The 72,089-nt window shown below is 36.8% G+C and overlaps 1 pseudogene; it reads right to left on the bottom strand.

The window, feature by feature from the left end:
* Positions 1 to 27,710: 27,710 nt before the first annotated feature.
* On the bottom strand, positions 27,711 to 52,110 carry LOC129503722 (nucleoplasmin-2-like; annotated as a pseudogene).
* Positions 52,111 to 72,089: the final 19,979 nt, after the last annotated feature.

Genomic DNA, 72,089 nt, shown 5'->3' with positions numbered 1-72,089 from the left:
ATCTCCTCAGAGAAAGTCTTCACTGATTCTAAGACATAGTATCATTATTATGTTATCATCCATGAAGAAAAAAAAAATAAAGGAAGGGAAGGAGAAAATGAGGGACGAAGGGATAGAAAAAGGGAGGGAGGAAGGAAGGGAGGGAGAGATACAGGGAGAGTTTCCAATTACATCAAGATTATAGATGTTTTCCAGTATCAGAAATGCTAAAAATGTGTGTGTTTGGGAGGGCAATTTTAAAATTAGTAAAGTAGGGCAGCCCGGGTGGCACAGCGGTTTGGTGCCTGCCTTTGGCCCAGGGCATGATCCTGGGGTCCCAGGATCAAGTCCCACGTTGGGCTCCCTGCATGGAGTCTGCTTCTCCCTCTTGCCTGTGTCTCTGCCTCTCTCTCTGTGTGTCTCTCATGAATAAATAAATAAAATCTTTTTTAAAAATTAGTAAAATACGGTAGTACTGTTATCATTATCTTCTGAACATATCTGAACATATACCATTCTGATTGAAAAGGCAACAATCTTTTTCAATCTTCAAATCCAGCAATTAAAACAGTAAATCAATGCTATAAAACATGAAACGAGCCAGTACTACATGTCCTTTATGGAAGAGTAAGATCCGTGTGCTTTCTGATGAATTAATCATTGAGTGCCTACTCTGTGAAAGATACAATATTGGATGATTGAAATACAATAGTGAGCTAAAAGAGAATTGCTATTCATGTTGCAGCACACAGCCTAGAAAGGAAAAAAAAAAGGATTGATATAATTGAGTAAAGATAGGAAGTATTTGAAAAATAAAAATGGAGGACAAAACTGCACTTTTTTCTTAGAATATTAAATTTTAAAAATGTAAACATTTTTAAGTACCTAGTCTGGAACATTTTACATATATAGAATGAAAAAAATAGTCTCTTAAGTTGGATCAATATGAAGCAAATGATTCCGCGAGTAGGATAAGGTGCTTCTAGGATTAGAGTAAGAAGCCTAGAGCATTAAAAAGAAAGAACCATTTAATGAAAGTTAAAACATCGATCTCTCTCCAAAGAAAGAAGCATTATAATGAAAGTTAAAATATCCATTTCCAAAATATCCATTGATTTATGAATCTATTGTCTTCAAGAATCTTGGGTTTTGATTTTTGAATTAGACAAAATGTACAAAGGAAAATAGATTTGCTGGTCCCAAAACAAAAAGGGGTGGAAGGTGATTCCATAGAACAAATTTCTAATCTGGAAATAAAATGACGTGCTCTAAAGTTTTAGTGTCCTTTGCCTCAAGAACGAGCCAACATTCTTTAACTAAATAATAGTGGGCATTGTAACAGTGGAGCAGTAACAAAGCTAGAAGACATTTCATACTCTTTTATTTACTTAAAAGTAATACCTTGTATATCTGAGAGGGGAAAATAATATTTTCATTTTTTCTTCTATCTTGTTTAAGTTGTTTTATTTTAGTTTAAAGCTATTGTAGAATAAACTGACATTTTGCTTAGTGTTTTTCACAACAAAAACAAGTCATTGATAAAATAGAAGTGATAAATATATTAACGAGACATCTGAAGGTAATTTTGCCAACTCTTCTCCCAACAGAGAGTTTCACAGGCAGAAGGATGTTAGCATAAAATTGCAGACTTCTGCAGAAAGGAATTCTCCATTTAAAGTAGTCCATTGCTATTTATACATGTAGGCAAATGCTTTACTTGTGCTCCATAAAAATTAGAAACAAAATATGTAATATACTCATGTAGCATGTAGATTAACTTCTTTTTTCCTTTTTTTCATATTTATTTATTTAATTAATCTCTACCACACCCCCAATGTGGAGCTTGAACTCAACCCTGAGATCAAGTCACATGCTCCCCTGAATCTACCAGGCACCCTGTCATGTAGATTAACTTCTTAAGGTGTAAAGTTAGGTGTGAAGTTTTGGATTTCACTGATACTTCATAACAACATATGTGATTTAGCAATAAGTTTCCAAGATTTCATTTTGAAAGATGAAAAAAAAAAAGAATCAGATTTTATATGCTATATAATGTAGCTAAATGAAAAAAAATAACCAATTATTTTGCCTCAGAAGATAATGTGACCCATAATCACTACCCCGTTATTTTTCTTCTGTTCTTCTTTCTTTGCATCTCTATGCCTGATAAATCTTCAATCCCTAATCTTTCTACACTCTCATTTTCCCTCAACCTAAAATGCTTAATATCTGCTAAACACTTAAAACTTGTTATTAGTTAGAAAGGAAAATAGGGGGATAGAATGCCTTATTTGTATAACTAATAACGTATAACAGTTACACAAATATTGCCTAGCATATCTTTATTATCTTAAAATAAAATCATATTAGAAAGGAAATAAAAGGGTGAAGAAAAAGAGGTATTTCTGAACATAAATACTGTGGAAGAGCACAGATTCAATTAACAAATTCAGCTAAGTTAGAAAATATGGAACTAGAATTTGGAATGTGAATGAAGAGAGTCCTTTGTTAATAATGATCTTACCCATAGAAAAAGAGTTACAAGTGAGGCATAGAAGATAAAATAATAACCACGCATTTCTAATTCTGAGTACAGCAAAAGGAAAAGCAGAAAGATATACAATTCTAGAATAAACCAATCTTAATAAATGCCAATCTATGAAAAGTAGATATATGAAAAAGCCCAGGGAGAGTTTATAGAATTCAGAATTTGCATTCGCACTGTAGGCTTTGATATCCAATCTGCCCACGAAGGATTTTTTTTTCAGTACCTTGATTTTTTTCTTATGAAAGAAATGTACTTAGAATTTTCTGGTTAAGCCATATGAATCTAACACATGCATTTATTTCTGATCCATCTAAAACACCGAAAAATTATATCAATTAAGAAAGGATAAACTGACAAAGAAAAGAAAGAAAGAAAGAAAGAAAAGAAAGAAAGAAGAAGAAGAAAGAGAGAGAGAGAGAGAAGAAAGAAAGAAGAAAGAAAGAAAGAAAGAAAGAAGAAAGAAAGAAAGAAAGAAAGAAAGAAAGAAAGAGAGAAAGAAAGAAAGAAAGAAACTGGAACAATGTAGAAAAGAGATGTTAAATCGTTTTGAAAACAGGAAGCCAACTAGACAGTTATTATTAATTTGGGACACCTGGGTGGAAATGTGTATGGGTGTATGAGAAAAATGGGGATTAACAGCAAGAATCTAGCTATTTCACAGCACAGGAGCCTGAAGAATTGAAGGGATCCACTCCTTCAGAAGATACAAGGCAGAGCAGAAAGCAAAATAAGTGGCTAAGTCTTTGCAAAGAACTGCCATATTTTCTTCTAGACCAAGCAGCCAAGTAATTCTCTCTCTCCTACCTCTGCCAAAGATAAAGGTTTAGTCTTCCAAAAAGTCGAACAATGGAGGATCTCATCTAAGGATATAAAGCATAGGTGGGGGGAACGTGGTAAGCAAGGTACTAAAAGTAGAATTTGAGTGATAACTCATTTACTAAACACTGAGTCCATCAGCCCTTTCCCCAACCTGATGCCTGGCCTGCTAGCATCCAAGTCAAAATCCCCCATGCAGGAAATAGAAGGAAAAAAACAGCTCAAAAGGAAACAAAACTCTATCCATACCAACAATGGGAGATCCCCTCAAACACAACGAAAAGCCTGAGTTCTTTCTGGGGTAAAACTCATAGTAAACCAGCCCCACCTGAGAACACAGGGCTGCAAAAAACTCTTCATGACTTCTTCTTACTATAAATGAGAGGCCAAGGACCACCAGCCAGTTACAGAAAGTCTCTAATATAAAACATGAAAATGAAAACATAACAAGAAAAATAAACAACAGCAACAGCAAAACCAAGGGAGCAAAATAAAAAAGTTTTAAAATATTTTACTGCCCTTAAAGAAATATGAGAAATAGTATACCTATGGTCACAAATCAGAATGCTACCAGAAAAAAATAGTTATTTCAGAGAACAAGAAGAAAAGTCTTAGAAAATTAAAACATAATAGCAAAACTAAAAATGAAAAAAAATAGTGGAGGGCGGGGGGTGGGGGTGAATGGGTGACGGACACTGAGGGGGGCACTTGACGGAATGAGCACTGGGTGTTATTCTGTATGTTGGTAAATTGAACACCAATAAAAAATAAATTTATTATTAAAAAAAAGAAAAGAAGAAAATAGTGGAAAATAAAGTTGAGGATAGCTCCTGGAAAATAAAACAAAAATAGAAAAATAGGACAGAAAACATAAGAAGAAAAGTTTGATTCAGTAAGTCCAACATTTACATAATGTGAGTTCCAGATAAAGAAAGCAGAGAAAATGGGAGGAAAAAATTATCAAAGAAATAAAATAAAACAAGGAAAATTTCCTTTAATTTCACTGGTAGACATGAATCTCCGTTGAAAAGAGCTTAAAAGATCCAACAGAAACGAATGGAGAAACAAAGCAAAAACAACTCACATCAAAGTCCATCATAGCAAAATTTCATCACCTCAGAGAGATGAAAGAGGAATCTGAAGATTCCCAGGGAAAGACAGACAAGACTCACAGGCATCGGTCTGTGTATAAAAAAGTAGCATCAGCCGTCTCAGCAGCAAGGTTGAAAGCAATAAAACAAATGTTAAAATGCTTTTAGAATTCTGACACATGATTTGCTACATAAAAATGTAAGCCCAAGCTATCAACTATGAGAATAGAAAAAACATTTGCAGTGTAAGTGCCCTCAAGAAATTTTCTCCCTCCGTATAATTGCTGAAAGCTGCTAGGGAGTTATTTCCAGCAAAACAAGGTAGTAAATAAGAAAGGAAAGTGCAATATATCTTCAACCTTTATATCAACCAGAGTTCCTGGTTCCAAAGAAGAGGACCCTGGATGATGATCAAGATGAAGAGTTTATCTGGAAGATGTGGATGGTTTTTATAGTGTCACTGGAAGACTACAAAACAGGCCATGCACTGTCACCAAAGAAAAGGAACATTTTCCACCTTTTGAGCTGTGCTGATGTTGAAGGTGGAAGAAGTGCCATAATGGGAGTTGGCCTCCTCCCCAAGGACCAAAAGCCAGGACATATACTGAAGGCTGTTGGTCAAGCTGTACAATTTTCTGGCTGAACAAGCTCCACCTTCAACCAAGTTGTACTGAAGAGGTGGTTCATGAGTCACACCAACCTGCTGCCTCCATCTCTTTCCTGGATGATGTAGAAGATGAAACTTACTGGCCAGGAAGCCAAAACAGATGTTGTCGCAGAGACTGAAACAGGTGACCTGAGCATCCAGGAGGTACCCAAACTGAAAACAGCCATGCCCAGAAACTTCACAAAGTGAGGGCAAGATCCTCACCTCCAACCAGCTGGGCCTGTATCCCCCAAGTGCTGTGGCACTGTGCTGCTCTCACCTCCCCTCAACAGTCGACAAGTGTCTGGGCATTTTGACAAGGCTGAGAGACCCTTGCACAGACGCACCACACCCTACCTGCACTCCAAGGGCCAGAAGTTTGAGCTCCCCAGAGTCCAATGTGCCCACCAAGGTTGCAAAAACCACCCCCAGATCCTGCTTTGTTATTTAAAAGATTTGAGATGCAAGAAAATAATTAACTACAAATCTAAAAATGGATTAATGAAGCCTTTTTATTTTTCAAATAAAACCACCAGAGATCTTGCCGGTGGACACCTCCACAACTGCAATGTAGAGCCCACGGCTCTAGACACTTGGTGGGAAACAAGGGGAAAACCATGATTTTGGTGAATCCCATGATTGCCGACTGGTGGTGCCAGAAGGATTCCAGTTTGGCTTCTGTAGCCATACTAAAGAAGCAGCAGAATTAGCACAGGGATGGGAGAGGACAGTTAGGTACCAGGGGTCCTTTCAGGTCCTGGCTGGGGGCCCTGAGCTGTCCCTACCCACCTCACTGTGTTATCTCTGCTATTGTCAGAGAAAGCATCCTCTGCCCCTACTTTGATGCATCATGAGCCAAATTAAATGTGCCATGCACACATTTGACTGAGCCAACCTAGCTCACCTATTTGTCTCCTGGATTTAAAAAAAAAAAATGTCAATGGGGCACCTGAGTGGCTCAGCAGTTGAGCCTCTGCCTTTGATTCCCACAAGGAGCCTGGTTCTCCCTCTGCCTGAGTCTCTGCCTCTCCCTATGTGTCTCTCATGAATAAATAAATAAAATCTTAAAAAAAAAAGTCAGTGAGAATCTAGTTTTTTCAACTACTGTACAGCAAGTCAGTCTTTACTTTCCTGTATTGTCCATAAGAGTAAAGATTTCCCCCATCACAGAAAGTGCTTTGGATGCTAGGCATGCAAAACTCACAACAAATGTCCTTTACATGTGATGTCCATTGAATAGTGGATCCAGCACAGGAGAGAGGTGAAGAGAATTTGCTGTAAAACAACAGAAAGTGTGAAAATACACACTGAGCCTTAGAGAAATATCAGACTGAAGCAGAAGAGGTAGGAAGTAAAGGTCCAGGAGGAATCTCATGAAATTCCTATTATAAGAAATAGATTTGCAGAAATCGGACCCAGCAGAAAGCAGGACTGAGAAGTGAAGATTGTATTTAGGCAGAGGTTGTAAGAAAACTAAATAACAACAATAATAAAGGGCAATTAAGTCCACAAAATACCAATGAAAAAGTCGCACAAGAAAGGAAATTTAACAATAGTGCTCAACTCGGTTCTGAATTAAACAGTATATGCATTACCATGATAATTTAAAACTCTGAATATGGGGTTTGTTTGATGGGAAGAGTAGACACATCTCTGCGAGGGACTTTAGAGTCTGAGAGGGATTAAACAGAGCTAACTCTTCAGTTTCTATAGATGGAAGTCAATACACAAAACCTGAAATTTAGAAAGATACTAAAAATAAGTTATTTTGGAACGTAGCTGAACGCCAGAGAAAATGGCTAAAACACTTTCTGGTGGCATCTGCCAGGGGAGTAGAGAACTGCAGGATGGAGGGATGGACAGGACATGGCAGTTTCATACCTTCTATCATTGTCTTTTCGATCTCTTTATTGCCTTTTGATTTTTAAGCCATTTCTAAGAATTACTTTGAGAGAACAGCACACTTAACCTGTAAAAATAAAAATCCGTAACTAGGAAGAGTGCTGTTCTTACTGCTGGTGACATTGTATATTACATTATTTGAAAAACTATTCTTCAAAATAGAGCAAATACTCTAAAGATTTTTATATGTTTTGATTCAGTAATTTCATTCATGATAATTCATCATAAGTAAATAAATCAATAAAGCAAAATACTGTTCATTTTAGTATTATCTGTAATAGCAACAAACATAAAATAAATGTTCAGGAAGAAAGGATCTATAAATTATAGTAAACTTAAGGACATAGAGGATTTTAATTAAAATTTGTAATTATAAGCACCGAATAGAAACATAGGAAACTATGTGTGATAAATAGTCAAATTAAAAACGAATAATATGAAATCCTATGTTCAAAGAAATGATTACTATTTAATACTATGTCACATGTGGGGGAAAAACAGAAAGGATAAGTAAAGCAAGACTAAAAAGCAAAACTAAAGTAGAAATGCAAAGAAAAAAAACCCAGATTGTTTAGCCATTTATAAAGACAATGTACAAACTATGCAAAGTGTGTGCAATACTTCTTGGAAAAAGAGCCATTATCCTTATGTGAGCTTTTGCTACATGACAAAACACCCCAACATTTAGAAGTTTAAGACAAAAATAACTTATTTAGCTCATGATTCTGAGGTTGGAATTCTGGGATATTTGGTTCTTTTGGCTTCTGTTGGGCCCACTCATGTTGTCAGGTCTAAGACAGCCTATGGCCTCTCACCCTCCAACACAGTAACCAGGACTGAGTCACATGGTAGCTTGGCAGGATGAGGGAGAACCTGATAGAAACAAGCAAAATCTTTGAGATGTAGGCTTGGAACTAACACAAGCTCACTTTTGCTACATTCTGTTGGCTAAAAGAAGTCCCAAGCCTAACCTGGTAGAAAACGAGTAGAAAAATGAACTCCAAATCTTTAGAGAAGATGAAAAAAAATCACAAAGGAAATGGACACAATCTTTGCAACCAGCTTTAATTCCTAATACATTAAAAAGTTGTGTTTTGTTTTGTTTTTAAGGAGAGAAAACAAAAAGGTAACAGCTGTACATAAAAATAGCCTGGCAATATGATCATATAGCTCACTGAAAAATAAACACAAGACCCATTAAACAGGAAAAATCAATCTCATAATAAGGTAAGTACAAATCAAACTGTTTTGAGATCAGTATAATAAAAGTCCAAAAAGTTGAGAATATAGTCTGTGGATGAAGCTGTGGGGAAAAGAGCATTATAGGTGAGAATGCAAAATAGTGGAAAACGATCTGCCAATACATAGCCAAATTACATAAGCATCTATTCTTTGATCCAGAAATCCCACTTCCACAAATCTACCTCAAAAATCCGCTAGCAAAAATATGGGTAAAACCATGCACAATGCTATCCATGAAAGCACAATTTCTAATAACCAAAGACTGGAAGCAAACTTATGTTCATCAGTAGGGAATTAGCTGAATAAATGATAGTAAATCCACATAATGGAACACAATGCAACTGTTAAGAAAAGGAAGATACAGCTCCATAGTCAGTTATAAAGAAATCTCCAGGATTTAATATTGAGTGAAAAAAAAAAAAAGTCATGCTAATGTATATCTAACAAGTTGTATGAATATATATTTGTTTGGTTTCAAAAGAGAATGAGGGAATAAATCATACAATTTTTTTTAAAGATTTTATTTATTTTTTCATGATAGTCACAGAGAGAGAGAGAGAGAAGCAGAGACACAGGCAGAGGGAGAAGCAGGCTCCATGCATCCGGGTCTCCAGGACCGTGCCGCGGGCCAAAGGCAGGCGCTAAACCGCTGCGCCACCCAGGGATCCCTAAATCACACAATTTTAAAATAAATGTTCATCTACAAAGGAGAGAGGAACATGGTTGAGAAACCCATGATAGAAGTTAGACTTCTTTGAATATGCTTGCTTTGTAGATGCATTTTGGACCAATTACATATTATGTAGTTATATGGTAAAATGATATTAAAATGAAGAAAACTGTAATCCCCCAAATTCAGAACTAAAACCAAACTTACTATATACATATTCAGTTGCTGGCTTACCTAGCAAAGAAAGATAATTTCAAATAATGAAATATAGTGATTTGTCTGCCCTTCCTGAGTGGAACTTACCTTAAATACAAAAAGAACTAGAGGGAAAGAAAAGAAAAACCCTATACCTAAAATTGGGTAAAGCAACTATTCATAAACATTAAATATATGAAGAAATAAATACGTTATTAAGAAATCAATGGAGTTAATTAGAATTCCATAAAGAAACCTCATTATAAACTCACGGTTTACTTTCTCTTAAAAAAACTATATTCATAAGCTTGTCCACTAAAAAGAAAGAAAGGCCTAGCAACAATAAGTAACCACTGTTTAAAACCAATAAGCAAACAAAGAAAACTCTAGTTTTCTTTCTTTCTTTTTTTTTGGTTTGAATCACAAAACACCATTTCCCCATTGCAATGGCTAATTCCCGCTTTGGAAAAGGATATGCTGAAGTGATCCTGATGTCGTCTGGTCATACCTGATAGCAAGGAATCCATCAAAGACCACTTTGATAAGACTACTTTGGACAGGACTCCCAAAAAATGGGGTATTATCCAGTGGATGGAGGAACAAACTCAAAAGCCTGGTCGTGCCAAAGATGAACAGTGTGTGTATCAGTAAAAATTAAAACTGCAGTGGTTTGGTAACAATCAAATATGTTAAAATTCACAAATTCAAAATGATGTTTAAAATAATCACTCTAGATGATGGTGGATAACTAATTTAATATTTAGAAAAGTGGTAAATAAAGGGAAACAATAAGGCATTTAACATCCCTCTCTCACATAAAACATTCAATTTAAGCAAATACTTGACCACTAATGTTAAAAGAGAGGGACAACCAGACAACATTTTGTGCCTCCAGATGAAAGATAAAATACCACAATGAAGTGTTTTTGACAAAAATAACAAGCCTAAATCAGATCAAGACTTATATATTATATTGTTTTCAACAAATAAATTGCAAGAACAAAAATCAGTAGGAGAGGTAACCTGCAGATTAAAAGACACTAAGATGACATATCAAAATACATGCAATGTCTTGACCTTATCTGAATATTGATTTAAATAAAATTTGTAATCGAACTATAATATAATTGGGAAAATTTGAACTAGACTTGATAGTATTAATAGAATATTTCTAATCTTTTTTTAGATATGATAATATTGTGGCTATGTTTAAAAGGGAATGTTAATATAGGACACAAACTAAGGGTTGCTGGAGGGGAGATGGTAGGGGGATGGGGTAACTGGGTGATGGACCTTAAGGAGGGCACTTGATGGAGTGAGCACTGGGTGTTATTTAGACCAATGAATCACTGACATCTACCGCTGAAACCAGTAATACATTATATGTAAATTTTGAATTTAAATAAAATAAAAATAATTTTTTAAAAAAGAATCTTTACCTTTTTAGTAATGTATACTGACATATTTACAGATAAAAATATATAATATCTATTTTTTTCCCCAAACAACCCTATTTTGAGTTAGTGGAATAAAAGTAGGTAGAAATGAAGCAAGATCCCAATGAGGAACCAGATCCGGTTAACATATCATCTGTAAGATGCATTTACTCATTCCCAAAGAGGACAGATGCCAGTAATGTTTTGTAAATTTTCTTCTTGGAATATTTCCTACAAAGAAATGATTGAAATGAATGGTAGGATTTGTCTCTCATTCACAATGCTAAAAATCGATTGTGTAAACCAAAGAGAATTTTAGATATGTCATCATATCTCATCCAATTAACGATTCAAACTAAATGAAATTGTACCTCCCTTATTCCATCCTTCCTTTCTTATTCACTTTTTCTATTTTTTACACGTACTCTCTGTGTTTATATTGTATCCTCTACTCTTGTATCATATTATTTACTTTTTTGCTCCCCATTTCTTTCTTTATCAAATAAATTTACCTACATGGGAAGTTTACTGTGGAAGTGCATTATGAATGTCAAGGTGAGCATCAATCTTCAGAAAGCTGGACCTATTAGGTAACAAAATTCAACTGTAACAGGAACTCACGGTATAGTTTTTCCATAGTTATCTACTGACGTATGTATAAAGATTTAATCACAACAGTAACGCTAGAGTTCTCACATGGTTCAACTGTTAAATAACTCAGCATAATAAATTTAGCTGTTTTCACATGAACCACTGATGCGCAAAAATAATTTCCTGCTAATCAGTAATAATGACTATATACCCAGTGAGTCACCGTTACACTTTAAGAAGAAGACTGTGCTAATGCGTGAATAATTATTGACCTGATTAAGTGTCCAATCTTGCTCTTGGAAAAAAAAAGTGCACATCATTTAACAATTCAGCTCTATATTGTCTGTGCGATAAAAGCAAGAGGTAATTTGGATAACTAATGCACCAGCTAAATTCTGTTAGGCAGTTCCCAAAAGTAGATGATTTCCATCTCCCTTAAACATTTCAGGAACCTACATTTTTCTCTGCCTTGTGTCCTTAATGTGCTGCCAACTATTTTCTTTTTCTTTTTTTTTCCTAGAGGCAAAGGGAAAAAAGAATTAGAGAAAATGAAGTAGATGATAGGGTTTTATCTATCTCTCAGTTAAGAGAGCTTCGGGTTCAGAGAAAAAGCTATTACTAGTTACTACCACAGAACATTCCTCAGCAAGGCCACTATTCCATGCTATTAGAAAAGTAAGCCTCTTTGGGAAATGAGAATGGTGCATGATTCCATATATTTAGCAAAGCCCAAGCTGGAGTGTGATGAAGAGCTAAGAGCTACTATTTGTCGGGGTACAGTTGTCTTGGATCAAATTGTTACTTGCACTTGTTTCCCATTAAATACGAAGATGATCTCACATTAAGTACAAAAAGAATAGTTTTGTTTTCCAGAAATGTCTTGACATTGTAAATCAGGTCAGAGGCACAAAGACGAAAAGAGGGATGCAGTCTGGAAAGAATACAGTGCTCCTTTATTTATGAATGAGTGTGGTGAGATCATGAATGCGACATTTAATAACAACTGGATAAGTACAATAAGTCAGAAAAACTTTCTGAAAAAACAAAATTAGAAATAATTTGAATCCTACAGCAAATCTGCTGACACAACATGGTAAGAAGACTCACTGTATACCACTATCTAAAAATTTTAGTTCTACTGGGGGAAGAGGAATTAGTCCACTATCGGATCAAAAGATATGGACAGCAAGGCAATGTCCTTTGCTTCAGAGGAGCCATTCGTTACCCACAATGATACTGCTTGTCACCCAAACTCTATCAGAGCTAAATAAGAATACAAAGTACCCCTCCAACTGGCATTCAGTGAAAACGACCTCAGTGATCCCGATGAGTGATCCAAGGGCCTTCCAGGAATAACTGAAAAATGCTTGCAACTCTGAAAAGGCCAGAATATTTTCACTGAATGCAGCAGTGGGGCGTCATCAAAACCGGAGAACAACAGAAAAGCTTGAGCCATCTCTTTTTTGGAGATGTTATTTTTGTATCAGTTACTCCCACTTCAAACCATCCACTTTCATTTTAACGGGAAATGTGAAGCTACCTCAGAGGCCCGTTGAGACAACAGAGTAATATTGAGTTTGGGCCTCATGAGGCAAGTATATCTATAAGTTATTTGCATCTCAATATTAACTCCAGGCCTTAATTGCTTAACCTTTCAAATTCTTATTTATTGAATGGCGTTCTCTAAGATCACACCGTAAGAATATGGACTTCCCCATTGTACGACACTAATGAGTCACCTGAGAAGATTGTGTCCACTCCAGACTGTAAATAATGCCTCTATGTTGTATCACCAAATAAGAATTATTCTTCATCTTGTCACTTTAGATCATTAATAAAATGAGTATTTAATGATCATTATGCTCTGCTTAGAAAGGTAAAACAGTATATAATACGGTAAGAATGACTTTCATCCCAAATGATCAAAGTATAAAGCTATAATGAACAAGGATAATTTGTGTTCTCAAAATTCTCCGGCCTGAAACCATTTATATGCCATTATGCTGTATAAATTCCTGCCATGTCAGTGTAATAATATTTATCGAAATGTGCATTCCAACATAGATTTTTCAAACTCTAAAGAGACTCAATATGGTATTTCTTCCTCTGAAGTAGACTCATCCCTATTTGACTGGATTTAGGTCAGGTAGCAGGGATTCTAAAAGATACAAACAAAAAGTTAGATGAAAATAGTGTAATGTTTCTGCCCACAGAGGCGAAGTTTATGTTTCGCTTTGATTGATTCAATATCGCAGAATGGGTATTGCTTATGAGTTGTGGGGATTCCATCGTTTTTCGCCTACCTTGATTCTGAATCCCTCTCTTCAGGGACTGCGTGTTAAGAGACCTGATGCAGGTATTCTGCTCTCCTGCCCAGGTAAGCCTCTCAACTCAGGGAATTTGTACAAACACACATCCTTCATCTCACCTCTGAGATAAAAATCTATCTCCCTTATTGGGCATTGCATTAACAGTTTTGTTTCTTTCCTTCAGTTTGAATCACTGTTTTGGTGAGGTTTGCCCTCATGATGCTGCAGGGAAAAGGAGGGGTATTGTCTACCTCTCTCTCTAAAAAGGCTGGAGTAACTATGAGACGTCACTGCAGTTGCACATTCTCAGGAGCTAGCACTATTTCGTTTGTGGTCTAGAGCAGGGAATTGGGGGAAGTATCTTGGTGAAAAAAACAACAACAACAGCAACAACTTTCCATTGTACTTATGATTATCTAGAGAGGGGTATTCTTTTGTAATCGTAGGTCAAGATCTTTAAGAAATAATACGTTTTGCCCTACTTAACTTCCAAATAAAGACCTATAAATTTGAAAATTAGAGAAATAGTAAAATCAAATATAGCTTTTAAAAAATTCACTAGATAAACTGAATTCACTAAATAAGAAATGGAAAAATAAGAATATTATGCCAGAAAACCTAAGCTCAAGAAAAATCCTATAATGGTATGAAAACATCCTGTCTACCAAAAGAAAAGGAAGCAACCAGTTGTTGTGTAATTCTCATCATTAAAACTTAGACAAAAAAAAATTTTAAAAAAGGAAAAAAAAATAAAAAATAAAACTTAGTTCATCTGATTATTAGGAGAGACAAGCTTCTCTTTATATGAGATTCGAAAGGAATTAGTTAATAATTAATAAATTAGTTGACTAATTTATTCTCTGGATCAACACAAGTCTTTTTTTTTTCTTTTTAAAAAATTCATAACAGGGACAGAGGGAAATACAAAAGGATGGGTGTCTCAAATGCACACTGCTGACTAAGACAGAGATGCCTGGATCTTTGCTTTAATCTCTACGACCTTATTTCTTTAAATGAATTATTGCTATCTCTTTAGCTTCTGTGGTATTTCCTGGACTATGTGTATATATTTCTCCAGAGAAGGCAAAATTAGCACAGAGATCCAAATTAATGAGGATGATTTCATTGATCTAATAGCTAAAATTTTCTTTTTCTATCACAGGCTCTTGCCCTTTGGTCATTCTTATTGGCACCTCCAATTCTACAAGAAGGAAAAAGGAGATAAAAGTTAGGTTTATAACTTCATTGAAACTCTCTTCAAAGATTTAGTGGGAAGAAGATTAGAAATATATAGACCTAATGGAGCTTTACTTTACAATACAGATTTCTATTTTCCATTCTCTCCATAGCTTCTTACAATCCTATCCAGCAAATATTTATGGAGCACCCACACATGATGGGCACAGACAGTGTTAGGAGATAAAGGATTGAAAAGAAATATATAGAATGGCTTCATCTCTGGAGAACCTTAAACTCTTATTAGAGAAAGAACACATAGAGGTTTTTGTTTTGTTTTGTGGGATTTTTTTTTTTAAGTAGGAAACTTTTAGATGTTAAATGATCAAGGACATGAATGAAGAATACAAAAAAATGAGATTAGGAGAAAACAGTCCATAGAAGACTTAGGACTTGGACCAGATCTTGAAATAAAATTGGTGATCTTGGCCAGGGAAGCAACTTCAGCCAAGACAAGGAGAAAAGACTAAGTATGAGACTACTGTTGGCAATTAAGAACTGTATATAAGATAACCACAGAACTGACAGAAGGAGATAAACATGGGTGATGATAATTAGCAGTAAATAGAAGATTAATGATATGCAGTGAGCAAAGAAGGAAGTATGCAAGTTTCCTGAGATTAGTAAAAGTACATAATTTATATATTAAATGACATCATGTAAATTTTTACACTATAAACTGAGACATTGTTTTGTTTCCACATCCATGAGAGTCTGAGGAAATTGCAGAGGTAAATTTTATTTCCTCTCCACACTAACTGGCAGAGTGAGTCAGAAACCCTGGCAAGCACTGAGGGCAAGACATGTTTTACTTTTGCTTGAAAACATTAGCAGCTATTAAAATAATTCTCTTCATTTCATCTGTTACACAATAGACAGGAAACGCATGGAAGAAAAACACACATACCCAGGATCCATTAGTCCTTTCACAGCTGGGGAGAAATGAAACCTTGCTTTATCAAAGTAATTGGGTTATTATATGAGACTAACTTCATTCCAGACCCCCTTTCTTTCTGCGGAGAATACGTAAGCGATCAGTGTGTCATATTTCTACTCACTACACCCCTTTAAAGAATATTTCTTTTATACTTCAACATTATATGTATATTTTGCCACTTAAACTTACGATTATTAGAAGCTTATTAATCACCAAATTATTAAGTGAGGGTATGTCAGGTGCTTTTATAGGTATTAGAAATAAATAACAAAATGGGCACTAAAGTCTCAGCCATTGTGGAACATACATTCCAGTAAAGGAACCTAGCAAAAAACAAGAGACAAAAAGTAGACATGATCATTTCAGGCTGTGGCCCATGCACTAAGGTAAATGAACAAGGTCACATGACAGAGGGTGAAGGGAAAAGGATAAGACTTTCCCTTGGACAGGGTGGTCACAGAAGTGATCCTTGAGAAAGTACCCTTGAGTTTAGCTGGAAGGATGGAAGGAAGGAAGCAGTAGGTAGAAGTCAGAGGAAGAGCATTCCAGGCAAACAGAACCGCAAATACAGTTGTCCTGAAGTAGCTACAAAGAACCCAGTGTGTTGAAAGAACAGAAAGGGGGCATTGTAGCTTGGCTACAGTTAAGAAAGAGAAAGGTGGCATATGCTTGGAAGTTGGGAAGGGATCCCACTGTGTAGAATTTTGTAGGGTTTGGTTATAGGAGGGAACTGGGGAGAAAAGAGTGATTGGGCAACAGGTTGAGGACTGTGGGGAAGAAAAAGAAAATTATCTATTTTATTTTATGTACTTATTTATTTTGAGAGAGAGAGATAGCATGAGTGAGCAAGGGGGTGGGAAGGAGCAGTGGGAGAGGGAGAGAAAATCTTAAGCAGATTCCATGCTGAGCGCAATGGTGCCTGGCATAAGGCTCCATTTCATGACCCTGAGACCATGACCTGAGCTGAATCCAAGAGTCAGACGCTTAACCAACTGAGCCATCCAGGCACCCCAGGAATTTTATTTTATTTTTTTAAGATTTTTAAAAACTTATTTATTCATGAGAGACACCGGGAGACAGAGAGGCAGAGACACAGGCAGAGGGAGAAGCAGGCTCCATGCAGGGATCCCAACGCAGGACTCGATCCCGGGTCTCCAGGATCCCACCCTGGGTCGAAGGCAGCGCTAAACTGCTGAGCGCCCTGGGCTGCCCAGAATTTTATTTTTAATTAACTATTTTAAGCTGTGAAAAGCCAAGATGAAGTGAATTGAAATCTCATTTACCCTTTGTCTTTGACTTCTTCCAAGAATTTGTATACAAAAGAATCTAGATAGAAAGCTTCCAAATTGTTAGTCAATTAAATTAGACAGTTTTTATTAATCTGTTACTGTCTACTTCACTATTCCAGGCATGGTGGAATTATAAAAGAAGGCAGAAGTCATGGCTCCTGCACTCAGGGAACTTATAACCTATTTGAGAAAATCTGCATAAATGCTAGCACTAGGGAGTAGGGAGTAATGCCATCACAAATATCTAAATCAGCAGAAGGGATTAGAGTACAAGTTGTATACTTAATTTTTTTTTTAAGTTGTGGAATGATATAAAACCACTGTGGGGCAGTTCATCCAAGAATATTGTGTGACATAGTTGAGGCAAAACCCAGTTATAAAAGGAGGGGGTTGGATTTCTAAACAATGAATAACATTCACAAAATTGGAATTGGATATTGGGTTTCCAGGGAAGGATAGAGACTGCAGCTGAATGTTTATCTGTAGCTAAGGGGAAATATTAAGAATAATTAGGCAAGGAAGGATGATATAAAGAAGCTCTGTACAACCAGACAAAGCTATTTGTATGTCTCCAATACTTGGCAGAAAATTGCTAAACTTTCAATCAGTAGGCATGAAAGTGGATTCTTTTTGATAACACACAACAGCAAAAATAGCAAATACATGGAGTGTTTCTCATATGAGAAGTACTTTGAATAAGACTCCTTAAAATCCTTACAGCAGCACTCAGAGGTAGGTCATTAATTTCAGGTAACAGACAAAAAACTGAGGCACGTCATGTAACCTAACTTGCCCATTGTCATCATGTAGTCTCTCATAAAACCAGACAAGAACCCCACAGGGTATCCCTCACTTCCCAAGCTTTAGACTTCGTCAAATATTAGACATTGCACCTCTTCTATGAGTAAATGTCATCAAGCAAAAAGGAGCCAGAGATAAAGGCCACACGGAAGGGTTTGGTACCTATGAGTCGGAAGCCCATATCTCAGTGCTAACAGTGAGGATGAGGAGGAAGGTATAAATCCAAGAATTCATGTATAGGATGATTGTCCATGTTTTTGGAAAATATGTAAGAGAATAAGGAATAACACCAAAATAGCTCATTTAGGAAATGGGAAGGAAAATAGTGTAGTTGGCACAAATGTAGACATTGGAGAAGAGGTTAATTAGTGGCAAAAAAAAAAAAAAAGATAGTTGTCGGGACATGGAATTTAAGGAGATGCACTAGGAAGGTATTCACAGGTAAATGTAAAGCATAGAGAGAATCAATATAGCTTTATGCCAAGTTGACTTTAAGTCAAAGTAACTTTTCTATCATTGTCCTTTTTTAGCTTTAGATTTGACTGCAAAAAATGAGATCCAGAAGAGATCCTGGTTTAATTGCAGAGGAATAACCGTAGCAGCTGTGTCTAACACTAGTCATGCTCAGAGGTGATAGGGTCAAGCTCCACAGTTAGCTTGACATTTTGTTCAAACTGAGACTGCCCATCTGCCTTCTAGACTAATAGAGCTGCTGTTCACAAAAAGAGAATATCTTGGTCACCTATGACTAGATTTGGGAAGTAGACATACAAGAAATGATGAATGGCTTTACTTCAGCAGAGTGCAGAGTAGAAACAGGAGAGAACAAAGGTGAGAGAACGAGGAAAGTTTACCAGAGACTGAAAAAAAGGCCAGCGTTCCCTTAATTAATCTTTTGGGTCTTAACTGTTTCACCCTCTTGTCTTAGAGGTGAACCCATCAAGACCCTCCATCTCACTTTGATTTTAATGTTGATGCACCACACTAATGACGCATAAAGTAACCATATACTAAATTTTCCTATTTTTCTGTCTCAGAACACTCATGGCAATGGATGTTCATTGGTACTGAATTGGCCTCCACCCAAATCACAGGTGCATGAAGATAATTTATTTTTCAAGATAACCAAATTGCTTATCATCTTCTCACCGTCTTTCCTTTTCTTCTTACAGAGAGGGGAAAAAAATAGGGTATTACAGAAACTTAGTTGAACATTATCTGTAAGAATGAATCAGTTTTAAACCTCTTTAATCTAGCAGGATTCCCATAAAAAAAGGTATTACAATATGGAATCAGAGCAAAGGATCCTGCCCTCTCAAGCCCCAGCGGCCATATGTTCCACACTTCATGAAAAAAAAAAAGTAGAATAAATTCTGAACAGTCATCCAGTTTCATTTCAGCAAATAATCTACAAATAATAATCTGAACAAAGATTCATGGAACAAACCTAGGAAGATCTCATTTTTTTTTATGTAGGACAGCAGTAATGCATATACTTGGGGGCCAATGTTTAACATGTTACCAGATTTTATTCAAGCTATGTATTTATATAAGAGAAAAAGCAGAATCTTTGGTCCACATGTGATATATGTAATACTTTCCTTGCCTGCCTAATAGTAATATATCACTTTTGTACAATGCAAATGAAATTTATGAAAACGTGGACTCATAGGTTATTTTTTAAATTCTCTAGCAAGAGGAAAATAGCTAACTCTTATCCCCAACTCTCTAGTCACTTTGCTGGGGTTTTTTTTTTCCCCCAGTCATCGAATAGAATAATGTTTGAAAACCCTTAGGTTTCACAAAGCCTTATTTGATTTTCTATTAGCTCCACAGATATAAGCCAGCCATCAAAATAAAATGTACAAAAACATCAAGCTATTATTTTATACCTGAAAAGACTACTAACTAGACAGTTCTGTAAAACATATTCAACAGACAAGTGTTTCCTTTTGTACCGACTTGCAGTAAATTTGGCACTTCCTTTCTGAAACAGCTTTCAGGTTTTTCAAAATGGTTGCAATTTGAAGTAAGAGATGGTTTACTTACGTCTTTATAAAATGTTTACAAAGCCCTAGTCATCAGACTCTGTGCTATTCAGAAAGGCACAACTTACTATTTCAAAAATATCATTCCTTAATCTCTTGTGGCAGTCTTTTGTCTGACAAATTCATGCACTTAGTCCCTGATTTAAGCAAAATAATATGATAATAACAGCCCTAGAAACCTCTCCACCTTAAGGAGGCTGAGAGCAACTTGGTCCACCGTCCAGTGAACATGAAGGATGCAAAGCCATTTTATTACCATGTCCTTCTAGCTTATCTCCTAAGTGCATGTGAAAGTAACCCACGCTCAGGTCAGCCAAGTCTCATTTAGAAGAGTTACTTTCCCACAACAGAGGGCGTGCACGTGCGTATGTGGAGAGGATGTTAATGATAGTGTGCGCCGAGCAATTTTCAATCCATTTTTGTTGGTTTGCCGTCAAATAAGGCTAGCAGCCCCACTCAGATAAATTAACTTTCTTAACTGGATTGCCTCACTTGGTGGCAAGAGGGTAAGAAAAGCTGACTGCACTGAACTTCCCATCAAATGTTTTAAAAGATGGTCATGTTATTTTGTTTTCATATTAGCAAACATTAAATATCTTTTGGGTTATTTTTGTTTTCTTTCTTTTCATAATAATTCCCATTATTCTGCATTCTAGCATATGTCATATGTTGATATAAAAGGGTAGAAAATTCTCATAGCTTTATCCCAGGTCATATGTTGATAGAAAAACCGGCTGGTCATATGTCATATTGTTTTAAGGATAATATTGAGAATATTATTTGAAATATTGAATATAGTTAGATGACTTGATAAAATGCTTTGTTTCTTCTTTCTTTTCTTTTTTTTTTCTTTTCTTTTCTTCCTTCCTTCCTTTTCATCCTTCAAAACTCTGGGGAAAGTGGTCCTATCCCCCAATTCCAAGGTTAAGTCTTTATTGGACTTAGCCAATTATGAAACCACCATTCCTCTTTCAATGCCTCATTTTTGTAAGGGCATTTGACACAATTTTGGCCAATGTAACACAAGGGCAAGTCTGCTGAGGACATCTGAGGAAAGTTTCTTCACTGATATAAATGAACACATATACACTGACATTGTCACATCTGTATCAAAGGCCTGAAGCCATAGCAGCCATCTTATAATCTCAAAGAGGACCCAACCTTTTCCCAAAGGGTCCTGCTTTTCTTTATTCAGTAAATACAACTGAATAAAAAATACCCAATTTCCTATAGAGCCTGCCTATAGAGGTTGATGGATATTCAGATCCAAAGCTCCATTGTGACCAACCTTGAGAGTTAGGATACACAAGGATAATGTAACAAACAGATCCTGACCCATGTCTGTTTTACACAGAAATTGCTTTACCATTTCTGAATGTGAAGCCAGAATGGGCATGCTCTGTAGCTGATGAAACTTTCAGACTGGAGTCTATGACAGCTTGAGTGCTCCCAATTCACTAGGTAATACCTTAGGGTGAGCCCAGTAGAAATCCGTTCTCAAACAGAAATAGTACACCTAGGACTGTACTTGAGCAAGTCAAGAGGGCACAAGTTAGCTGCACAAATCAGTGACCTAGACCTCCATGTCACCTATCACTTTTACATTTTTGTCTCTCTCTCTCAGCTCATATCTCTGGCCTCATAAAAGATTACCTAAGATCATCTATCAGAGGAGGATTAACTCAAGCTAAATTCATGGAATGAATTTCTTCACATATAAATCTAAGCTATAACCTGGTACTGCTGTAGCCCCAGTAAGGGGTAAACCTGAGAGACAAATGAAAAAAATCTCCCAAGGAACAGAGCTTCAGACTGTGTACCTCCTCAGTTACTTTTTGTAAAGAGAAAAATTGTCCCATGGTAAGGACTTCCATAGATTCATGGGCAGTGCCTCTTTACTTGATTGGTTGGTCAGTAATCTGAAGGAGCAAGATGAGAATATTGGAAATAACTGGGTCATGAGAAATAACATCAAGAGGGACCACATGCCAGATACCATTAGGTGGCCAACCAGAAAGAGTGATGAAATGAACTCTTAGAGTTGTAGGTGAGACATCAGCTTGATCATAACAGCTTGCAATGACACAGACCCTTTGGGACCCTTAGCCCAATGGGCACTGTGTGGTATGGTATTCCCACTAGATAGAATGCATGAGTCCATGAACCAAGATGCATAATTAGGAATGACCCTACTCATCATCAATCCCAACAACCTATCTGGAATTGATGCTTCCTGTTGTCTCAATTTTGGGCTTTTTTTTTTAAGGTATTATTTAAGTATAGCTGATATACACTGTTATATTAGTTATATTATTCAAATTTGGGCTTTTTAAAGCTAGAAGTCTCGGTTTCCAAAGCAATGATGCTTCTACCAGAGAATACATTAGGAGTTCAGCTAAAAAATAAAAATAAAGCCATGGCTGCAGCCAGTTTGGGATCCTATTCTAGTAGATCAGTAGTCAAAGAAAGGAGTTTTCATACTAATAGGACCAGTTGACCCTGGTCATAATTAGGGGATAGGATTAAGACTGCTGCTATATAACAAGGTCTAGGACGAATATGTTTTGCACTCAAATCATACACTGAGGTATCTACACTAGGCGGGCAGGGAATAGGAAATAACTGTGCCTATTTGGAGTAGAATTACTTTCCTAGAATGGACCATATCAGTGGAAACAATGAGGATTACGGTGTCAATTAGGATATACAGAAAACTAAAAATATTTTCCCAAACTTTATGGATGATATAAATCTCTCAAAACTTGAATAATCCTGGAAAATGAACAGTAACTGCCAGTAACCATGACTGAGACTTCATTTTCTGCTAACACTGAAAAAGAGGCATCAATTCAGATTTTTTTTAATTTAGAAAAAAATTAAAATGTCAGGTATTTATTCTTTGTAAATATTGTTACTCTGTGGAATGTATTCCTACCCAGGTGTCTGTCTAAATACTATATGTAGTGTTATTTCCCCCTGGGTACTAAAGACCACTAGATCTGGTAAACAAGAATTTTGCTTCAAATTGCTAAAATGTATGTAAAATACTAAAATACTTTTTCTTCCTTAGAATTTCTCAACATATGTGATTGACATATTTATATGTAAATAGATAATATAGATATAATATAGAGTGACATGTTATATTATTTTACAATCAAGTATTCAAGATTCAATTATTTATAATTTTGCTAGGATTTTCCTTTAATGATTTCTAACAGGTAGAAAGTAATATTGTTTTTTATTCCTGCTTCCACATGTTTTCAGTAACAGCGGATGCTTGGAAAGAGGCAAGGATGTGTTTGAAAGTTAGCTTGCTTATGATTTTTCTAGCTATGTGACCTTGGGCAAGTTACTTAAACTTTTTAACCATCAAGTTTCTTTATCAATATTATTTTTTATCAATAACAGTTCCCAGCTCACAGGGGCCTTATAAATATTAGATGAAATAATTTATGCAAAACCTAAGCAGGTTGGTGACACTAGGAGGATGTCATTCTGTTAAAAGAGAAAAAAAATTACTCAACACACACTATGATTTGAATTTTTAAAAATATTTGACCAACTGCTCCCAGAACTATGTCATGTGTAAGGCATACAAATTGATAGTGTATCTTTATCCCTTGTCAATCATAAAGCATCTATGGTGAGCCTGTCCAGGTTCCATCCTCCAAGTATTCCAAGCAGTCATTCCTTGCTGGCTTAGAAAAAGAACAGGCTCCTTCTGCTCCTTCTTCGCTTCTTAGTTGTAGAGAATATCTCTGCTGTCTGTGTGAGAAGGGCCTGATCTCTCTAGTGGTTCTCAAATGTTTCCCCTCCCGGATACCCCCACATATTAATTAGGAATAGGCTAAGATGTGGGTAATGGAAACCCAAAATGACAGTAGTTAAATAAAATATAAATATAATTTCTCTCATGCAAAAGTCAGAAGTGGGATGTCCAGGAATGATAAGGGTGGATTTGTGACACCACATCTTCTTCCATGTTGTCCTGCCACCCATGGCCACCATCACCAAGATTAACTCATAGTCTCCAATAGCTGCACTGGCTTCAGTCATCATGGCTACATTCCAAGCATCAGGAAGATGGAAGAGACAAAGTAAACAGAGGTCAATGGTCCACAAAGACCTACTTTGAAGTAAAGTATCCAAGTCTGGTATATGACACTCTGTTTACATTACCTTAGACAAAATGTATTCCCATGTCCATACCTGATTGGCAAAGAAGGCTAGAAAATGAATTAATCTTTCTGGGCAGAAAATCTAGAACTAGAAGTGGAACTATTATTGTGGGAGAAAGTAAGAAATATTGAGGAGAATTAAACAGTATCTGATATGGCCCACCACAAGCCTCCTGACTTAGTCCGAAAAGTATCTAAATCTTCCTTAAGGCTTTGACTTAATGGAACATAAAAATCAGAAAGGTATGCAGACGGTTTCCACCTTCTGGCCCTCTTCATATCTCCTCTGAGACACTAGATAGGAGCAGACCTCCTTCATTAAAAGATAAAGAAGAAAATTCAAGAGAAATGAAGCTTAAATTAGCATCTGAAGTATTAGGGAATTATATATGTCAAGTAGCTCACTTAATAAGTACTCAACAAGTACTCAATAAGAGGTAGTCATTATCAATTATTATACTGATTAGTCCAGGGTATTATACATAGGCACAAGAAATTTTTCAAAATCTATATAATGATGACACATTACCCTTCTCAGATTTTCCCTGGTAAATTGTTACTATTATTTCACATTTAACTCTAAAGAGGAAAAATAAATGAATGACTATGTAACTCTGCTTAAAACTCACAATATTCCCTTTTATAGGCATATCTACAGATGGTCTTAAGAACATCAGAACATAGTACTATCTTTTGTTAATTATTTAGATATCAGTACAATCCACACACATATTAACATTAATGACAACACAAACAGAACCCTGGATGAGGAATCAAAAATTAATTACAAAAAAAAGCTATATTGCTTTTAGTTATTAATGCTCAGACCTTGGGCAACTTGTTTCTTTTTCATTTTCTACTTCTATTTTGCAGCAAAAGTAATATGTGATGAGAAAATTTACAAAAAGGTGTATATTTCTTAAGAGTTAATCTCCCCTCACTCCATTCTCATTGCTCAGAGATATTAATATCTTTGTGCATATCTGTCCATGCTCTTCTTTGTGGTTTTACAAATACATACAAATATATAAACAACATTGGTAGAAATTGTATATTTCTACTGGAAATAAAAGAAGGATTGATTGTATTTGCTTTTCTCACAAATACATTTTAGGCAACCTTTCAGATATACATATATTTGAAATATATACATGTATATTTCAATGCATTCTCATTACTCATGGCAGTTACATTCTATAAAGTCACCCTGAGCACTGCATTAGCAAATACTGAATCATTGTTCCAGGTGAAACACAGGGTTATGTTCCTGAAAGCCTCTAGCCACAAAATTTTCATCAAACAATCAATATATAACCTTGTTTTATGTGTTTCTGTTTAAAGTCACCTTATTTAATATATATTGGTGATTAATTAACATTGAACTCACAGACAACAGCACTATAACTCATGCCTGAAAGAAGCCTATTGAACACATATACCTCTTCTATAAGTTACATCTCAACCTTCTTGCACCTGAGAACGTTACACAGCATTTCTACACTATATTTGAGGGCAATCGGAAAGAGCAAAATCACCAACATACAGCACCAAAATGCAAAACACGTGGCATTAAATAGACCACACAAAACGACACTTGTTTACAGTATGAAAGCTTAAACAAGAAAGCAGAATTATCTTTGTATTCAATCTCAGCTAGGAAAGTGTGCATGGGGCAATTCAAATTTTCTGCCATTCTGCACATGCTCGTGTCCACAAATGACTGTGAAACTCTCATGTATATTGATCTGACTGTTAGAAACAAATTTTAGAAAATAGGATTTGCAAATACAGATGGTCTGTAAATAGACTATCCCTAGTAAATCCTCATTATTTGCAGATTCTATATCGTTTGTATGCACATACGTCTATAGAACTCATATCTTAATAACAATATCATGTTTCATAGTATGAGTGCACCACATTTATTTAAGTGTAGTTGAAGATATGTTTGCACCATGCCAACATTTCCTTTTGAACGTTCAGGTCGACTCTAGTTATTTTACCATTGTATGCAATGCTGAAATAAATATCCATGGATAGCTATCCTCAAAACATTTATATTTATAGAAATTTATGGAAGGTGACATTACTAAATAAATGAGTAGGTGTATTATTTTGTTTCAATATGTAGTTCTTTAAAAACAACTTTCCAAAACAATTTTAACAATTGACTCTCCAACTGGAAACATATAAAAGCAGCAGCAATTCAGAGAAAAGTTACTAAATCTAGTTTTTCATGCTTCACCTGCAAAAAGCAAAAGTGCATCAGTTTCTCAGAATTACAATAAATAAGGAAAATGTGTGGAAATATCATATATATTTAAGTGTTACCTGTTTACTCACTTGAAATTGCACTGTTAAGAATATGCCATCAGGGCACCTGGGTGGCTCAGTGGTTGAGCATCTGCCTTTGGCTCAGGTCATGATACCGGGTTCCTGGGATAGAGTCCCATGTCGGGCTCCCTGCAGGGAGTCTGCATTTCCCCCTGCCTGTGTCTCTGCCTCTCTCTGTGTGTCTCTCATGAATAAATAAATAAAATCTTTAAAAAAAAAAATAAAGAGTATACCATAAAATGATTTTTCCAATACAACCATTTTTTCTAATGGTCCCTCAGATTTTTACATTTATCATTATTATATCCTTCGGGATCTTTTCTTTAAGAGTTTAGTAACTTTTCCTTTTTATATTCTGTTGACTTCATCTACATATTTTTGTTTAATTTTATGATGGAATAAATTTTTCCTAGACATAACTCCAAAAGCCAAATAACGATCCAACATGTGTTGAATATACCACAGCATACTTAAGTTCCTCTATTGTTAGACATTCAAATTTTTTCCCCAGACATTATTTTCAATTAAACCTATTGCTGTATAATTTTATACAATAATCCGAACTCATTGAAAGAGTGCAATTCAATGAATTTTGAAAGTTATATACACTCATAAAACCATTGCCACAATCAAGACACAGAATATTTCATTTTCTTAAAAGAATCTCCTTATGTTTATTTCTAATCAATTCCCTTCATCATCTCAGGACGCCAGAAAAACAATGATCTGCTTACTGTCATTGTAAATCAGTTCACATTTTCTAGAATCTCATGTAAATGAAATTATGTAATGTACATTTTCTCTGAGTTCTTTACCGAACATAATATTTTTGAGATTCATACATGTTATTGCCCCTATCAGTAGCCTAGTACGTTTTTATCGATGATTAGTATCCCACTGCTTATATGTACTATCATTTTAATTATCCATTTACATGGTGATAGACATATGAGTATTCCCCATTTGGAGGAATATTTTGAATAAAGCTGCTATAAACAGTGGTGTACAAGTCTTTGTGTGGTTATATGCTTTATTGTGGAATAGTAGGATGGCATGATATGTACATATTTCATTTTATAAGGAAACTATCAAATAGTTATCAAATAGTTCTTGTGCCATTTCCCTTTCCCATCAGAAGTGTACAAGAGTTCCAATTTGTCCATTTCCTAACCAACTTTACTATTATTCGAATTTTGAATTATAGCTCTGATAATATGTAAAACTGGTGAAAGGAGTAAAAATGGTGAAGGAGTTCAGAACAAGTGTCCCTAAAATATGCCACTTTGGCAGGTGGAATATTGTGAACTAAAGGCAACCAAGACGCAACAGACTCAAGGAGAACTTTTACCTCTTCCTTAACTGCCTAAAAGAAGTTAGATAGGGGACCTGATCCAAGAAGAGAACCATCACCAGAGATAACTACAAAGAACATGGGCTTTTTTTTTTTTCCCCTGGCAAAGCAAACTTTATTAATGGCCCTGAGGTTGGAGCTCCAGGTCCCGCTGAACACTTGAGAGTTGGGGCGAGGGCCTCTCGTGTTGGCCTCAGCAGCTCCATCCCATTCAGACTCAGGTAGAGAGAGGCTGGGTGGGGGAGACCTGGGGTCACAGCTAGCCAGCTCTCCCTTGGTCGCTGCAGCCAGGCCACTCCTGGCTCCTCATTTCTTGGATCCTGGCTTTTTAGGTTTGAGTGTGGGTTTGGCCTTTTTCACAGGACTCTGGTCTTTAAGCCTGGGTCTCACTGCCTCCTCTTCTTTTTCCATCCTTTTTTTTCTTGGCAATACTTGTCTGCTTCTGGGATGCCAGCCTCTTGACTTGTTTAATAGGGGTCTCCTCTAGGGACACATCTACATCATCGTCGTCATCGTCGTCATCATCAACCTCATCACTGTGACTTTCCTCCTCCTCTTCCTCCTCCTCCTCGGGGTCCTCCTCTTCCCCAGCTCTTGAGGGGAGAAGGAATAGCTCAGCAAGTCCTAGAAATCAAATTCCTCACTGTGCCTGTTGTCTCAGCATGACACTACAAACATTTGCTTCCCAAACATTTGCTCTTCCCATCTTCCTATGAATTGTTTTCCTTCCCTTTGAAGTCCCACCCCCTTCTTTTTTTTTTCCCACCCCCTTCTTAGCTCAGAATGGCATAGAACCTTCAATTACCGGACAGCATGTGGGTCTCATATTCTGAGGGGACCCCTGCACATTTGTAATTAAATTTTTCCCCTGTCCTGTGTTAATCTGATTATTAGACAAGACAAAGAATTAAGAAAGGTATAGATAAAATTTTCCTCCCCAACAATGGTATTTCATTGTGGTTTAAATTCACATTATCCTAATGTAAATGGTTATACTTTTAACTTACATTTAGGCCTATGCTCCTATTCAAATTAATTTTTGTCAATGGGATGAGGTAAAGAGTAAGGATTTATTGTTTTGTTTTGTTTTTCCATAAAGATATCCAAATGTTCCAGAACTACTTTTTTTTTTAAGATTTTATTTATTTATTCATGAGAGACACACAGAGAGAGAGAGAGAGAGAGAGAGAGGCAGAGACACAGGCAGAGGGAGAAACAGGCCCCATGCAGGGAGCCCGAAGCGGGACTCAATCCCAGGTCTCCAGGATCATGCCCTGGGCTGAAGGCAGTGCTAAACCGCTGAGCCAATCAGGCTGTCCCAGAATTACTTTTTTAAAGAGATTTATTTATTTATCCCAGAGAGAGAGTGTGTACGTGAGCGAGTGGGGGTGGGGGGGGCAGAGAGAGGGAGAGAATCAAGCCCCAACATGGGGCTTGATCTCAGGACCCTGAGATTGTGACCTGAGCCAAAACCAAAAGTCAGATGCTTAATTAACTGAGCCACCCAGCCACCCCCAGGATTACTTTTTAAAAAGAACTCCTTTTCCCTCATTGAATTGCCTTAGGACTTTTCTCAAAAATCAGTTTACTATATATATGAGTAGATCTGTCTTTGAACTCCCTGTTCTGTTCAGTTCATCTAAATTTATCCTTTCACAAATGCCACACTTACTTTGATTATTGTAGCATTAATATAAGTCTCGAAGTCAGGTATTATGTGTTATAAGATTGTGATTTATAACAAGAAATATATATTTCACATTCCTCCCCATTTCTGACACAGAGCTCTTAAACCCTTGAAAATTCAAGTGACAGGGAGCATCTTTTGTTGTAATGGTTGGTCTCCTGTTCTCAGTTCCTGAAATCACTTCATAGCCATAAAAGTGAAATGTGTGTCTTATTAGTCATAACAAGCTCCTTTCAACCAACTGAGTGTATATTAATGAGATGTCTTTTGGAAATTTCTTCAAGATGGGGGCTGCTGTTTGCCATTAGACTTTCAGTCTTATCCCGTCACCATTTTTTGGGAGGGGAGAGGGGCTACAGACTGAGTTAAATCACCAATAACCAATAATTTAATCAATCATGACTATGTCACAAAGCATCCATAAAGACCCAAAAGACAGAGTTCAGAGAACATGCAGAAACTTGGGGAAAATGGTGCACACTTGGTGGCATGGAAGTTCCAGTACCTTTTATCAGACCTTGCCTTATGCATCCCTCCCATTTGGCTATTTCAGTTATATCCTTTCATAACAAATCGGTGATCTAATAAGTAAGATTTTTTTTTTAGTTCTGTGACCACTCTAGCAAATTAATTAAACCCAAAAAGGAAGCCCTTGGAACTTCCAACCTGTTCAGAAGCCCAGGCAACAACTTGAACTTGTGATAGACACATAAAGTGGGACACGGTGGGTGCAGTCTTGTAGAACTAAGCCCTTAACCTGTAGAATCTGATGCTATCTTTGGGAAAATCATGTCAGAATTGAGTTGAACTGTAGGACAACTCAATTGTCTACAAAATTGGTAGTGTCTACAAAATTGCCTGGTTATGTGAGGGACAACTCCCCACCCACTCACACACTTGCACTGCAATTGGTCACCAAGAACATTATATGAGTCCTCCAACTTTGTTTTTCTTTATAAATTGTTTTGTCTATTCTAGGACACTTTAATTTCCATATAAATTTTGAAAATAAACCTGTCAAACTTGACTTGCACCTCAGTCTTTTATTTCTTCTTTTTCAATCTATAAGTGTTTTATTTATTTTTGACTTATTAAAATTTCTAGGACCTCCAATAGAGAGGCTAACATTCTGGCCTAACTCTCAACTTAGGGAGAAAACAACTTTATCATTAAGCATGATGCCAGCTACAGATACCATGATGCCATGTCCAGCAATGTCCTTTTTTTAAAAAAATTTTTTTTATTTATTTATGATAGTCACAGAGAGAGAGAGAGAGAGAGAGAGAGAGAGAGAGAGGCAGAGACACAGGCAGAGGGAGAAGCAGGCTCCATGCACCGGGAACCCGATATGGGATTCGATCCCGGGTCTCCAGGATCGCGCCCTGAGCCAAAGGCAGGCGCCAAACCGCTGCGCCACCCAGGGATCCCCAGCAATGTCCTTTATCAGGTTAAAGAAACCTCTTTTGAATCCCAACTTGCCAAAAATTTGTATATTGAATAGATACTATTTTGTCAAATGCCTTTTTAAATGTATTATTCTTTTTATATGTTGCCAGTTTAAATTTTGCAATTATTTTGTTACAATATTTGTATCTATGTTCATGTAGGATGTTAATTTATAATTTTTTCTTGAAATAACTTTGTCTAGTTTTGATGTCGACATGATGCAGTTTTCATAATATACTTTTCTATTTTCTGAAATAATTTATATAGGATTGGTATTATTTCTTTCTAATTTTTTTCTTTAAGAATTCACCAGTAAAATCCTCTCAGCCTGAGATTTATTTACAGGGAAGTTTTTAATTATGAATAAAATATGCTTGGTACACTAGAGATATTAAATTTTTTTTAGTTCTTCTGTCAGTTTTGTAATTTTTATCTTCCAAAAATTATTCCTTGAGTCATCAAGTTTATTAAATAAAGTTTTCAGTAGTATATACTGATTGCTCTTTTAAGTTTTTAAGGCCTGTGTTTATTAGCATTCTCTCTTTCCTTCTTGGTACCAATAATACGACCTTCTCTTTTTACTGTGATCAATCTTTTTATGCAATGAATGGTGAGCTATAATCAGCAGACAAATTTGTCCCATTATTGCTTTTGTATAACCCATGAGCTAAGAATGGCTTTTACACTTCTAAATATTTGAAAGAAAAAAAAAACAAGTTATAAACCGTTCCATGATATTGCAAAATTATATGATACTCAAATTTCACTGTCAATGAACAGTTTTATTGGAATTCACCTGTGCACATTCATTTACAAATAGTCTATATTTGCTTTTATGAGGAGTCAGCAGAGATGAACATTTGTAACAGAGACTTAATTGCCAGTAAATCTTAAGATATTTAACATTTGGCCCTTGATAGAAAATGTTTGCTTATACCAGTTTAGAGTTTTACCAATTTTATTGGTATTTTCAGAGAAACAGATGTTGCTTTTATTGATTATTGTCTATTAGACATCTATTTTCTGTTCTACTAATTTATGCAATTATCTTTATTATGTCTTTCTACTTGAATTAGGTTTAATTTCCCCCTCTTTTTCTACCTTTACAAGGTGGAATAATTGATCACTGGCCTGAGATATTTCTTGTTTCCTAACATAAATATTTAAAAATATAGACTACACTATAAGGAGACATAAGCTGCAGTTCTTAAATTTGGATGTTATTGTTTTCATTTTTATTCCATTTAAAATATTTCCTAATTATTTAAAGAAAAAGAAGGTAAAGCAGAGGAATCCACTCTATTAAATATGGGCATATGGCAAAGCTATAGTAATAAAAATGGAGTGAAATTAACTAATCAACCATAAGTTTAAACTCTATTCAACTAGGGACAGATTAGATTTAGTCAATGGTATATTAAAGTCTACTGTTACATAACAAATTGCTCTAACATTAGTGGCTTAAAATAATAAACATTTATTGTCTCAGTTTCTAAGTGTCAGGAACCAAGTTTAGCTGCATCCTTTCAGTCAGAGTTTCTCACAAGGCTGCAAGTAAGGTACTAGCCAGGGCTCTAGTCATCTTAAGACTCTACTGGGGATCGTTCTGCTCCCACACTCATTCATTTGGCCATTGGCAGGCTTCAGATCTACTTCAAGCTTATTTTTTGGCTGTTGACAATGTTCAAGTTCTATTCCCTGTTGACTAGAGATGTCAGTCCCTTGTCATGTAGCTTTCTCTATAGGGTAGCTCACAACATGGCAGCTTGTTGCCCCAAAGTGAGAGAAGAAAAATGAGAGGGCAAAAAAGACAGAAGTCACAGTCTTTTTGTAATCTAACCTTGGAAGCAACATTCCATCACTGGCCGTATTCTGTTGATTGGAAGCAAGTCACTAGGCACAGCACCCTCTTAAATGAAGGAGACTACACAAACATATGAGTACCAAGAAGCATAGTCATGAGAAGCCATTTGAAAGGCTGCCTACCAACGATGGTGCTAAAAGACTGGCTTATTGTATGGAGAACAGTAAAGCTAGATCTCTACCTAACAACATAAAAAGATGAAATCTGTATGGATTTATAATCTACACTGAAAGATATAATAACATTAGTATAAAATGTAGAGTTAGGGATTGAAAGAATTTTTAAATAAAAGTTCAAAAACAAACTATAAAAAAATGACTTCTTGATTACACAAAAAATCAGGAATTCTGTAAGATGAATATGATGAAAAAAAGTCACAAGAAGAAAGAATGGAGGAAAACACTCTTAAATTCTAAACATATAAGGGAATAGTATCTAAAATGTATTCCAAACTTATCTAAATCAACAAAATCACAGAATCACTCAAAAAAATAAAAAAGGAGATGAAGAAGCAATTCGAAAGAGGAAATCCAAAGGTTGACAACACAGAAAAAGAGGTTCAAACTCATTATTAATCATTGAAATGCAAATTAAAAGAACAATGAAATAACATTTTAAGTCTCAGACTTGCAAAAATAGGTACTCTGAATACTGCAGAAAGTGGAAAGGAAGTATGGGTATAGGGACCTTCTTACCGTAGGAAGAATAATATCACAACTTGGCAATGTCTAGTCATATTAAGTATATGCATACCTTATCACATCAGCTCTTCTCCTAGTTCTATATATCTTAAAGTCTTAAAAAATTCCATAAGGGGGAATTTATAAAAGGATTGTCACTGCAGGATTATTCAATTTAGCAGGTAGTTAGAGGCTATCTGGAATCCACCATTGGGAGAGAGAATAGGTATAAAAATGGAAAATGCACCCTTATGGAACACTGTGTAACAATAAGATGGAACAGATTTAATTTTCACATAGTCACACTCAGGGATCTTATAAACATATTACTGAGTGAAGACAATAATAATAAAAAGGAATATAATGAGGAGCACCTGCATGGCTCAGTCAGTTAAGCGTCCAGCTCATAATTTTGGCTCAGGTCATGATCTCACGGGTCATGAGTTCAAGTCCCACATCAGGCTCCATGCTCAATGGGGAGTTGGCTTGAAGATTCTGTCCTGCTGCCCCTCCCCACTCTCTCTCTCTCTAAAAATAAATAACAAGTCTTTTTTAAAAAGGAATAGAATGAAATAGCTAATACTTTTTTTTAATTATACCATTTAATAACACTTTTTAAAATGCAGTATATTTTATTCCATATATATACCATAATTCATTTTAATAGTTAATATTCACTGAGTATTTAAATTGAGCATACTATATACAATTATTTTTGCTGCATGACTATTTTATTAATGTTTATCCTGAGAAATGAGACTGAAGAATCAAAGAGTCAAAAATGTGAAAGTATCTCTATGTATACTCTCAAACTTCTCCAGAACTAAAATTCTGATTCATGTTCCCATCAATTGTGCATGGTAATGCTCTTATTATAAATATTTGGAACTTAATTCTAAAAAAACATATTTCCTAATTTAATAGATAAACATTTTAATATGTATTTCTCTGATTTTTAGTGCAACTGAATATTTTCCATAACTTTATTGGCAGTATATTATTTTTCCAGTTGAAATTTTTAAAAAACAGCTTTATTGAGGTATAACTTATATGCAAGCTCTGCATATATTCAATGAGTACAATTTTATGAGTTTGACATGTACTAGCACACATGATGCCATTACCACAATAGACATACCCAACACTTCTAAAGCTTCCTTGTGTCCTTTTGTTGTGTTTAGTTTTCTTAAGACTATTTTTTAGAACAGTTTTAGGTTCATAGCAAAATTGAGATGACAGAGATTTCCCATCTACCCTCTTTGTCCACACGTGCATAGCTTCCTCCACCACCCTTGATTTTTTGTTTATTTTTTGCAGTAAGAACACTTATGAGATCCATCCTTTTAAATTTTAAAGTACATATAGGCACTGTATTGTACAACAAATCTCTAGAATTTATTTATCTATCAAACCAAAATTTTATACCCAATGAACAACTCACTATTTTCCCCATGGGTCACGCTCCACCTTCTGGCAACCACTAACTATTGTATATTCTGCGTCTAGGAGTTTGACTATTCTAGATACCTCATATAAGGTATGAAGTCATGAAGTATTGGTCCTTCTATGAATGGCTTATTTCACTTAGTTTAATGTCTTCCAGGTTCATCCATGTTGTCACAAATGGCAGGGTTTCCTTCTTTTGTGAAGCTGAATAATACTCAAGTCTATGCATAGACCATATATATTCTTTATTCATTCATCTATCAACAGACATTTGATTTGTTTCTGTATCTTGACAATTGTGAATAATACTGTAGTGAACATGAGAGTGCAGATATCTCTTTGAGATCCTGATTTCAATTCTTTTTTGTTATATACCTATTAGTAGAATTGCTGGATCATACGTAGTTCTGCTTTGGGTTTTTTGATAAACCTCCATACTGTTCTCCCCAGTGGCTGCACCATTTTACATTCCCAGCAATATACAAGGGTTCTAATTTCTCCACATCCTCACCAACAGTATCCTTTTAAAATGTATAATAGCCATCCTAACAGTTGTGAGGTGATATTCCATTATAGTCTTGATTTGCATTTTCCTGATAATCAGCGATGTCACGCATCTTTTCACCTACCTGTTGGTTATTTGTATATCTTCTTTGGAGAAATGTTATTTGTTTTTTTGCTATTGACTTGTTTTTTTCTTATATACTTTGGAAATTAACCTCTTACTAGAAAGATATTTTGCAAGTATTTTCTTCCATTCTGTACATTGCCTTTTTATCCTTTTGATTATTTCCTTTTCTATGCAAAGGATTTATGGTTTGATGTAGTCTCACTTGGGTAATTTCACTATTGTTGCCTATGTACACCAAAATATTAAAAAAAAAAATCATTGCCAAGACCAATGTCAAAAAGTTTTTCCCCTATGTTTATTTCTAGGAGTTTTACAATTTCAGGTCTGTGTTTAAGTCTTTAATCCCTTTTGAGTTGATTTTTGTGTGTGGTACAAGGTAGAGGTCTAATTTCATTTTTTTGCCAGTGAATATCCAGTTTTCCCAACACCATTTGTTGAAGAAACTTTCCTTTCCCCATTTTGTCTTCCTGGCACCTTTGTTAAAAAGTCAGTGGACCATACATGTAGGAGGTTATTTCTAGGCTGTCGATTCTGCTCAATCAATCCATGTGTTTGTCTCTCTTCCAGTATTGTACTATTATATTTAAAATAGCTTTGCAATAGGGGTGCCTGGGTGGCTCAGTCAGTTAACCATCAGACTCTTGATTTCAGCTCAGGTCATGATCTCAGAGTCGTGAGATCCAGCCCCACATTGGGCTCCAAGTTTGGTATGGAGTCTGCTTAACATTCTTTCACTCCCCCCACCTTCTGCCCCTCACCACCTCCACCCCACTTATGCACTCTTGTTCTTTCTCAAAAAAGAGAATGAAAAAGCTCTGCAATATATTTGAAATCAGGAAATTTGATACATCCAACTTTGCTCTTCTTTGTCATGATCTCTTTGCCTATTCTGTGTCTTTGTGAATTTTAGTATTGTGTTTCTATTACTGTAAACAATGTCATTGGCTTTTTAAAAAGATAGCATTCATTGAATCTGTACATTGTTTTGGGTAGTATAGACATTTTAACATTATCAAGTCTTTTATTTCATGAACATAGGATGTCTTTCGATTTATAATGTTTTCTTTATTTTGAAAATGTTTTATAATTCTTAGTGAAATCTTTACCTCCTTTGTTATGTTTACATTCTACATTTATTCTACATTTTACATTTTACATTTTATTCTTTGATGCTACCATAAATGAGATTGTTTCTTTGTTTCCCTTTCCGATGGTCTGTTGTTATTGTATAAAAATCCAGCTACGGGCAGCTGGGGTGGCTTAGCGGTTTAGTGCTGCTTTCAGCCCAGGGCCTGATCCTGGAGACCCGGGATCAAGTCCCACATCAGGCTCGCTGCATGGAGCCTGCTTCTCCCTCTGCCAAGGTCTCTGCCTCTCTCTATCTCTGTGTGTCTCTCATGAATTAATAGATAAAATCTTTAAAAAATAAAAATAAAAATTCAACTGCTTTTTGTATGTTGGCTTCACATTGCATAACTTTGCTGAATCCATGTATTTGTTTTAACAACTTTTCGTGTGTGGAGTCTTTTGGATATTCTTCATAAAAGATCACGTTACCTGCAAAAAGATAAATTTTGCTTCTTCCTTTCTGATTTGAATGAATTTTCTTTTTCTTACCTAGGACTTTTTCTTGCAGAGGATTTCCAGTACTATGATGAATAAAAGTGGTGAGAGTTGACATCCTTATGTTGTTCCTGATCTTAGAGACAAAGTTTTCCTTTTTTTTTTTTTAAAGATTTTACTTATATATTCATGAGAGACACACATACAGAGAGAGAGAGAGAGAGAGAGAGAGAGGCAGAGACACAAGCAGGCTCCATGCAGGGAGCCCGACATAGGACTCGATCCCAGGTCTCCAGGACCACTCCCTGGGCTGAAGGCGGCGCTAAACCCCTGAGCCACCCGGGCTCCCCCAAGTTTTCCATTTTTGACTATGATGTTAGCTGTGGGCTTATCATATGTGATCTTTGTTATGTTGAAGTACACTCCTTCGATACCTAGTTTGTTGACAGTTTTTATCTGAATGAGTATGAATATTTTGTTTTTTTCTGCATCTATTGGGGAGCTCTTGTGACTTTTATCCTTCATTCTCTTAATGTGATCTATCACGTTTATTGACTTGTATAAGTTGAACCATCCATGAATCCCAGAAATAAATCCTACTTATGATGCATTCCATGTACTATTGAATCCATTTACTTGTACTTTGATCTTTGCACATCTATATTCATCAGAGAGAATAGCCTGTAGTTTTCATTTCATTTAGGATTCTTTGTTTGGTTTTGGTATCAGAAATGCAGGACTTTCAAAATCAGTTTTGAAGTATTCCCTCCTCTTCAATTTTTGTAAAAGGTTTGAAAATTGTGGTATAAATTCTTCTTTAATTTTTTTTTCAATATTTTCTCTCATGCTGCATTACTGCAGAATCTGAAAGGGGGATGAGCCCAGTCCTACCCCTCTGCCCATCTCTGGGCAGAATGGGGCTAAAATTAAATGAGAAAACACTCAACAGACACCAACTGGGCAAAACTCTGTATTCTAGGGCCCCCTTAAACAGTGACCCCTTGATTTGCTGCCCAAAGACCCACCTTATTCCTGAGAATAGAGTAGCATGGGGATGCAGAGAGCCAAGTCTGAGTATAGTCCACTTTTGAGGACTTAGCAGGCACCCATAGAAGACCTAAAAATCTCTGGAGAGAAGCCTAGATTGAAGGGGCCTACCTCCCAGAGTTCAGGTTTGGAGGGCTGGGTCTAGAGCCCTGATTTAGGGAGAAGGTTTGGTCTGGGAACCCAGAATATAAGGGAGAGGGCCAAATTCTGAAGTTTAGGTTTGTAGAGGGAATTTGAATCCTGGAGGCTCCATAAAAGCCCAGGTTTGGGGGCCGTGGGTCAGGGAGTAACTGGGAAATGTTGGAACAGGAAGGCTGAATCTTGGAGCCCAGGAGGAACCCCAATTTGGGGAGGGTCTGATCCCAAAGGTGGTTTGAAAAAACCTGCCTGGCTGCAGCCTTGGTGCAGCACTTGGTCTCCATACCCCAACCAATGTGGGACTCGATCGCAGGACTCTGGGATCATGTCCTGAGCCAAAGGCAGATGCTCAACTGTTGAGCCACCCATGTGGCCTCATCTCTTTCATTTCTTTGGCATCCGTTCTAATGTCTCTTTTTTTTCTTTTCTGATATTCTTATTTTGAGTTTCCTGTCTTTGTCGCTCAACATAGCTAAAGGTTTGTCAAGTTTGTTTAGTGTTTCAAAAAAGAACTCTTGGTTTTGTTGATTTTTTTTTCTACTGTATATTTTCTAGTTTATTTATGCTCTCATTTTTATTTTTCCTTCCTTCTGCTAATGTTGAGCTTAGTTCGACTTTTTTTAAGTTCCTTCGGATGTAAAGTTAAGTTGTTTATTTGAGATCTTTTTTTTCTTTTTTAATGTAGGTTTTTATTACTATAAACTTACCTCTTAGTACTACTTTTGCTGCATCTTATACGTTTTGATATGTTGTGTTTCATTTTCATTTCTGAAGATATCTTTTGATTTTCCTCTTATTTCTTTTTTGGCCTATTGGTTGTTCAGGTTTATTTTTAAATTTCCCCATATTTGTAGATTTTCCAATTTTCCTTTATTGATTTCTAGTTTTATACCTTTATGATTAGAAAAGAAATGTGGTATGATTTCAGTTTTCTTAAGTTTATTAAAAATTGTTTTGCAGCCAGAGTTGATTCTTCCTGGAGACTCTTTGGCGTGCACTTGAGAAGAATGTTATTCTGCTCCTGTTGGGAGGAATTTTCTGTGTATGTTCATTAGATCTATTTGCTCTATGGTGTTGTTCAAGTGCTCTGATTCTGTATCAGTTTTCTGTCTGGATGTTCTACCTATTGTTGAAAGTAGGATACTGAAGCCTTCTATTACTGTTTATTTCTTCCTTTAGTTCTGTTAATATTTACTTTATATATTTAGATGCTCTCATCTTGTGTATTTTATTTATTTATTTATTTATTTATTTATTTATTTATTTATATTTGCAATATCTTCCTGATATAATGTCCTTCTTTTTGTCCTTTAAAATAACTTATGATTTAAACTCTATTTTACTTGATATAAGTATAGCCACCTCTATTCTCTTTTTTCATCGCTTGCATGGAATATATTTTTCTATCCCTTCACTTTCAACCTATATGTACTTAAATCTAAAATGAATCTCTTCTGGAGAGCATACACTTGGGTCATGTTTAATATCTATTCACTGGGATTGGGAAGTTTTACCAATTATGTTTAATTATTGAAAGAGAAGGATTTTCTATTGCTGTTTTGTTCGCTATATTCTGTTTTGCAGAGATTTTTGGAGGAGCGATTTAGAGGTCAGAGAACTGGGTTGATCAAGAGTTAGGAAATGCTAGAGCAAGATCTGTGTCTCCATAATTTGTGCTTTAGGTTAGGTGTTGATGAGCTAGAACACCAGCCAAACCCAGCACACTGCCTGTTTTTGTCTAGCTCTCAGGTAAGAATGGTTTTTACACTTTTAAATGGTAGAGGGGAAAAGCAGAAGAAAAAAAAAATTCTAAATGTGAAAATTCTATGGAATTCACATTTCAGAGTATGTAAGTTTTATTGGAACTAAGGCATGCCCAGTCATTTACCTGTTGTCCATATACTTTCATGCCATAGAAGCAGAACTGAGTAATTGGAGGGACCCTATGGCCCATAAAGCCTTAAATTTTTCGATCTGACCCTTTACAGACAGTTTGCTGACTCTTTCTGCGAGCTTTGCTTCTCCAAGTATGATCTGTAGGCCACGAGCAAGAAGTATCATACAGTAGTTTGGTTAGAAAGGTGTAATCTCAGGTTCACACTAAAGACCTTTTGTTTCCAGATCTGCATTTTACAATGATTTGTGCCTATATTCAATTTTAAGAAATATTGTTATATTAGTATGCTGTTTTGGCAGATGGGTTGAAGGAGGACAAGTCTAGCAACTACGATATCCGTTGGCTTAAGACTAGGAGACAGAGGAGGAAGGAACCGGGTCCACAGACATTTGAAGAATGTCTGCCATTTGGGGGTGCATGGGAAGGCACACATTCTTACCCCAGGCCTCTGAGATTCCTGCATATAAATATACAGAGAATAGGAAGTCATGTGTAAGTTAATATAAAAGTCTGCATTTCTTCCTATTCAAGTGTGTTTTGCCAAACCTGATCAACAGGAGGATAATCAAATTAGCCAATATCCAACTTCCCATCTCCAGCTTCAGTGAGACCAAAGAAAACGGGGAAGGAGGGGGTTCCTGACAAGCAGAAATGCTGTGTCTACTAGAAATTGACCTGAAGCACTGCTATGGGGGAGTTTCTCATGAGAGAGTAAGTCAAATATTTTTCTAAAGCATCGTTACAATGCTAGAGTAGTCTTGAGTAACATGGTACAGTCCCCCCTTGAAAATACTCTACAAGAAAATTCGCCATGTACTATTTCTTTCTTTCTCTTTTTCTTTCTTTCTTCCTTCCTTTTTCTGTAATGAGAACTTTTAAGATTCACTCTTTTAGCACCTTTCAAAAACATGATGCAATATTGTTAACTTTATTCACTATGGTGTATATTACATCTATAGAATGTATTTGTCTTACAACTGGAATTTAGTACCTTTTGATCACCTTCCCACATTGTGCCCACTCCCCACCCCAAAGTCCTGGTAACCACTAATCTGTTTTCTTATCTATGAATTCTTTTTTTTTTTTTTTTAGATTCCAAATGGAAGTAAAATCATACAAACTTTGTCCTTCCCTGTCTTATTTCACTTAGTCCTCAAGGTCCATCACTGCTGTTGTAAATGGTAGTAATTTTTTTTTTAATCAGACTGGAGGTTTTCTTCCTTATTGAGTTGTATGAGTTTTTAAATATGTATGAATGATATTAACTCCTTATCAGATACATAATGTGAAAATATTTTCTTCCACTTCTAAAATATTAGAATATTTGCTTTGAGCTCCACCTATTTCCTTTCCTGTTTAAGGAGAAGATTCTAGGTTGTATGTCTTTTTCTCTATCTCTCAGAGCTGTGCTTGCTGCTCAGAACCACCTGCACCTTTTCTCTAGGACAATACACTGAAGGATGTTGGGTGCAAGTTTTACTTCTCTCCCTCCCTTTCAGAAGGAGACATATCAGGATTGTGCATCTTTTCTCATCCCACAGAATCATGCTGTTTGATGAAAACTAACCACTGTCTTTCCCTGGGAAAGCATGCTGAAATGCCCAAAAGGTGGGTGCAGCCTCCCCTTCTCTCCCTTCTTTTGATAGAGGATTCTCAGGATTGTGCACCTTCTCTCCAATTCTGCAGCACCATGCTGGCTGCTGAGAGCCACCCACTTCTTTTCCCTGGGATTTGGGCTGGAATGCCAGGAGGTGGATGCAAGCTCCACTTATTTCATGTCCTGAAAGAGAAAACTTAGGGTTCTCAGAAAGGTATTTTGGCTCAAAAATTGTTTATATGTGTTTATATGGGGGGGGACAATGATTGGAACTTCTTCTATTCTGCGTCTTACTAATGTCACTCCAACATTTTTAATATATTAAAATTTGATGCACATGAAAAGCATAATTTTGAAAGAACTCACAAATACAATTCTACACATTTTAAAGATGAGAATCACTCTTCTAGGGGAAGAGAGTTAAAGGAAAATATGAAATAATTATAGCGATAACCCTACAAGCACAAATTTCTCATCCAACCTTAAGGTGGTTGGGTATTGGAGAAAATAAGCTGCCTCTAAGAGGCTAGTAGTGATTTCCTCAGAAGAAAGAAAGATTTAATAAGGAAAAGTGTTTGTGGCTATAGGTATGCTTGCTTGTAACGCAAAGAGGATTTCATGGTACACCGTGAGAAATTTGGGGATGATACAGAGAGGTAGAAACTAAAAGAAAGGCACACTGAGCATTTGAGAAATACACATAGGGATCAGTTTGCTCAAGAATTCGCATTTTGGGCGATGACCAAGGACAAAAAGAAGTTACGCAGGATGAATTTGGTTTTAGCAGTTTCCTGAAGAAAGGAAGCAATGCAAATTTATAGGCTTCAGCCTTAGGCTGGAATAAAAGGACAGGTGGGTCTGATGTGGGATTAGATACTTCTGTTCTCTTAGTCTACAGGGCAGAGTGCAGAGAGGGAGCATAAGCTGTACGGTGTAGCAGGTAGTTCTGGGAGCTGGTCATAGCATCCCCTTCGGAAGAGATGGCGATAGGGGAAGGTCCCTGCATTGGCCTGCTTCAAGTTGGAGCCCAGGGGACAGCATGAGCAGCGCAGCGATCCAAACTGTAACCCCCATGGGGAAAGGCGCCCCCTCTGCTGTGTTCAACGCTCTGTCCACAGAACCTAAGACATCAATTAATCCACTAAGTATCTACTGAATGAATGAATTAGGTAACAGTGAAAAGCTGGAAGCAGAAAGCCAACAAAAGGGGATTAGTCAAATACAATATGGTATATCTTTACAATAGAATTTGATGAAATAAATGGAAGTTATAATTGGGAAGTATACTATTAATATGGAACCTATTTATCCTATATAATTAAATACTAAGGGATTGCAAACAATATTGTGCGAAAAAATAGGAAGAATGTACATTAAAGTATTCACTATAGCTATTTTTAGATGTTATAAGTGATGTTTTTCTTTTTGCTAATGTAAATTTATGAATATTTCAGCATGGATTACAATGAAATTTCAAATGCACAAAATGTATGTGTATTTTGATAATCGATGCCTGCACGGTGAATGACTCTGTTTTTAAAAGTCATCTATACTACCAGGTAAGGGATCCCTGGGTGGCGCAGTGGTTTGGCGCCTGCCTTTGGCCCAGGGCGTGATCCTGGAGACCCGGGATCGAATCCCACGTCGGGCTCCCGGTGCATGGAGCCTGCTTCTCCCTCAGCCTGTGTCTCTGCCTCTCTCTCTCTCTCTCTCTCTCTCTCTCTCTCTCTCTCTCTCTCTGTGACTATCATAAATAAATAAAATTAAAAAAAAAAAAAACCTTTATACTACCAGGTAACCCGGGGGCTCAATTGGTTAAGTGCCCCACTCTTGGTTTCAGCTCAGGTAATGATCTCGGGGTTCTGGAAGAAAGCCCCAGGTGGTGGGGCGGTTGGGAGAGTTACCTGCCCAGCGGGGAGTCTGCTTGTCCACCTGTCTTTACCCTTCCCCCCACCATCTCTGCACTCTGGCTCTCTCCTATTCTCCCTCTCAAATAAATAAAATTGTCTTAAAATATCATCTATACTAAGAATTTATATTTAGTTTTAACTGCACCAGTTAAGCAGGTATAAAATGGTTTAATAGTCTCATAATTTGCATTTCTTTCCCATATGCTTATGTGGTTAGCAGCTGCAAGCTCCTTGAGGGCAGTGATAATATTTTTTAAGTATCTCGAGAGCCTACGTGTTCAATAAATGTCTGTTGAACCAACTAACTACTTTATAATACCCTGTAATTATTTGCTTTGTCGTTGAAAATTTTCTGAAAATATTAAATGAACACTTTATGTAATACTGATTTAATTTTTTGTTTTTTCTGAAACTGCTTCTGCATTTGTTCTTCTAGCTTAGTTGCAATCTTTTTTTTTGCACAGAAATTAAAGATGATTGTATAACCTGTCTGTTTTCCAATGCTAATATTTTCTATAACTACTCTCCTTACAAAGTAATGATTCCAAAGTTCTAATCAATAGTCATTTTTTCCTATAACATAAATTTTAGCACTTAAAATTCCTATAGATCCAAAGTTTATTTAGTTATTTTAGTTTATTTGCATAGAAGGAAAACCTTGTTTTTATTTTTCTCATTTCAGTCTGGATTTTAACACATGGGAGTTAATAATTCTCAATTCTCTTTTTCAGAAAACTCTTTGATAGTCTAGCCTCTTTATCTCCCAGATGCATTCTTAGAAAAAAAATTTTTTTGCCTTTTTATAAAGAAAATCATGTTGAGGCTTTCACTGAGATGATATCAAAGCTGTAATGAAAATTGGGAACATCTGACATATTTAGAACATTATCATCTTCATATACAGAAATACAGTTTGCCTCTCCATTTATTTCAGTATTCTCCCAATAAACCTTGGTAATTTTATGCATCATTTTTAGCTTTTGAATTTATTCCTAAGTATTTAATGTTTGCTTTATTGTGAGTTGGATCCCTTTTCCATTATTGTTCCCAAATATTTCTATTTTTTATTACTTTATTTTTTCTACTTTTTTTCTTTTTGGCATGTTGCTTTATTCTGTTCCTAAATACTTTAGGCAAAGGCTTAATTCATTGTTTTTCCCTTTTCTCCCATACAAACAGAGGAATTTGAGTGATAAATTTTCTTCTAAGTGCTATTTTGGCAGCATTCCATACTTTTTATGTATATATTGTATTTATATTTTCACTGCATTTTCTTGTTATTACATTCTGGATTTCTTCCCTGACCTAGGCACATTTAAAGAGCACTTTTTCTTAAGTTTTCATGCATTTGGCACATTTTAATTCCATTCTCATTATTTGTTTCTATTTTTAATGCATTGTAGCCTAAAATGTAATCAGTAGGATATCGGTTTTTAAAAATCACTTGGGTACATTTCTGTTCCAGCATGCGATCCTTCTGAAAAATATATTACTACACTTGAAAACCGAATGCATTTCCATATCCTGTTTCTAGGTTCTCTCCAAATAGTGGTTAATTCTATTCTACTAATCATGTTATTCAGGTAGAATTTTTAAAATTAATTGTCTCCTTGTTATCAATCTAATCAAGAGAATCTTAATAGAAGAGTTTCACTTATTTTTCTATTGCTTGGATCTGTTACTGACTAATGTAAGTTGGCAGTCCTCTATTGGCCAGCCAGTGGCCTATGAACAAAATAATCATATGATTTATCATCTAAATGGAGAAAATTTTGATAGTGTAAAAGGATGCTGCTAATAATTATGATAGATCAACAGGCCCGAGCCAAAACTACTTGAGCAAATCCAATATAAATCTACCCGACCTGAAGGTAATCTGCCATGAGAGCTCTACCCACTAGAGGTGTTCCGTACTAGGTGTATGAGTAATACAACAAAACATCACTAATTGAACTAGCTTGTGTGTCTGTAACTGGAAACTTGAAAAAGTCTAACAGCATTTCATATGTGTAATGTAACAGAGGCCCAGTGGGCATAAACTACAGGGGTTATTTCTGTGTCCTTTCACTTATGTAAAGTTTCTAAAATATAATTATTTTTAAAGGGAGAAAAAAATAAAATTATCAAAGTAAGCAGGTCATTGGAAAGACATATATATTTGGGGCAATTCTAATTCTCAATTTTTTTTAAAAGGTTTTATTTATTTACTCATGAGAGACACAGAGAGAGAGGCAGAGACACAGGCAGAGGGAGAAGCCGGCTCCCTATGGGGAGCAGGATGTGGGACTCCATCCCAGGACCCCGGGATCACGACCTAAGCCAAAGGCAGAGGCTCAACCACTGAACCCTCCAGGAGCTCCTCTAATTCTCAATTTTAATAGAGAGTAGGAATTTAAGAAAAAAAAAGTGGAACAATACTCAGAAGGAAAAGTCATAAAGAGGCAGGTCTCTAGAGTCAAACTGCTACATCATTTGCCAAATGTGCAGCCTGGAGAGTTCCATTCCCTTATTCTCCCTTGACAAAATGAAATGAGGGTAACAGTAGCACCTTCCCCATGAGGTTGCTATGAATATTACAGGAGATAATGCTAAGCAAAACTCTTACACCAGTGCTGGGCTTGGCATAAGGGCTCAAGGCACTAGCTATTAGCTAAGGTCAAGCAAGCAGGTGGTAAAGGAAATAGTAGCATCCAGAACAAAGTCAAGAAGTGGCATGAAGGTAGTAAAGCAGTCCTCACACGCGGCCTGCCTTCCTTTACCCCATTAAACCTTGGTCCTCAGCAGGAGGACCTGACGATTCTGCAAACCCAGAGGACTTGCTTACGTCCAGAGAGAGGCTTTTCTTCCTTAATTGCTCCCCGTCCTACTCTTTCCCCTTTTCCAGGCTGCAGAGACCCTGTGGCCCTGCTCTGCCCCATGCTGCCAGCCAGATGTTTTGCCCTTTGAGATTAATCACTTGCCACAGAAAGAGAAGCTAAATCCTGCTGATTGCAGAGTTGTAACATTTTACCCAAACAACATAGAAAGGGTTGCTGCATGTGACATGTCTTCTTTTCTTTCTTTCTTTTTCTTTTTTCTTTTTTTTTTTTCAGCCAGCAAGACAAATGGAACAATGTATAAGAAAATAGGCTGGAAAATCATGGGAAAGGAAAAAAGTATCCAGTGCTATGAATGTCCAGAGTTTGGGAACAGAGGGAAGCAATGGCCCAGAGGACAATCATGTGGGCCCTCAACATCCATTTGTAGTATTCTACTTATATTTTCTTTGCAAGTATTATACTAGTAATACTGGCTTCAGATATTGCCCCTTCAAGCGTGTTATGAAGATAAACCTTTGTTTTTCCTTAAATTTGCTAGACCAAAAGCCTCAAAGGCACAGCCCACATCTTTTCCAACTCAGCATTTCCAGCAGGTGGCACAATGCCTGGCACACAGTAGGCCTTTCATACGTAGCTATTAAATAAAAATAGGATGGAATAAATACACACTATAGAACGAATTTGCAAGATGTTATGTGATCCTCGAAGGGCTGAAAAGACTTTAATATGCTTTGGGGAAGAGGGCAGTTGTAATATACCTGGGTCAATAATTAAACCTGGGTGAAAAGGCAAGTATTTAGTAAACTGAATTTATTGTTGTTGTCAGTGCCGCTAATCTTGCTCTTAAATCTAATATTTGACTCTAAAGCTTCCAACCTGGGCCTTTCATTTTCTTCCCTGTTTAATTAGTTCTAGAATTCCACGCTAGACAGTGAAGGCAATGCTCTTACAACAGCCAAATGAGCAAACGAAGAATACGACCATCTGAAGTTTTATTTGGGATATTTCTCTAAGCTCAGATTCCTTCTGCAAGCTCTGAAACCTTACATGCATCAGCGCTCCTTACATTCAACCTGGGTCAGCGTCTATCATTTAACCAAAATGACAGAGAACCCACCTTGTGCTGAGGACTGTTCCAGGTATTTTAGATCAAAGAATAATTAAACTATGTGACATTTCTGATTTGTCTTTGAGTTGTAGGAGTTTAACTGGTTCAGGGCTGTTACTTCCGATATCTGACTCTTGTAGTTGTTACAGCTTCTGTAATCAATGAACTCTCTACTCTTGGTGGCCTATTTCCTAGAATTTTCTTGCTTTCTCATCTAATGTTCAAATGAATGTTCTCTGTCAGTTGGTGACTCTCCAATCATGTATTCGGATACCAAGGGTCCTGTCATCCTGAGCTCTGCCACAGTGAACACAGCCTCGCAAAGCCCTGCTTTAGATCATCTCCATCCCGTCCAGCCTGAAGTGGAAAAGAATATGGGGGATTGCACATGGCAGTTTTTTGAATGGGGTTCACATAACATCCACGTGTATTATTTTTGCTGAAACTCAGCAATATGTCCACACGAACCTGCAAAGAATACTTGCAAAGATGGACTAAGAGGCTCATCCAGGAAGAAGAGAACATGAGTTTGGTGATTAGTTACCCAGTTTCTGATGTCTGTCAGTCTGTATACTATGGCTGCAGATAAGAGGCATTACCCCCAATATCTCACCTAGACATCTGGGATACAACCCATGAGCTGAGCCCACAGTGCCAGTCCTGCCCCCTAACCTCAGTTACCCCTGGGCCAAGACAAGACCATTTTTTTCAGGGTTTCTCAGTATTTTCTCATGGAAATGATGCTGCTATGGTCGACCCTAATGTGATCCCCCAAGACCCCTGTTGTGTGTGCCCTATGGCCCCTCCCTTGAGTGTGTGTTGGACCTAAGACTAAATTCTACAAAAGAAAATGGCAGAAGTGAAAGGATGTCACTTCCAGGAATAAGTTATAAGAAAACAGAGTTCCTTGGGCATTCACTTGCCCTCATGCTGAGGGAAGCCAACTACCATGCTATAAGTGTCCCTGTGGAGACACCCAAGAGTCAGGGAATGAGGGAGGACTCTGAACAACTGCCAGTGAGGAGCAGAGCACCTCATCCCACAACCGATGGAATTGAACTTTACCACCAACCATGTGAGTGATCTTGGAAGTAGATCCTCTGAGTTAAGCTGCTAGTTAAGTCAATTAAGTTAACTCAGAAATGACTATAGCCCCAACTGACAACTTTATGGCAATTTCCTGAGATTCCTTGAGCTGGAGACACTGAAATTCCTTATCCACAGAAACTTTGAGATGTTTATTGTTTTAAGTCATTAAGGTTTAGGGTAATTTGTCACACAATAATAAATAACTAATAAACTTGTGACTTCTTGCCCCTTGGGCTTCCATCCTCTCCTCTTTGCAAAACATCCATATTTATATGCTTGCAGGATTATGGTTCTGCATGGTGCCCTCATATGTGATCTGGCAATGCCATATATGCATATTTTATATACATGTCTATTTTAATTGAATTTATACATGTGTGCAAATGCATGGATAGAATTCCAAAAACTCCAGGTTTATGTGATGTGATTTTATTTTTAATAAAGTTGATTTGTTCACTATATAAGTTGGATTTGTTTATCTTTTGTAAAACTCAAGAACTTCACAGTTTTCTTTTGTCTAATATTTGGTTGTAAAAATATGATCATGCTCTGATATGTTGAACTTGTAAGCATGAAATGCCTACATGAGGGATACATTGCCTAATTTAGGTTTAGAAGAAAAGAAGGCATAGAAAATGCATAGCCAAACCCTTGAGAGCAATAATCTCAATGCATTCTTCATTATATTGCCTATAACAGCTATCACAGACTATTGCATATTGGAGCAAATAATAAAAGTTAGTCTGGTCTAAGGTGGATTTTCTCTCAGATTCTAGCAAAGTCTTGATGTGAAAGGAAGAAAAATCTTAGAGCTTTGCATTTTCATCTGCAAAATATAGAAGTCAGTGTTTACTCTTTTACCTCCTTACAGGCACTATGAGAAGTAATGTAATAAAATGTTAAGAACAAAACTTTGGAGCAATATCTACAGGACTTTATTTTTTTAATGTAAAATTTCTAGAGAGCTTACAAGCGGAAATTGCCTCAGCATCAACCATACACTGTTGAAAGAACACAGGCTTTGAAATCAGAATATGTTGTACTCCATCTCCAGTGTTTCTCTATGATCTCCAATAACTTCTTTGGGCTGGTTTCCCCATCCATAAAATGAGGATTGAGGTATATCAAAAGAGCTTGTAGTGACATGTTTTATTTTTGGTTTGTTTTGAATACTTTATTACTTTCTAGTGTAATATATTTTTTAAATCCCATTAAAATAATAATCTCTCTCTGGTAAGTCCATATTTTCAACACTGGTGTATCTAAGAAATGAGGTGGGACGTTTCCTATGGCTCCTACAGCTCCCTCCAGCTTTGTCTGCAAATTTCTCTCCAGACCTGTAGAAGTAGTCTCTCTTACACTTCCCTTCCTTAAGGCAGTTGTTTGGGATCATAAACTCCTTTGAGAATCCAATTAAAACAACAACAACAACAACAAACCCAGACAAATCCCCATGATCACAAGAAAATACATGTAAGCACTCATCCATTAAACGTGAACAAGATTTCTTGCCTCGTGAACCACCTGAAGCTTACACAAGTACCCTGCTTTAGGGCTGGGCCTCGGTTCTCAGAGGAAACATGCAAACAAACATCAATTGCTGAGAAATGTATACAAAGTCCAGAAGTAGAAAAAACACAATCAGTCCCTATTCAAAATCTCAGATTGTTTAGGCTAAGTGCCCTGAAAGATCATGCTAGTACATTTGCTATAGATAAGGAAAGTGAGGCTTGCCAAAATAAATTGACCTGCCCCAGGATACTATTCCCACAAGACCAGCTTTGGCCTCACTTACGACTCTAAACCCATGACTAGTTCACTTGCTCGCCAATGGGGCATAGGAGGATTTGATCTTGCTACTGTGAATGTAGGCCAACTTAGCTTTTAATCTCTTCGCTTTTTCCTCAGTTGCTGAATGAAAAACCCATTCTGATTGATGCTATTATTTACCAACACTTTTCTCCCAAATCACGTCAAGCAGAAAACTAGAGGAGGAAATAAACCACCATCTTTAAAAAGGCAGATCTGCTGATCTGATTTTACATTCCCTTCTCCCCTAGGCTTGCTCTTCCCTACAATATATACATACAGTTTCCTTTCTCACAGAAGTTCAAAGAGTTGGAACAGCTCAGAAGGAAATGAGGGTTTAGGCATACCTTCTTTTGGGAAAGCACTTAAGAAAAGAAGCATTTTATTCCTTTTCAAATTCATGACTTGCCCAGTTTCCACTGTGAAGATAAACTCCAGTTTGGGATTTGGAGATTCATATTGCTATGCCTGGGGCTAGAACCAAAGAAGCCAGGTTGACTGTTCTAGGATTGGGAGAAAAAAGGGTGCATAATGGATTCATCATCAACCCCTCCCTTAAAGTGTCCTGCCATCCAAAATCCAAAATCTCCTGAGAAGAATATAATTAGCCATTGAGACTATTTTGAAAGGAAAGTTCTCCAAAGGGTAGTCCCACCCCAAATAGTATTTTTGGAAAGAGATATTCTTTAGTAACACATAAGGACTGTCGATGTCCATGTACTTGAATGAACAGAGCACTTTATTCCTATTCTAACATGCTCTTCAGTGAGGCTGATTTTTAAAAGCAGCAGAGAAACATAGGATAATAACATGAATGTACTGCACATTCAGAGTCAGGAGTTTTATCAGGGATAACAAGCTGCAATTCTCCAACTCTTTATTACTAAATGCAGCTCTGCATTATCTGTGGATATGAGTCAGAACCGTCTATCAACCACTACTCTTATTTTTCTACCTTCTGGTTAATAAATTCCGGTTAATAATAAATACCTTCCAACAACCCAACATTGTCTATGGACATCGAAGGAAAGAAACATGAAAATACCAAGTAAAGGGACTATGTCGCAAATGCAAGTTTAACACAATTGATCCCCAACACTTTCACTTTATTTCAAATTGAAACATGTAAGGAAAATAGCTTGCCTTAATGGAGTAGAAGCATAAAGTCGTATCTAAGGCTAACTAAGTCTCACAGGGGTTATTTTACCTTTATTGAGAGTAAATAATGATAAAGTCAGTATGTTCACTCCAAGGTGTTAACACTTGATCTGATAAGGATCATTGTAAGAAATCACTTAAAGCCAGAAAACAGATCATTTAGCCACTCAAAAACAAGCTCCCTTAACTAAAAATTAGAGAAAATGACTGTCTTCAGAAATTTTTCAAATGAAAGCATGCAGGTTAGACTGCCTTTTAAGATAGTTATTAGCAAACACACACTTTCAGTGGGTTTGGGCCATGTGCTCCATAAAAATCAACTAAAACATTTGAAGTTCTGATGTCTCCCAGCAAAGACGTGAAGTTCAAGGTCTTTATAAAAAGCTGGAGTATTGACCTGCTATAACTATGTTCCTCACATTGTTTTCTGAGGATCTTCACGGGAATGAGGCACATCAGAAGGACATGCTCTAATGCAGATTCCTGAATCTGGTTCTGCGGGAGTGTGGTCTTCCCAAGCGATTTCTACACCCTGAAGGTGGGAAGCCTCTGGCTTAGAAACAATGGAATGTAGGAGGAAATGCCTTTTTAGCTGATACTCTATATTTGTAGATAACATCGGTTTTGAGTTTATGATATCATAGAGTTCAGCCACAGCACATCATCATAAATCTTTTAAACAAAATGATTTTTGTTAAGACAAGCAACCACTAGGACAGCTGAGGAGTTTTATACCCAGAGAATCTAGAATATTAGTGTAAAATGGGAAGTTGTACTCTTTGAAAATGCTCAGTTAAGGTACTTTTTAATTGTCCAAGCACTTACTTACCTTAAAATATAGGGAAGTTTTAAAGTAGGTGACACTACTTCCTCCTTAATTATATCTCTAGCCCCTTTTCAAAAAACAAAAACAAAAACAAAAACAAACAAACAAAAAAACACCCTTAAATGCACACTGACTTGCAGTTAAGGTTTTGTTGTTCTGCATACTTGAACGTGACTGAAAATTATTTCATGAGTTGAAGTTCTTAGTTTTCTGGTTTTCAAGGGTCATGATATTCCATGCATCCTAGACAAACCCATCTTTAAAAATCGCTCTATGTTCACAGCACTATTTACAATAGCCAAAATATGGAAGCAACCTCAGTGTCCATTGCTAGATGAATGGCTAAAGATTTGGTAATATGAAATATAACTAAGCCATAATAAAGAATGAGATCTTGCCATTTGTGACAATATGGATGGACTTAGAAGATGTTATGCTAAGTGAAATAAGTCAGACACAGGAAGATAAATACTGTATGATTTCCCTCCTATGTGGAATCTAAAATGAATAAGCAAACGAAACAGAAACAGACCCTCACATACAGAGACTAACTAGTGGTTGCCAGAAGGGCAGTGGGGGGAGGGCAAAATGGGCAAAGGGAATGGGAGATACAGGCTTTGAGTTATGAGATGAATGTGTGATGGGGATGAAAGGGTCAGTGTAGGGAATATAGTCAATGGTATTGTAACAGCGCTATAGCTACACTTGCCATGAACACAGCACAATGCATAGAGTTGTCCAATCACCTTGTTATACACCTGAAATTAATGTAATATTGTGTGTCGTCTATACTTCAACAACAGCAACAACAAAAAAGCTCTGTGGCTTTTTGATCCATGGATCAAGCTAAATTTTCACCAAGCAGGGAATGGAAATAAAAGAAGCTGTAAAAGTATAAACAAATCGTGTTAAGATTATCACTAGGTTCTGAATCCTAAAAACATATTTGTGGAAGCAAAGCACCATGGTGCTCCACAAACCACTGCTTGTAGGATAACAGTAAGCCCTGGAGCGAGCGCAAAAAGACACTAACCCAATCTGAGACCAAGTTCTCCTTTAAGATGCAGGTAACCAAGGTGAGAAACTATGCCTGCTCTTCGCATCTTAAGCTGGCAAAAATAAATAAATAAATAAATAAATAAATAAATAAATAAATAAATAAATAAATAAAATGTACAAATATATATGTATATATATACACATACATATATATAAGACATATATATATAAAAGCTTTCACACTTTATTTGAAGATTACCATAAACTGTGAATTTCATATTATAAAACCTCTAAACAGTAAACCTTTAATACGGCCTGTCATGCATCACAAAGGCTCCTATGAAACAGTGTTGTCTGGATTTCTCCTGCAGCGTTGAAAGCATTAGACTTAAAGGTAAAATTCCACATTTTGAAATTAGGAATTATTGTGCAATGAGCAAAGCCCTCCTAGACAAAGCTTATTTGCATTGATCATGGTCAGCATATTTTCCTGGGTTTTTAAAAACATATTGATTTTAATAGCTACTAGATTTTCACACAGCATCCGTTGGTGAATTTCAAGGCAGATTTGATTCACTGCAGCTTTGGAGATGAAACTTTGCTTATCAAGTAAGAACGTGAGGAATCAGCGTAATCTGAGAGATGCAGCACTACATACATTTGTTGTGTTAGCATCTTAACTGATCTATAGAAACAATGAATGGGCTTGGTAATCAAGTAGTGTTACAGCTCATTAGAGAGACCTCACAAAGAAGCACCCTATTTAAAAGGGGATGTCACATGCCTGCCATTTATTAACTACAGTCATTTTTTTGCTGCTGCTTAGGAGTATACTTCCAATTTGCTTAATTGCTACTGAACAAGACAGCTGAAAACTGTGCAAAGAGCAGGTTGTTTTTGTTTTTGTTTTTTGTTTTTTTAAATATCTGATAACCCAGGAAGTAAACTAATCCCCTCTTGAATGAATAAATCAAAATTTTAAAGATTCTCAATGTGGTAGACCAAACCAGCCCAGGGAGAAATTTAACTGTGAGAAATGGTCTGGAGTCAGAGGGAAAAGGACAACGGGGGTTTTTGTCAACGCAAAGCAATTGCACATTGGGCGGATAAAGGGGCAGATAGCAGGGTTGAGCCGCTCAGATCTCATGAAATCATCTCGTGGAATAAAAACCTCAACAAAGAATTAAAACAAAGATGGAGGGCTTTAATTGAAAACTTGATCAATTAGCAGAGAGGCCATAAGACGAAGGCAGCAGAGCATGAAATCTGATTAAACAGAACCATACGTCCCACTTCATTTCCAGTGATGTAGTGAAACAGATGACCTTGAAAAGAGAAGATGTTTGGCAAGTATGAAATAGCCCAGAATGGTGGTTAAAACGGTTCTCGTGTGAAGTTTTGTACATAAGAAAGCCTTAAATTAAAATTCACATTGATATTCAAAGGCAAGAGTAGAGAGAAGTAAATTTGGATAATTGACACGTAATCCAAATTTATGACACCCTATCTGGGCAGATGGGAGGCAGAAAATGGTTTCGTTCCAGAAATGTAAAGAACTGAGCTTACTGTAGGTCATTGACTAGTCAAATTCTCCCTCGTTTGGGCCTTATTTTCATGCATTTTCTAACAGCAGAATGAACCAGGTCCAAACGACAGGCCTGAATCCGGTTAGAACAAAAGTGTGTAGTAAACCCCTTCCAAGAAATGCCTTTGTAGTGATGCTCAGTTTATTCTCTTAGAAGAAGGTGGTGAGGAAGAAGAACCAGAGCAAAACTACAATATTCTTTTACCCCTGCAACAGTTGAGGGTCACACTGCATGCTAATTGTCAAAAATAGCAACAAAAGTAGGCATGCAACTCGGCGTCCATCGAAAGATGTTGGATAAAGAAGCTGTGGTCTATGTATACAATGGAATATTCCTCAGCCATTAGAAACGACAAATACCCACCATTTGCTTCAACGTGGATGGAACTGGAGGGTATTATGCTGAGTGAAGTAAGTCAATCGGAGAAGGACAAACATTATATGGTCTCATTCATTTGGGGAATATAAAAAATAGTGAAAGGGAATAAAGGGGAAAGGAGAAAAAATGAGTGGGAAAATATCAGAAAGGGAGACAGAACATGAGAGACTCCTAACTTTGGGAAACAAACTAGGGGTGGTGGAAGGGAGAGGGGGGTGGGGGTGACTGGGTGACAAGCACTGAGGGGGGCACTTGATGGGATGAGCACTGGGTGTTATTCTATATGCTGGCAAATTGAACACCAATAAAAAATAAATTTATATAAAAAAAGTAGGCATGCAAATCTTTGTACACTCAGACAGGAAATAGTTAATACTGGGATCACGTGCTGCTTCTGGTGACCTGTTTTCCCCTTCGCAGCTATTTATGGTAAAATAGCCCTGCCCCCCTTCCTTCCTTGTCTCTCCACCTATTTCATTTCTAATTTCACCTTGTCTTCCCTCTATTAAGGTTCTGCCACCTTTTCTCCCATGCTCGTACCCGAAGAGGAGAGGGACGTTTTGCTCTTGCCTTCTGGGGATCTATGTCAACAGTCTCTTACCACCTGAAAAGAAGATACTCCATGAAAAGGGGAGGGGGGGGGATGAAAAATGAAAAAAAGAAAAAAAAAAAAAAACCCTGAAACTTAAATCTATAAAAACAAGATCTTGGGGGAGGTAGCAGAGAATTATTACTTAAAAAACTACTAACCACTGTAAGAAATCTGCTTCTTGCAAAACCAAAGACGTTCAACGTGGCTGAAGAATAAATACGCTCACCATTCTGATCTACAGAGAAGATAGATTATAAATGAAAAACCACCAGGGTTCTTTCCTCTGTAAGAGCACCCCTTCCTTCCTGCCCCCCCATTCACTCTCAGTAGCCTCCAGGGAAGCACTGGGGACTCAAGGCTCTACTGAGGGAGGCAACAACTCAGCCAGCAAGTATTAAAATATATCTGCTGGCTTAAATGTATACACTCGGCCCCAAAGCCCATACTGTCTCCAAAACAAAATAGTGTATTTTCTCCTTTCCCCTCTCATTTTATCTGCCTTCCCTTCTACCTCTCCTTCTGTCATTCCACGCACAGCACCTTGTTTCCTCGTGATTTTGCCTGTATAAAAATGCTAAAGCAAAAGAACAGAGCAGCCTCCCACATCCAGCCCACACTCCACCTCTGACTATTACACCAAGTACTAGATTAGAATATTGAGTGAGCACCTCAAATTCTAATAGTTCGTGCTTCTGCGTATAATGAGGATACAGACCAAAATGCAAGTCTCGCAAGTGAATTCAATTTTACCTGGGAATCTCCAAGAGACACAACTGCTTCACCTTCATTCTAGGGATAAATTTGGGCTCTTAAATTGGGTAATAAATCTTAAAATGAATTTTGTAAAGTTTCTCCCACAGTGATTCTCAAGTTTTAATGTGCACATGCATCACCTGAGGTTCTTGGTAAAAGGCTGAATTTAAAGCAGTAAATCTGGGGTGGGGCTGAGATTTGGGTTTTCTGTCAAGCTCCCATTTGAGACTGATACTGCTGGTGTGAGTGGCAGAGTCCTGTGTTCCAGCATGTGGCAAATACTCCAAAAAACAGAAAACAAAACAAATAAACAAACAAAAAACCAAAACCAAAACCAAAAACTCAATCCAGAGTGTTATTTAATACCAACAACCAATTCTCTGATTCTTTGTCCAACTGGGTGTCCTACAATTAGATTCTGACACTAAACACAAGAAGTTAGTAGACCCTGTAGGAGAAGGCCTCGGTCCCACAAGACGGTCCCCAATTCAGATGCCAATTCCAACTCCCAGGTTGTTATCTGTACTTCTGATCAACCAGCTATAAATCGGGGGTTCCCATGACCCCTTTCTTGGGAAATTTTGACAATTTGTTAGAATGGGTCACTGAACTCAGACACTTTACTTAGGCCTATCGTCAGTTTATTGTAAAGCATACAACTCATGAACAGCCCAATGAGAGATTCAGAGGGAAAAGTAGTGAAGTATGGAGTTTCCATGTCTCCTCCAGATTTACCCCCGCTCCAGCACCTCCATGTTCACCAACCTAGAAGTTCATCACGTTGTGTTGTTTGAGAATTTTTTTAGAGGGTTCAATCTCCCACCACTCCCACCAGTCCCCAGAGGTCAGCGGTTGAGGCTGAAAGGCGCAACCCTACATCCACTCGTCTTTCTGCCAACCCACCCCCTCCAGGGACCCTGCTCTGTCATCTCATTAACATAAACTCAGGAGTGATCAAAAGGAGAGATCATCTGCATAACAAAGGACACGACTATCAGTCAGGGATTTCCAGGGGTTTATAAACCCTGTTCCAGGAACCAAGGACAAAGAGCGCATACATTTCTTATTACACTACAACTGGTTACCGAAACGTTGCTATTGATGTTTTTGGAAGTTTTAACATAATGTTTTCTCTGAGACAGTACAAATGAGCTCCTAGGATCAATTCCTACTACCTATGTCTTGATCCCCAGACTTGAGCATGTCATCGTCCCCAGGAGAATGGCCCAACAAATGTGAGAGATTGCCAACGCAAGGAGCAGGGCTAACTAGAATAAAAAGCTGCAAGGCTGACTGCTCACACAGAGCAGTTTTTCGCATAATGAAAGCTACTTTCCCTCTGATGCTGCCAACAAATACCACACATCCTCATTCCCAAGTGGTGGCACTGACAATTCCTGTTAAACAACATCTAGATCAGATGGAAAAACCCTTTTCTCACGTCTTAGAAGCCTTGTGCTAGTCTCCATCCTCTCCTCCAACAGAAAGAGAACAATTAACATATGGGACAGCCAGATGAATTACTTCTTCTTGGGTTTTTGTTTTGTTTTTTTTTTTTGCTCCCTTCAGAATCTTGTTTGTCCTTGGGTGGCATGTGGTCAATACTCAGTCTACCTGAGAGCATCGTGACACCTGTCACCCACCTCCCACCACGTGGAGAATGGTTCTCTATCTGCCGGGCAGGACAATGCTCCAGCTACCGTCCCCAGGTGAAGTGCTCGCAGGAGCACTACTGTCTAGGACTGACGGCCTCCACGTTGTCACAGAACCATCAAGGAATTCAAGATGGTGGTGGATGGGTTGTCCAGTAGTTTGTGAAGGCCTTCAGTTCAAAGAGAGATCAATGTCTCGGTAAGAAAAAAAATAGAACACAATAAGAAAAAATAGGGGTAATTTTCATGCACAGGAAATCGCAGGGCTCACAAGTTGGGAAAGTTTTTAATTTGCTTAGGATTTTTTTTTTTTTTTTAGACCCACTTATAAGCTACCCGAATGAAAAGATTCAGAGTGTGAGCAAGAGAGAAAGCAACTTCATGAAGGGTGCCAAGCTCATTACAGCCCAGCGGGTCTCTCGAGGCTCATTGGGAGCTGCATCGCTTATGGATGTCACCTTATACAACTGATCTCGGCCTGTGCCACCGTCTATACAGGAAAATCACACTGCCTGACGACTCTTTCTGGGTCGGAGCTGGTAACTTTGTATGATTATAGGATCACTTTTCTTCCTTTGGTTTTCACATTAAATCATAATAGAACAAAATTAAAATTCCAAGTCCCCACCCCCTTGCCCTCACTTCTCTAATCCTCATTTTTATCTTCTACTGAATTTCGGTTCTGGAAGTTACCTCCCTTGGTCACAGATGTGTCCGCCCTTCGCTATCTCCCCACAATCACTCTGATTTTAAGACCCTTTCCTCTGTCTTGAAAAATTCAAAACATTACCAGTAAAAAATCGTCTTTTGTCTTCAGGCTGATCATATGCATTACCTTTTGTGTCTGTCCACTGATAACACACACCAGGCTTCCTGCCTTCACTTTACTCTGAATCTGAGTTTCATGCCTATTGCTGTGACCTTAAAGCTGTATCTTGGCACTGCAGTACTCTGATTCATCTTCAGAGCAAACTTAACAAAACAAACATAGCCTAGTCCAACAACCAATCTACGTAACCACAGGCATTAATATCTTCAAGGGTGTAGAATACAGTGGCAATCTCCAAATTTAACTCTGTAATGTTCTAAAAGTTGGTTTCTAAATTTGCTTTCTTTTTTTTTACATTTTATTTTATGGGAAATTGGATTTCAGACAGTGACTGCAAGAACAAATATACTCCTGCAGGTCATGGTTCTAAAGGGAGCTAAACCACCACAGATTGGATGCCCATTCTTTCCCAGTTTATTACAACCGAACAACAGCAACAACTCTTTGATAAACAACTCTTTTTTAGGCCTCTACAAAACTTCCCAAGCTAGCTCAATACCCTGCAAAATATTTCCTGTTTATAACTGTATCAGTTTGGCAGGATACAATTAGATAAAATGAAATGATGGGAGGAGGAAAGGAAAGGAAACTGGAAAAGGAAAAAGAAGATAGGATCAGAGTATGGGGAAGTCAGAGCAAACTACAGGAGAGATGGGGAACCAAATGCAGTGGAACCCTGTATTGGGTCATGGAAGAGAAAATGAGTATTAGCAGAAAAGTGGTGAAATCCACTTAAGGTTGGTAGTTTAATTAATAATCATGTCACAATATTAATTTCTTGGTTTTTGACAAAAATATTGTGGTTTCATGCGATATTAATTCAAGGGAAACTGAGAGAAGAGAGCAAAAGAACTCTCTACCTTATCTTTGCAACTTTTCTGTATATCTAAAAGTATCACAAAATAAAAAGCTTATTTAAAAAAAATGACAGGAGAAAAGCTAGAGGAAGAAAAAATGGAATATAATCAACTCATTTTCTGTCCATTTTTCAGAAAGACAAAAGAACACAGCAGTAAGAACTCAGGTTTATTCTGGAGTCACCACTTTATCGTAACCTGACAAAAGCGTTTCCAAACCTCAGTTCCTCTATTGTTATAAAATAATAACAATACTTACCTCAAAGGCTCTCATGACTTTTAAATGAAAAACAGAATGTAAAGTGCTTAAAGCAGTGACTGCCAACTATTACACTTGTGTTCATTTATAGTGTTGCAATTTATCTGTAAAATAAAATTGACTTTCCAGTATATTTATTCTTCTAGTCCAATGTAGTGAAGTTTCTCCTTTTATTTTTCTCTATAATTTTATTTTTTTAAACATTTATTTGAGAGAGAGAGACAAAGTGAGAAAGTGGAGGCAGGCAGCAGAGGGAGAGCAAGAGTCTCAAGCACACACACACACACACACACACACACACATGCACGTGCGCACACATACACACACGCTGCCTCTGCCTGACAAAGGGCTCCATCCCACTACCCTGAGATCATGACCTGAGCCGAAATCTAGAGTCAGCCATCCAAACAACTGAGCTACCCAGATGCCCCTTCTCTATAACCTTAAAACTCCATCTCAGTAATCATTCTTTTTCTTTCATTCCTATCTTACGGTATAAGATGACATAAGTCATTTCCAGAACCATCCTCTCATAAGAAGAGATAATATTCAAAGTATGTAACACACAGTTTCAAGCAATTATGACAGATGGCACAACCAATTAATATGAACATCAGCCACAATCAATCAGTCCAGCCAAACAGGCACATACAAATGACTAGCAGTCTTGCCTGTAAGAGTGACAGATGACAGAGGCTGCCAGTTCATAGACATCCCCTCAACAGAACATTCTGTACTACCCACCACCTTTCCTTCTCCCTGGTCCTAAGGATCTTGAATTGAAGCTCTTCCACTTTCTTGGACACCGTGATAGACCTAAAGAAGGACTCTTGACCCAAGTTGAGCCAATCATTTACCTCAGTGTCTTAACAACAGTGCTTCGTTGGAGGGGAGAACACAGGATTGAAACTGAGACAAAGAAGGTACCACGTCCCTACTAGTTAGGGCATAGGAGGTAGGTATTTATTCATTCCAGGGTGTCACATGTAGACCAAGGTGAGCCATACACAGAATTTTCTTGTAATAGACTGAAATAGAGCCTTTCATCTTCAGATGAGATTTTGCAAGAGTCTGGGCCAAAGAGCTGCTGGCAGCTCAAAGGTTGTTACTTTCTTTTTTTTTTTTCTTTTTTTTCTTTTTTTTTTTTTTTAATGAGAGAGAGAGAACAGTTTGGTTACATCAATCAATAGTTTCCCCCCCTTTTGGTCATGGCTAGTTCAAACTGGGTTTCAGTCACTTGCAACCAAAAGAGTTCTGTCTAAAGTTTCCTTCCATCTGTGTTCCTAAAAGCTATCCACTACCAATTCCTTTGGGAGCTTCCATACATACATGTACATGCATTCAGTTACCCTTTCTTTTCACCAAAATATGTCATCACTTTTACTTCAGTGACTTCTTCTGTCTGCCTTGAAATATTCACTTGTCTGCATCTCTTATCTTGAAATAAATCTTCAAGTGACTCTCAGGCCCCTCATGTTACACTCATATTTCTTTCCATCCATTTACAACTATAAACTTCTTGAACATGCTTTTATCTTCTCAACTCTCATTCTTTAACCTCCTATAATCTGAGCAGTTTTTAGTATTCTGGGATATACTTTAAGGAATATTTCAAAAGGCCTCAAGCTTGTTTTTCTTTTTTTATCATTACAAAATATCCATCAGGATCTATGTCTTGTATCACAAAACTTTAACTATACCACTTCTATTGGAAGGTGATCAATACAGTAGGCTTAGCCTGGAACATTTTTGTAACTTCCAGAGCCCCATCAGCCACCCACTACATGCTTCCACTTAGATATCCCACAATTACTTCAAAGTCATGATGTCAAGAAGTGAACCCATACTTCACCTAAACTTACTTTCTCTGACTTACCAGACTTTCTCTTCTAATGTTTTAATCCCTTAGGTAAAGCATCAGTCATTTTTTTTTTTCCTGAAAGGGGCCAGATAGTATTATAAGTTTTGCAGACTAGAGGGTCTCTGATCCAAGCACTCAACTCTGCTGTTGTAGCATGAAAGCAGCAATAGACAAATATAATGAGTAAGTGTGGCTTTGTTTCAATAAAACTGTTTTGTAAAATTGAGTCACCTTGGTCCATCAACTAGAGTTTGTCAAGCCCTACCCTAGGAAAATCAGCAAATGACACCTCATTGAGACAATCCCTAATTGCACCTCCATGACATCTTCTGTCATCACTTGAATCCATTTCTCTTGTGAATTTGTATATAGTATTCTTACAGGATTATTCATTTAGATCTTACTATTTCTTGGGTTGATATCTTTATATTGCTATCCAGATCAAAGTCGTCCATATAAGTAGGCTTACCATGCAAAATTAGTAGATTATAAACTCCTTAAAAGAAGGAATGATCATTTATTCTTTGTATGTATAACAGTTCATTATATAATGTAATTATATAATGACTTCAGTTGTGAAAACAGTAATTATATAATATATAATTATATAACAACTTGAGTTGCGAAAATAATAATCTCTTACCTGCTAATTTTTGCTTGAAGACAGGAGTCATGTGAAGAGTGCTTGATGAAGGAAAACTTAATTGATAAAAAGGATATGGGGAACACCAGGGACATCAGCTTCTCCACAGGTCTCAGGTTCATTCACAAACTATTGGTTCTGCCTAATGATGTCATTGGAGGTTTTGGTATTTCGTTGGCAAGCTCACTGGCAATATAACCATATGCCACACATTTTAAGTGCTATTCTTTTTATAATGGAGGGTCATCATGACTTTTTATAACTACTAAAGGCTACATAAATCCTCTACTCTTCAAAGCCTCGACTTCTTCTACAGTTGCTTATAAATTCATTTCCATTCTGAGGGAACTCACAGCTACATAAAATAACAAGTAAGATGAATTGTAACCCATCTGAACCAGAATTTAATGTAGTGGAAATGAAAAGAAAGCTCCATCTTTTAATGACTTCCTAGATCAAACCAATCTGAATGAACACACTATAAACTAGACAACTTGGTTTCCCACTGGGTGTTAATTTTGGATTTCTTTTAGCTCACAGCACATATGTAGATATAGAAATCCAGAAACTATTTTTTTAAGCATCTTATTGGTAGCATTTCCAAGTACATTAGAAAATAAAAATATTTGCATAATAGATCATGCAAATAATGTTCTAAAAGCAGAAAGGAAAGAGGTTAAACCTTTATATTAATAGTAATTTTCTGCTTTTAGACTAACCACTCAATTAGTATTGAACAAGCTTTAAGATGTAATTTACTAATTGCTACCAAATGGCCTACAATTTAACATTTCACTAAAAATTGACCAGAAGGTTACATCTCTTTAAAATATTAAATCATTTATTGGACATCTGTTGACCTTGTCACATTAACAATAAAGTTCTTTAGATCTCCAAGTTGCCTAAAAGCGTTTAGACCGAAAATGGGATATCTGGTATTTTCCAGTTATCTAAAGTGCCTCTTATACTCAAAATGTGCCCTAAATCTTTAACTCAGTATAATCCACATGCCAATCTTTATATATATATATATATATATATATATATATATATACCAATTTTAAAATTCCTAACTTTCAAACATAATTATTAATTGATTCAAATGAAATACATGGAACAAATATATGGAAACAAGAAGAGAACCTTATAATGTAGTATTATGCTAAATATTCTATCTTTCTATCAAACTCTTAGAAATGAAGTCAGATTCTGTAAAGCTTAAGCTTATTACGAGAGACATGAAACCAATTATGACATCATCTTGTATTATGTTTAGAAACCAGTAATAAGAATGATGAATACAATCACAGCACTGGTAGAGCAATTCAGACTAAGAACATGCCATGAGCAGTTGGTTCATGACAAGAAATTTCTAACACAATGATAAATCAGTTAGAAATATTTGGTTAAATCATTTATGATGAACAAGTTTCCAAACTGAGTCATAGTATTAGGGGAAATAATCTTGATTGTAGATTCCATGATGGAAATATGGTTAAAGGCATCACTGAGCACAGGAAAGAAAATAGGAAAACTTATTGCGTGTGTTAAAGCAATAAGGGCCAAGGGAAAAACTTGTTTCCCCTAAATTTTGATATACAGGAGAATGAGGTAATATTGAAAGCCTTGGGAAATTCAAACGTATATTCCCTGGCCTGGGAAGGAACCCAGAAATGGATATTAAAGGAAATCATCTCAGTGGGCTTTGAAATTATAAGTTTAAAAAAAAAGCACTTGTACTAAGATGAGTATATGGAATCAATTTGAATTGATCTAATCAGGACACCTATTGTGAGGCTATAAATAGGTCAATGGCTTACTGTTGTTACAATTAATTGCTGCAAGTAAATGAACAAAAGTTACTGTCCCCATAGAAAATAGGTTGGTCACTACTCATATTGATTTACAGCATGTTCGTGGTGCTTCCCAAGTAGGAAAAATATTGATACACGGACGAAAAATGAGTTTCCTAATCTCAGATCCTGCCTTGTTCCAGTTGATTAAACTATATGAAAGATTTCAAGGTAAAGATAGCCAGACAGAAAAGAATATTTATTTTCTATGTTGTCCTGAAAACCATAAGGAGTTGTAAAATTTTCTTCAAATCATATGAATGAAATAGAAGCTGTAATTTAGCTATTTATAATGAGCTATGGTTCTATCTGAGCCTGAGAGTTTATGCTTTGATAAGTTTCTTTAAAAATACATTTCAGAAGATATATTTTTATAATGAATAATTTATTTTGTATATATGTAATTTATGTGAAAGATGAGCAGGAAAAAAATAAAACTAGCATAGTCTTTATCTCATAATCTCTTTCTCCTTTATCAATAGATTTGTGTGGTTCCCTAAAATTCACTGCAAGTACCACAGCTGTAGACTCGTGTCCTTAGGTGTATATGTAATATGCACACTTTGATGCTCTTATTGCTTAAGAAGAATACTTTCCAGCTGTGTTTTTGCATTAAAGAAAATGGCTGCATTAGTATAAAGCTCTCTGTAATGGAACTCCTTGAGGATTCTGTGGCATATGGAACATCACAGGTGGAATATAGAATGGTGGGTGTGGCCCCCAGGTTACTTCTTTTGGGAAGTGCTGCTTCACTTTCACTCCAGGATCCACAGTAAAAGTATAAATTTGCTTTATAGAATAAGAAAGTAAATGCCTTTGCCAACCTTTTGGCAATATCTTTTCCTCAAGCTGGCAAACAAAATTCAGCAGATGCTTCCCCAGATGACTTCACACTGATGAGCATTATATATGCAATCTATCTCATATGATTATACAACATAGATCATCATAAACATTGCATGTTTCACAGTCTGTCTGCAAGTGATCTATGATTCTGGAGGCTTCCTGAGAATGAAATCACTGTGCATTTGATGGCCTGACCACTAATCCAAGTGGGACATATAAAACTTGGGACCACAAACCTTGGCTTCCCTGATTTATCAATATAGGTAAAGATGAAAGCAATGAGTTTTGAGCAAGCTTTCTTACAGTGTATCGCACAGAAGCAGGAGAAATCAAAATGTAAATAAAAACTCAGATATCTAAACCAAACACATATCTTGACCAGAAAAAGTTTAAAAGTTCAGGTGATGGAGTCATCCTTTGCTCTGTAGCAAAGAATAAAGCTCTGTGCTCCCAATCCATGAGTCCACTGACCAATTGCTGGATGGGCTCCCATCTGCCCTCTAAGCTGCTGTTCCCTCCTGCCTACCTGTGGGTACAAGAGTGTGGCACCATAAGGAAAAAAGAAAGCTTAAGGTCAGAATTCGGGTGGTCTGCTTTCTAATTCCATATCTGCCACTTATTGGCTAGGTGACTTTGGTATATTAATCCACTTGAAATGTATAAAAACTATCCTTTATGAGGCATTTTATGAGATCTTGATCTCTATGAAAAGGACACTATGAAAAATTCAGAGTTATCACCTAATTTAAAGCCCACTATAACATAAGATATGGGTTAATAGTACTTCTATTTTAAAGTAAGGAAGATAAAGCTTAGTGCATTCAAATTATCTGACTAAGGTCGTGCAACAAATAAATCACCAATCCCTCCAAAACCTCTGTTTTCTTGTACCTCCAGACTACCACTGCCTAAGATCAGAGCCCAATAGCCTCTTGGGAATGATGAGAAAGGGGACGTTCAAGAATGACTTCTAGTTTTCTGCACTGGGAAAGTAGATAAATGATAGTGCTCTTCACCAAGATAAGCTATATATAAAGAATATATATGTTGGTTGTAGAGGAAGATGATGAGTTCATTTCAGGGAAAATTTTAATGTTACTTTAGATTCTAAATACAAAGAATCTGGGATCCCTGGGTGGCGCAGCGGTTTGGCGCCTGCCTTTGGCCCAGGGCGCGATCCTGGAGACCCGGGATCGAATCCCACGTCGGGCTCCCGGTGCATGGAGCCTGCTTCTTCCTCTGCCTATGTCTCTGCCTCTCTCTCTTTCTCTCTCTGTGACTATCATAAATAAATAAAAATTAAAAAAAAAAAATAAAGTCTATTTAAAAAAAATAAATAAATAAATAAATAAATACAAAGAATCTAAACTAGAAAAAAGTGAATCTTGTGAAAAAGAAGGGAATTCTTCATAACTGCTCTGTTATATAAAAACTTAATAAACTCATTAAGTAAAATAAAAACTTGAAGATGGATAATAAAATAACAAAAGATACGAAAGTGTGACTCAAGACCCAAAGGAAAAAAAAAAAGCTAAAGACTAAGTTTATATATAACTGACAAGTTAGAAGAGAACAAAGAAAGCAACAGAAATAGAGATCCTTAGAATTTGTAGAACTGACAAAGAGGAAATACTGCTATTATCAAACAAAAAGAAAATGAATTTCAAGAAATTTGAGAGAAGCAAATGATATAAAAAAATGTTCCATTATAATGCTAATTGATCTCCCTGTACCAAGGATCCCATCCATAAAATAAATAAATAAAGGGCTTTATTCAATGATGTAGTTCAAGAAAATTTCCTTGGCAATAAAAGAAGAAAGACTGTAAATTGAAAGAGCACACAGGGAAATTCGACATTGAATGGTCACACCAAGATATTTTATTGTATTAAGCAGTTAAACCTCAAGAACTTTTTTTTTTTAATATTAAAATAGGCTCTGGTTTCTGCTGGGAGGGGTAGGGAAAGATGATACATAGTTGAAAAGAGACAGGAACCTGCAGGAACAGACACATGTGAGCATTGTCTGAGGCAGACGCAGCTCAACATCTGTAAGAATTCAGCTAGAACAGTGAAGAAATTGGAGAAGTGAATGTGGGCTATCAAGAGCACGTGGGAGCCCACCAGGCTGAAGATACAAGGAGAGTCTGTGTTATCTTGCTGACTTTCGCTCCATGGGCTCCAATATTGAGAGCCCTATAGTGTATGTGGCAGGGGAGGAAGGGGGGAGGAACCAGTAGTCACTGTGTGTGTGTGGTGGGGGGTACAAATCTCTACTGGGACCTTTACACCCAGCATCCTTGTAAAACAAAAGATTTAATGTGTAAGGGAAGAGTAACAAAATCTGTCACTTTCAATGCACTGGTAAAAACCCATTGCAGCTAGGGGAAAGAGAGAGAAAACAATCTTTATTTCTGGAAAAGGAACAGAAATGTATCCTGTACCCAGAACTACAGGGTTGGGAACATGAGCAGGAGGGAGGCCACAGCACTGATACCCAGGGACACAGTACCTGCCTAAAATTGAGGCTTAATCAGAATAATAAACAACGCCACTATCCATCTCCACCACCACCACCACCACCACCACCACCACCACCACCACCACTGGACTAAGAACAATAGAAAAGGGCTCCAGAACATGGACACGACCTATAGCTGAAGGTTGACCAGGCACTGAGAAAAACTCTCTGGGCTATCTGCCCTCTTAATCATAAGGGAAACTATCACTAGATGTATTTGATGCCTATGTCCATTGAGAATAGCTAAAGCAACATCAAACCTCCAATCCAGCCCAACTCCAGACCAGATTAAGTCAAACATCCATTATTCTAAAGTCCACGTAGAAAACAAGGCGTATCTATTTCCAGAAATAAAAACTGTGTGGTTCAACCTCTACTGTCCTATGCAAGACAGCTGCTATGATCAAATAATGATTAGACATACGAAAAAGCAAGACAAAACAACATATCCAAGGAGTCAAAGAATCAACACAATCAGATTGAGATAGGACATCGGTGTTGGAATTATCAGGGAATTTTAAATGACTATGACTAATATGTTAAAGGGCCTAATAGACAAAAATAAACAATATGCAAAATAAAAAAATGCTTTTAAATACATATCAAGGTGGAAAAAAACATCATCATCAAAGAAAAAATAAATCAGTTGGCCACAAACTTCACATCAACATTCAAAACCAGCAAAACAGGTTGATGTCTACAAAGTCCTGAGGGCAGAAACTGTGACCCACATACCCACACAAAACATCATTTGGTTATAAAAGCCAAGAAGTCATTATTAAATGTAAGAAAGTATCCTGGAATATGTTATCTATAACCTTTGTTAGGAAAAAATAGCAAAATGCAGATGATCTAGATGTGACTTAATAAACACACATGAGAAATAGAGACATGATATTAAAAGAACGACATGGGACCGAACACTGTATTCTTTCCCTAAAAATGTAGCCATCTAGTCATTCAATTCAGTAAATGCTATTGAGATAGATAAAATTCAGTTGAATAAATACTGAGTGCCTCCTATGTTCCTGGCACTACACTAGGTAAAGAGGATAGAGCAGTAAAAAAAAAAAAAAAAAAAAAAAAAAAAAAAAAACAAAACAAAACAAAAAAACACCACAGTATCTTTGTGTGCATAAAACTGAGCTATTTAGACATAAAATGACCAAACAACCAACGGAAAATGCTTACAAAACTAAAAATGAATTTTATAATTCTAGAAAATTCAAAACCAACATTATAAACAACAAAAACAAGGGTATAAAAATAGGAAAGCTGAGAAGATGTGTTAAAAGTGTTAAATTCTTCTAGTTCATAGCAGAGCTTCCTTGTTTAAAATAGTAAACAAGTTTTTAAAAAAAAAACATAATGACTCCGAAGTCTTAATTATTTTCATAAAGTTTTTCTTGGAAGAGGTTTTTTTTAGGAAAATCTTTTGTTACAGACAAATTTGAGATTCGACAGTTCCTCAATTTCATTATAGTCTCTTTTTCTCCAATGATTGCAAGTAAAAGTAAATGTTCTTTGACTTTTTAAAGGTATCTATAGTACAATCCAATATTTGTAAAATTATTTTTCTTGTTTTTTTGTTTTGTTTTGTTTTTCATCTGGACTCTCTCTAGAATATTTACCTAGACTAACAAGGATAATTCCTAAACAGTGAGATTTGTTTTTTTTTTCCTTAATGTTATTTTGTATTTTTCTATACTGCTTAAAAATTCTCTACAGTGAGCAGACATTTTTATAAAAAACACTATGGTATTTGTTTTTCTTTTAAAATGGCAAGTTGTTACTGGGTGTAGAAATACAAATGACGGTTATTTTCTTCTTTGCATTTTTCTATATTTTTAATTTCTAAAAGGTAATAGACCAATTAACAGTGGAAATGCTGAGTAATGTTAAGTGTGACAATGATTAAAAGAAACAAACAAAAGAAAAGAATAACTAGCAGGCTGATAGCAAAGTAAATCCTTAGCAGGACGATGGGATACCTACCTTGAGCATCCCACTAAGGGTGTCTGGTAGTTTCCCCATAAGCATCGTTGCCATAGACATCTTTGTCGCTAACATTTTCACTGCAAACAATTTCACAGCATAACTAATCAGCCATAAGGCAACTTTGCCATAAAAGATCAAGTAACTGGCTGCCAGTTTGATTTGACAGTTTGGTTTCATTTTTGTCTTGATGCAATACTCCCATTTTTAGATTATAGAACTCTGAGGCCTCGTAATAGTTCATACAGTAGCGTAGAATGTAGGACCCTTATTTCCCATTGAACTTTGGAACATTTATCAACGAACATGTAACCACATGCCAAGAACAAACAACAGGGTAGACGACTTTCACAACACAAAGCTCAGTTACAAATGTGCATCCTAGAATTTGTTAACTGATATCTTTCTTAATGAAACAAGAAATGTTAGCGAAAAAATTAAAAGTGATGCAGAACAAGATGAACCAATAAGCAAAAAAAAAAAAAAAAAAAAAGGAGTATAACACCATGAATGAAAATCAAAAATCTTTGAAGACAAGTACTTAATTACAATCCACAAAATAAAATCTACATTTGTCCCTATATTGCTATGAATCAATGCTATACATTTTGAACATATTCAAGCATTTTGTCCTTCATAATAAAGTCAATTTTTGGTGGTTGTTTTTTTTTTTCTTAATTTTCATGTTTCATTATGTCCTTTTTAACGGATATCCCTTTTTATTATTATTTTTTTTTTACAATATCTCTTAGAGCACAATTGCTTTATGGCCAATTAGTTATGTGGTGGAAACGTTTGCAGCAAAGATGGTACGAGTGCAACTGCCTAGAGCTCTCCCACCCCAGCCCCCACCTCCCCACCTCCCCACCCCATGAAGGGTCAAGTAACTGTCTCTAATACTGTCTTCTAATACTGAGGGAGGCTGTAGTCGCAGACCCTTGAGTGGTGGTGGACAGAAAATCCACCCTGGGAACAAGAGCTCCTGGGCCCATGGGCCTGGGCGGCTGTGTGGTATTTGGGTCTGGCACACAATGGTCTGTACCATCTCTATCTTGGTAATGGGGTCCAATATCCTGAACCAGACTAACAGTCAAGCTGCTTTTCTTAAGTCTTTGTAAAGAGAAACAAATCACTTCCTTTGAAATATTATTATTTAATACACCTAAACTCTACCAAGCGGGCGCTTCTGTTCTTCTCTCTCTGAGATATGTTAATGGCTCCGTGGTAGCCTTCCCAGGAAATGATTAAAGGGAAACAGGGAATGAGTCCAGATTCCCTTTCATTGTTTTTGTCAACTGATAGCACAAATCCTCTTGAAACCTGCAGCTCATCCTGCTCATTATCTAAAGTGGAATAAAAACTGCCATTAGTGTTCCAAAGGGGGACGAAGGTGGGAGGGTGGAGAGAAGAGAGGCTTTATAATGCGGAACACTTAGTGCAGGCTGGGAAATGTCTGAAGGAAAGTTTTAAAAGAGAATCAGAGTCAAAAATAGATTGCATATTTTCATAAAGTAAATTTTCAGAGCGCAATATAGATATAAAAGAAAGCAGTCCCAGTTACCTTCACGATGTGCCTGGTGTGCCTTGTGCCTTGTGTCAGGTCCTGTCTATATGTGAATAGCAGCCCTTCAAGTTCTCTGGCCATAAGATTTATTTTAAAACAATAGTGAAAGTCATCAATTAGCAATGAAAAAAAAAATGAAAGCCATTCCTCATCCAGCAGGGATGCCTTTTAATGCTTTCTTGTCAACCCCCTATGGTTCATGAGCTCTGTCAGTTACTTTAGGTCTCAGACATGGAACCTTTCTTTCAAAAGGTCATCCCTACATGGCATTTTCCCCCATTTATTTTTAGATGTTCTAACCCCAGTAAGTTTAACCACCTAACAGCCTGAGATTGACAACATATTTAGTGCCACTGAAACTAGGGTTGGATTAAGCACAAACCTTCGTAGGTATTTTTCCACACGACATCTCTGCAGCTTCAACAGCCATCTCAAAAATCGCCTGCTTTCTAGGCACTGAGGGTTGCATGGCATTGTGAACATTTAAAAGTACTACAGCATTTGATTTTGACTTCAAAGTAATCGCAGTCTGAGAGATGCATGCCTGCCGCAAGTCACCTTTCAAGCCATTGTGTGCCTCTCCCC

This window comes from Nyctereutes procyonoides, unplaced genomic scaffold (assembly GCF_905146905.1).
Source record: "Nyctereutes procyonoides isolate TBG_1078 unplaced genomic scaffold, NYPRO_anot_genome, whole genome shotgun sequence".
Lineage (NCBI taxonomy): Eukaryota > Metazoa > Chordata > Mammalia > Carnivora > Canidae > Nyctereutes > Nyctereutes procyonoides.
Note: the sequence above shows the minus strand (reverse complement) of the source record. Positions and strands in the feature narration are given on the sequence as shown.